This window comes from Triticum aestivum, chromosome 5B (genome assembly GCF_018294505.1).
Source record: "Triticum aestivum cultivar Chinese Spring chromosome 5B, IWGSC CS RefSeq v2.1, whole genome shotgun sequence".
Lineage (NCBI taxonomy): Eukaryota > Viridiplantae > Streptophyta > Magnoliopsida > Poales > Poaceae > Triticum > Triticum aestivum.
Window position 1 is genome coordinate 643,986,199 of NC_057807.1, and position 72,089 is coordinate 644,058,287.

A 72,089-nucleotide genomic window follows, 5' to 3' on the forward strand; every position below is an offset into this window, starting at 1 on the left:
CGTGTAAGTGCTATTATTCATGGTTATTATTTTCCTGTTTTCTGCTGATCGAACACATCAATGATTTACATTACATTGTTGTAATTAGGTGATGGTCAATCTGGATAGTCATGATGAGCAAAGCTTGCTTGTGCTTTTCAAGGAAGCATTGCAGCAGTATCGGTGTTACCTGAGGAAATCACACTTTGATGGCAAGTCTATAAATGAATTTCCGGTGAAGTCTCCTGTGCTAAATTTAGAAGACATTGAATGGAAAAACCTTGTTATGCACTGGTCTCATTCCCAGGATGAGGTACTGTCTATGAAATCACATGACAATTTGAACTTCTACTTTTCCGCATGTGCCTTACGGATCTTTTTTTGCAGGAAATCAGCTCGAAGAAGAATTCCGGTTTGAAAAGAATGACAGGATATCACAAATATGCTGCCCGCTGCTTTGCTCTTGTTAGTACCTGTTGTCCTGTATCACTGTACTTGCATACATACCTGGTTCATTATGTGACAGCAGTATGCATGATAGCTTGCTTATCAATTGTTCGCTCCAAATTATCCGATCTATATGAATGGTTACATTAGTGTAGAATATATCCAATGCCAATGAATTTTTTTAGCTCTGCATTGTTCTTGTAAGTACATGTTGCCCTTTATCAGTGTACTTATATTGATAGATAGTTGTTCATGTACCATCACTCTGCAGCTTATTTTCCTTTGCCCTCCATTTTCTACACATCAGATCTATATTTACTCTTACCATAAGGTTGGTACTGAAGAAGTTTAGCCGTGCATTGCTCTTGGCTGTGCCTTTTGCCTGTATCGCTGCACATACATTTATAGATACTTGGTTATGTAGCATCACTCTTCATCTTATCTTAAATATTCTCCATTTTTTCGTATATTATCACATCTATATTTACTCTTAACAAAATTTAGAATAAAGGCAATGCTTATGAAGAAGATTCTATGCTAAACTTCTTGAATTGCCCCCCATCAGCATGGACAAGGGCTTTATAGAGCTTGTCTTCACCAGTAATGTAAGTTTGTCCTTCTCAAGCCTTCAAACTTTGTTGTGTATATTTGGTTAGGCATGACTGCAACAGCTGTTTATTTTTGGTGTTTGCATCAAATTGCATGTTAAAGTTTATTATGTAGTTCATAAACAAAAGTTTGTCCTTCTCAATTTAAGTTTTCAGTTGTACAACCAAGTTCCTTCTTCATACCATGTAAATTAAACTATTCAGAGCAAGTGATCTTCTTTTGCACTACATGTATGCTTCTGTTCTTTATCCGTAATCCAGTGGGGTGGTGAACCTACCCACTACAGCACAATGTTATATTCTGCAATGTCTTAACTATGAACAATGTCATATCATTCTACTATTATTTAAACCGTCTCTTTATTTGCCAATCTGAAATGGGATAAAAATTGACAGCACACTAACCATTGATACTTATGAGTTCTTGATCTGTAATCCAGTGGTGTCGTGAAGCTGCCAACTCCTTCACAATGTCATTTCCTGCCATGTCTTGACCTGAACAATACCATATTGTGTTAATGCAATTTTAAACTGTGTCACTTTATTCGCCAGTAAGAAATGTGATGAATTGTCAGCATTGATACTTTTATGTGCGAAACCTGTCATCTGTCTGCTTGTTTATCTTTCAGAGTGAGGAAGATATAAGTGTTGAACAAGCGCAGTCTCATCATCTTGCTCAGCTGCTTGCGCTGCAGCTCCCCAGCAGGGCTAACCTTTCTTGAACTCTATTGAAGTGTTGTCGATTTTGTATATTATTTTGTCGGCGTGTTTATTTGCACTGGTGGCGATCTTTGATGCCTAGTGTATGTAATCTGCTGTCTGCTTGTGCTTTATTATCATAGTGGCGAACTTTGATGCCCAGTGGATGTAATATGCCATAATTTCTTTATTGTATAGTCTAGGTTTTTTCTTATTCACGATGCTGCAGTTATTTTACTGTATATATATGTCCTGTCTTCGCAGTAAAGCGGCCAAACCGTAAAATTACGGTACATAATCGGCCCGTCATGCAAGCATGATGTATGATCCGCATCATGGGCCCCGTCAAACTGGCCCACTAGTAGATTCGGGCCTTTAATAGGCCGAGTAACCCCTGGCCCTCTTTTCGCAAGAAAACTCAATGGGCTTTTAGGAGGCTGAGAAGTGGCTGGGCCTGAAATGTGCCAAATAGCTCACGGGCCGGCGGCAGCCCGAAATGGACCCCGCCCATGATTGTGCGAATCAATTCACGGGCTTTTAACAGGCCAAAGTTGTCTCGGTCCTTGTTTGGCCCAATTAGATATCGGTTGCGAGCAGGCCGGATGAAAATCAGGCCGTAGTTAGGCCCAACTATATGACGGGCTTCTAACAGGCCGAAATTAATGTAGGGCCGAAATGTTAAATGGGTCGTTAACAGGCCAAAACTAATATCAGCCCGAGTTACTAAATGGGCCTTTAGCAAGTGGGCCCAAAAGCATAGCGTCCAATCAACGGGCCGAATCTGATATGGGCCATAATTGAGCCCAAAGCCTCTTAAAGGGTCGTACCTGATCTGGGCCATGATTTGGCCCAGAAAGTGGGAGGCCTTTAATGGGCCGGATCTTATATGGGCCATTATTAGGCCTGGAACGTGGCAGGCCATTAATGGACCGGATCAATTATGGGTCGGCATTTGGCCCAAAACATGGCAGCCAGTTAATGGGCCGGCCTACTAGGGTCCTCAAAATCTTGTGGGCCTACAGCTGGGCTGACCCATTAATGTCGGCGGAATCTCGTGGGCCTTTAGCTGGGCCGGCCCATTATGATCCGCAAGAATCTTGTGGGCCTTTACCTCGGCCGGCCCATTATGTCACACAAAAATCTTGTGGGCCTTTACCTGGGCCGGCCTATTATGGCCCGTGAAATCTTGTGGGCCTTTAGCTGGGCCAGCCCATTATAGTCCGCAAAATCTCGTGGGCCTTTAACTAGGCCGGCCCATTAAGGTCCACAAAATCTTGTGGGCCTTTAGTTGGGCCGACCCATTTAAACTTGATTGGCCGTGCCACGTGTCGACGTATCATAGGCACCTTCTGTCCAATGAGTGGATGACATCTGTTCCAACGATGAGCCGACACGTGTTTCCTCTAGCCAATGATGATTTTACACGTGGAAAATCCCCATTGGTCGGGGCTGTTAACAGGTTATCGGATCTAAAACCCGACCCGATAGCTTAACGGCGTTCCGTTATGGTGGATGCCACGTGTTGGTCACCCTTGACGAAAGCACTTCTGTGACGCATGATTTATCGTCATGGAAGTGGACACTTCCGTGATGATAATTTTGGTAATGTCATGGAACACTTCTACGATAACACAGGTATGACTATCTTGATTCTGTCATAATTTGGTCATGGATGTACATGCATGACAAAAAACATGACCTACTGTGACAGACACGTATCATCACGGAAGTGTATTTTTTTGTAGTGACACCCTCAACTTGCCAGATCCTTTCTTCTCCACTGGGACAATGTAGTGACACCCTCAACATACCTGGAAGGTCGAATGAAATTAGCCTCAAACAAACGACCGATCTCTTCCTTAATCTGGTCATATGTTTTTGGATTAAATTTTCTGGCCGATTGTTTATAAGGTCTAAAACCGGCCTTTATAGGTAACCAATGCTCTACTAGATCTCGGCTTAAACCTGGCATCTCATGATATTCCCATGCAAAGCAACAAACATATTCTTTTAATAGCTCGATTAACTTAGCTCTACAATCGGCTTTCAAATTTTTGTTTACAAATGTCGGTCGACTGACTAAACCATCTCCGATATCTACCTCTTCTAACGGATCGGTCGATGTAAGACCTTTTCCAAGTTTATCCATGTCATCCAACTCCTCAATAGACTCATACATATCGTTCTCACTAGACCGATATTTTACAATACGTTTTTCTAACCACTCGGAACTAGAATCCATTTAAACATATCATACCTTGGATCCGACTGCATTCAGTCGGCTTTAAAGAGACGGGCATGAAACCATTCTTGGTCGCGCTGAGAAAATCAAACTCTAACAAGTCACGTCCCGTCAAGCAAGTAGCATTGGGACGCTGCCAATCCACTGACGCATCGGCCAAAGCAACACATGCCGAGTTATCCGCATGAATGACTTCCACTTCGTCATCAACCCACTAGTTCAAAAACTAGTGCATAGTGGATGGCACTCACTGGTTTGCATGAACCCAATCACGACCTAGTATGACATCGTAGTTACCTTGCACCTCAGCGACAAAGAACGCAATAGCCAAAGTTTTGCTTCCGACTGTAAGCTCCACATACATCACACCTTTGGCTTCAATTTTCTCTTTGCCTTCAAATCCATTAAGCACCATATTCGTCTTTATCAACTCTTCATGAGGCAAACCCAATTTCTTGAAGACCAAATAGTGCATAAGATTTACCACAGCACCTCCATCAACAAGCATCCGAGTGAGCGGCAATCCATTGATATGACCTCTGAGATATAATGGTTTCAGATGCGTTACTGATTCTTTTGGCTTCTCGAATATTGCGTTTTTAGGGCCAAAATCCAGCTAAGCCACTTCCCCTTCCTCATCTACAGCACGAAACTCAACAGGTAAGTAATATACCATATTGATATCCATACCTTCATGAACCGGCGTCAACTCATAATCCAACATATCAGACTCTTCTTCGAGTGCATCCACCGATTCTGAAATTTGTCCGAGTGAGGAGAAAGTACTAGGTGATGTGGACGATGTAATAATTGCATCGTCCTCTTTAGGTAGCACAGGTGCTGTTGTGATAGATGTAGAAGCTGATGTATCTTGTATTTGTTTAGGCCTCCACACTTGTTTTGCTAGAACCATGGGGCGAGTGTCATTGAACAACTTATCCCTTTGCTTCTCGGCCACCTGTCCTGCCATCTCTTGACTCCTTAACCTCTGTACTTTCCTATTCTGTGTCTTTGTTAGCCCTGGAGGACACCACTTTTGCTGAGTGTATTTAGGATCTCTCGTCTTTATTTGGCTGGTGCTTGCTTCATGGTCATTAGCCGAGTGCTTTGGCGCGATAGTAAGTATCGGCTCAGTCGAGTGGTTATGCACAGTCGGCTGCTGTATGGGGAATGTTTTGGCGCCCAAGATAAGTGAGTCGACATCCATTTTCTCCTTGCCTTTTCCCGACTCAACTGCTGCAACACTTGGTGACTTAACACACCATTCTTTTCGACTTTCCAGATGCATGAAATTTCCACTCGGGCGCACATTTTTACTCAGATGGAATCCACTCGGACGGATTTCATTCGGATGGAATCTACCTGGCCACATTTTTTCACTCGGATAGCTTCCACCTGGGTGCATTCTTACACTCGAATAGTTTCCACCCGGTCGCATATTTTGACCAGCAGACTGATAGTTACCAATGTTCAGTCGGCCATTATATGAGTATTCAAGTTGGTCCCAAACAGTTTGCCTCTGCTCTTTTGGAAACAACGCCTTTGGTCCACTCAGTTTCATATAGCGACTGAACATATCATCTGATGGTCACCTTGGTCGCTTCAAGTGTGATGGCTGGTTAGAGGAACCAGTCGACTGATTGGCATACTTGGACAACAACAAATCAAAAGTTGGCTTGATCCGCTTGCGCTGCACTTTAGCTTCATTCCTCTTCCACTTGCCAACTTCTGGACTCTTGGGCTTGACAAATTTAACACGAGTATTTTCTTGCATTTGCGGTTGCCCCCCGAGTGTAGGATTCTTGATGGTGATTATGATCACTTCCTTGCCATCGGGTTGCTTATCAAGCACAAGCTGTCTCCCTAAGACCTTGTTGTCCTCCTTGTCTTTCCTGGACTCACCAACAATGGCATTAGCTTTATTAGCACATTCGGCTACCTCCGGCCGAATAAGTAGCTTCTCCCCCTCCAAATCCATGGTATTCATTGGAAAAGGTTATTTATTGACTTGCATCTTGCTACGTCTTGAGCTTTCGTTGGGTTTCCTTGAAGAGGAAAGGGTGATGCAGCAATAGTAGCATAAGTATTTCCCTTAGTTTTTGAGAACAAAGGTATCAATCCAGTAGGAGGCTCCTCAAAAGTCCCACACACCTACACAAACAAACAAGAACTCGCAACCAACGCAATAAAGGGGTTGTCAATCCCTTCACGACCACTTGCGAAAGTGAGATCTGATAGAGATAATATGATAAGATAAATATATTTTTGGTATTTTATAATATAGATAGGAAAAGTAAAGATGCAAATAAAAGTAGATTGAAAGCTTATATGATAAGAGAAAGACCTCGGGGGCATATGTTTCACTAGTGGCTTCTCTCAAGATAGCATAAGTATTACGGTGGGTGAACAAATTACTATCGAGCAATTGATAGAAAAGTGAATAATTATGAGATTATCTGGGCATGATCATGTATATAGGCATCACGTCCGTGACAAGTAGACCGACTCCTGCCTGCATCTACTACTATTACTCCACACATCAACCGCTATCCAGCATGCATCTAGAGTATTAAGTTCATAAAGAACAGAGTAACACATTAAGAAAGATGACATGATGTAGAGGGATAAACTCATGCAATATGATATAAACCCCATCTTTTTATCCTCGATGGCAACAATACAATACGTGCCTTGCTGCCCCTGCTGTCACTGGGAAAGGACACCGCAAGATTGAACCCAAAGCGAAGCACTTCTCCCATTGCAAGAAAGATCAATCTAGTAGGCCAAACCAAATTGATAATTCGAAGAGACTTGCAAAGATAACTTAATCACGCATAAAAGAATTCAAAGGAGATTCAAATATTTCTCATAGATAAACTTGATCATAAACCCACAATTCATCGGATCTCGACAAGCACACCGTAAAAGAGTTACATCGAATAGATCTCCAAGAAGATCGAAGAGAACATTGTATTGAGATTCAAAGAGAGAGAAGAAGCCATCTAGCTAATAACTATGGACCCGAAGGTCTGTGGTAAACTACTCACAACTCATCGGAGAGGCCTTGGAGATGATGTAGAGGCCCTCCATGATCGATTCCCCCTTCGGCGGAGCACCGACGAAGGCTCCAAGATGGGATCTCGTGGATACAGAAGGTTACGGCGGTGGAAATAGTTTTCCGTGGTCGCCCCTGATGTTTTCGGGGTACATGGGTATATATAGGAGGAAGAAGTAGGTTGGTGGACTCCCGAGGGGCCCACGAGACAGGGGGCGCGCCCATTAGGGGGGGCACCCTCCACCCTCGTGGACGCCTCGTTTATTTCTTGACTTCCACTCCAAGTCCTCTGGATCACGTTTGTTCCAAAAATCACGCTCCCGAAGGTTTCATTCCGTTTGGACTCCGTTTGATATTCCTTTTCTTCGAAACACTGAAATAGGCAAAAAAACAGCAATACAGGTTGGGCCTCCGGTTAGTAGGTTAGTCCCAAAAATGATATAAATGTGTAAATTAAAGCCCATAAACATCCAAAACGGGTAATATAATAGCATGGAACAATAAACAATTATAGATACGTTGGAGATACAATTGTTTGGAGGTACTAACGTATCTATAATTTTTGATTGTTCCATGCTATTATATTACCCCTTTTGGATGTTTATGGGCTTTATTTTACACATTTATATCATTTTTGGGACTAACCTACTAACCGGAGGCCCAACCCGTATTGCTGTTTTTTTGCCTATTTCAGTATTTCGAAGACAAGGAATATCAAACGGAGTCCAAACGGAATGAAACCTTCGGGAGCGTGATTTTTGGAACGAACATGATCCAGAGAACTTGGAGTGCAAGTCAAGAAGTAGCCGAGGCGGCTATGAGAGGGTAGGGCGCGCCCACCCCTACAGGGTGCGCCCCCCTGTCTCGTGGGCCCCTCGGGCGGCCACCGACGTACTTATTCCTCCTATATAAGCCTACGTACCCCGAAAACATCCAGGGAGCCACCAAAACACAATTTCCACCGCCGTAACCTTCTGTATCCGCGAGATCCCATCTTGGAGCCTTCGCTGGCACTCCGCCGGAGGGGGAATCGACCATGGAGGGCTTCTACATCAACACCATAGCCCGTCCGATGAGTTGTGAGTAGTTTACCACAGACCTTTGGGTCCATAGTTATTAGCTAAATGGCTTCTTCTCTCTTTTTGGATCTCAATACAATGCCCCCCTCTCTTTTGGAAATCTATTCGATGTAAACTCTTTTTGCGGTGTGTTTGTCGAGATCCAATGAATTGTGGGTTTATGATCAAGTTTATCTATGAGAAATATTTGAATCTCCTCTGAATTCTTTTATGTATGATTGAGTTATCTTTGCAAGTCTCTTCAAATTATCTGTTTGGTTTGGCCTACTAGATTGATCTTTCTTGCCATGGGAGAAGTGCTTAGGTTTGGGTTCAATCTTGCAGTGTCCTTACCCAATGACAGAAAGGGTTGCAAGGCACGTATTGTATTGTTGCCATCGAGGATAAAAACATGGGGTTTATATCATATTGCATGAGTTTATCCCTCTACATCATGTCATCTTGCTTAATGCGTTACTCTGTTTTTTGTGAACTTAATACTCTAGATGCAGGCAAGAGTCGGTCGATGTGTGGAGTAATAGTAGTAGATGCAGGCAGGAGTCGATCTACTTGTTGCGGACGTGGTGCCTATATACATGATCATGCCTAGATAATCTCATAAATATTCGCTTTTCTATCAATTGCTCGACAGTAATTTGTTCACCCACCGTAATACTTATGCTATCTTGAAATAAGCCTCTAGTGAAACCTATGGCCCCCGGGTCTATCTTTTATCATATTTGCTTTCAATCTACTTTTATTTGCACCTTTAATTTTTGCATCTATATTATAAAACACCAAAAATATATTTATCTTATCATACTATCTCTATCAGACCTCACTTTCGCAAGTGGCCGTGAAGGGATTGACAACCCCTTTATTGCGTTGGTTGCGAGTTCTTTGTTTGTTTGTGTAGGTGCGTGGGACTTTTGAGGAGCCTCTTACTGGATTGATACCTTGGTTCTCAAAAACTGAGGGAAATACTTATGCTACTATTGCTGCATCACCCTTTCCTCTTCAAGGAAAACCAACGCAAGCTCAAGACGTAGCACCAAGCGGGCAGGGCCGGGCACCCGGGGCCTCCTGGCCGGGCACCCGGGGTGGCCAGGGCCTTGGCCAGCCGGCGGCTGGTGGCCGGGCACCCGGGGGTGTTGGTGACTGGGCACCCGGGGTGGTCCGCGACCACTCTTGCTTCATGCCTCGTGCATCCTTCTTCCTTCTCATTCACCATAGGTGCATGTGTCTCCGTCCTCGACTCTTCACGGTTCTCTTCTTGGTACCGACAAGTGCATAGAATTTCCATTTGAGGTAGAATCCGACTCTCAAGTGAATCTGAATGAAACTCGAAGAGAAAAGAGTTAACCTCGGGTTTGACGGTGCATGCACGTGCTCTTGTCATTGGTCCATGAGGTGCTTGCGATGGTGGTGTGACGTCCATGGTGATGGTTGAGGGATGCTCCGCATCATCTCCCCCCCTTGGGAGAGATCCGTCCACGGATTGTGATCTTCATCACCATGGGTAAGAGAGGGCGTCGCCGTGTAGAAGTGGAGAACCACCAATGACTCATCATCTTCAAGCTCGAAATTGGCAATCTACAATGTCGCACCGTCTTGTAGTTCCTTCACAAGGAGAAAAGATAACAAGCACTTGGAAAAACAAATGTGGTTGGCATTAAAGCAAAACCAAGCATTCAAGAGGTGATTCACCCAACAAGTGTTGTCATCAAGCATAGCATATGGTTTGACAAATAAGTGTGGCATGGAATGTAAGCATCTAAATTGAGCACATGGAAAAGCATCATGGAAACAATCATGCAAAGGTGAGTAAAAGGTGCTAATAGGTTGGAGATGAGAATAAGCATCTACCTCAAACCCATAGCAAGCATGCATAAGACTCTCAGTGAATGGTCTATGGTAGGCATAAGAGTCGTCCACAACACCAAGAGAAATGAAATGTCTAAACACACGGGGCAAGTGCAAGACAATCCAAGCATAATGTGCATATGGTGTGGTGAAGAAAGTGAGGCACTCAACATGTGCGAGGCAATCATGTCAATAATGTGACAAGCAATGGGACATGGCATATGTGAAGTGATGACATTGTTGCAACCAAACATATGATAGGAGCAAGTAATCCAAGAATTGGATGCAACATGAGAAAGCATAGAAATCAAGTCGTGTAAACTAGTGGAGCGAAGATGCAACACACTAGAAGAAATCATGGAAATCATGTCATGTGAGCAAATAAGAGATATAGGCAATGCACATGACATATCGCGAGCACGAACACAAAGCAAGATCATAGTATCATTGTAGGCATGGGGCACATAGAAAACATGGCAATAACAAGCAATATCTCCACCAAGCTTGCAAATACACATACAAGTAGTAGAATCAATCATCATGTGTAATGCAAAGCATGGGTCACAAATGCATGGCAAAGGCATAGGAATGAGCATATCATGCAAAGTGAACATGGCAAGATGGGCATATAAGATGTAATGGACGATAACCCATAACCATGTGAGAGCCATGTAGAAGAAATGCGCGAAGTCTTTGCGCAAAGAGGGCGGTGGGAAAGGCAATCCATGTGATCCCAAGTCATCGTTGCTCTCTAGAGCTCATTTTGTCAACTCATGGGATTGTGAGGTTGAAAGTATTCATGGGTACCTACACAAAAGAAACACAAACCAAAGAAATTGTGCGTGTGGTAAATGTACACATCATCCATCATGATGTGTATGTGCACATGTGAGTTAGCACAAGATAAGCATCGCTCAAAGAAATTTGATGCATGGTATAAGAACATGTCATCCATCATGAAAGAATAATTATTGTGTATGACACGACGGGGATGCAAATTTAGCATAGAAGTATATGGCACATCAATAGCATATTTATTCACGGGAAGCATATTGTGCACACAAGTATTGGGATCATGCAATAGATAGGATGAATCAAAATCTCCTAAAATGTATGAGGAAACTATGGGGGTCTCCTCATGAGCAATATTGGAAACATCACATGGAGAATATTGACAACATCCAAAACAAAGCATATTTGGTTCTATGTGGTCACGGCATGGTATAGTAGATGAACGGCACAAATCATGTAAAGGAAGCATGGCAATATCATCGCATGAAAAACAAAAGCCAATGACCATGGGCTTGTCATCTATGCCGTATGTGCAAATTGGATTAATTTTAATGGCATATGCATAGTCACTATGATGAGATTGCAAATAAGACCTATGATTGATCTCATGCATAGCATATGACAAGTCAAGAGGATTATCAAACATGATGTGACCAAGAGAATTATCACAAGAAATCCTATGTAACATGGCATCACAACTACTAGACTCCGCATGGCAATCATCGAACTCATCATAAATGGGTAAATCATCGCATGGGGAAATCATACTAGCATGAAGCATGGTAATAGGTGTGTCAACATCATGCAAGCAATCAATGTCTAGAATGTCCACTAGTGGGACAAGAGCATCACCGTCACCTATGTTACCGATGTCATTCCACTCATGTGGTGTAGGTGAGGTGGCAAAGACCAAATGGTGGTCATCATATTCATCTTGATGGAACCATGTGGGGGGTGCATCATATTCCACCATGGCCATCGTCTTGTCCATAGGAAGGACGAAGTCGTCGCGGATCGGCGCATCATCATATATGGGACCTAGCACCAAACGAGAAGACACAATAGAGGTAGACGTCAAGTTGTTAGCAATGCAAATGGCCTCACGTGCCCTATCAACTTCCTCACTCTCTCTATATGGTGGTGGCTCACTCACTCCCTCAAGGTAGGTGCACGCAATGTCACATATGGTGGAGTCACTCATCTCACTCAAGTGGTGGTGGTTGTGGCTCTCCTCACATGGCAAATGTGGCAACTCATCATATATGGGGCTATTTGTGAAGTACTCTCACTCTCCATATGGTGGCAAAAGTCACTCAAGTCATCGTACGTCGTCGTGGTCGAAGGGAAAATCCCATGCTCAACCATCTCGTCGTCGTCACCGTGGATGAAGGTCGAAGATGGCACATCATCGCTCTCCTCCATGACCAAAGGGAAAATCCCATGCTCGATCTTCTCGTCACCGTCGCCGTGGAGGAAGGCCGAGGTAGGCGTACTTGTCAGAGGTAGGCGAAGATGCCATACGTCCAAAGGCGAAGATGCCTTGATGACACTTGGCGAAGATGCCAAAGTGGTCGTAGTAGTCGTAGCTCGTCTTAGTGGTGCTTGTCTCGTGGTCTTCTCTTGTGCTCATGATGTCTGGCCGTAGCTTGATGTAGAGCTTGTTGGGACTTGTAGGTGTACGCATCCCGAGCAGCTTCATCTTGATGGTGTTGTAGTGCTTGAGCTCAATGACGTTCCGAAGATTGGCCACTTGAGCGTCGCCGCCTTGAAGATGATGAAGGGGAAGAATACTTGTAGTTGGCCACCATGTCTCGTACTTGATCCCTTTGTTTATCCAATTTGGTGTCGAGGTAGTCCCTTATCCTTGCTTCATTTTGGCGAATGTCGATGGCGAGTCGCTCAATCTCCTTGCATTGCTCGTTGTAGTCCGAAGATGGACGTTTTGGTGATGTAGTTGTTCGCGTTGTCATTGTCATGGAAGACCGGAGATGGAATGCTTTGCCTATCCATCACAAGACTCGAGTAGAGGTGAGTAGGAAATGAGATAAACAATACCAAGTTACCTTTTCCCAAAGTTGAGGATGTATCCCGTTTCACTCAATGTGAGATGAAAGAATAGTGGAATTAGTGCCGAACTTGTTCACTCACACCTATCAAGTAAAGCTTATGGTGGATCTCGGTGAGGATAGTGGCACAAAAATTTGATGCAAAACGTTAGCAAGAGTCAACAATGTTGGAAAAGATTCACAAATTCGCAAGTTAAACAAGTAGAACAATAGCAAGATGTGGCACACGGAAACGCACACACGGATAGATAAATGGGGTCGTGCAACCAAGGAATGAGCACAAAATATGGAATCCACGGAAAACGCTCGTGTTGCACAATTCAAGAGAGATGCTAGCACGATTGCTCAATAGGCGGATACGACACTTGTGCACAACCTATAAGATGCAAAATGTATGAGCCTTCTATCCCAAGTATGATATATATGTATAATGTTTCGGATGTTCTTCTCAAGGTGATCCAAGATGATCGGTGAAGGAAATATGCCCTAGAGGCAATAATAAAGTTATTATTTATTTCCTTATTTCATGATAAATGTTTATTATTCATGCTAGAATTGTATTAACCGGAAACATGATACATGTGTGAATACATAGACAAACTGAGTGTCACGAGTATGCCTCTACTTGACTAGCTCATTAATCATAGATGGTTATGTTTCCTAGCCATGGACAAAGAGTTGTCATTTGATTAATGTGATCATATCATTAGGAGAATGATGTGATTGACTTGACCCATTCCGTTGGCTTAGCACTTGATCGTTTAGTATGTTGCTATTGCTTTCTTCATGACTTATACATGTTCCTATAACTATGAGATTATGCAACTCCCGTTTATCGGAGGAACACTTTGTGTGCTACCAAACGTCACAACGTAACTGGGTGATTATAAAGGTGCTCTACAGGTGTCTCCGAAGGTACATGTTGGGTTGGCGTATTTCGAGATTAGGATTTGTCACTCCGATTGTCGGATATGTATCTCTGGGCCCTCTCGGTAATGCACATCACTATAAGCTTTGCAAGCAATGTGACTAATGAGTTAGTTGCAGGATGATGCATAACATAACGAGTAAAGAGACTTGCCGGTAACGAGATTGAACTAGGTATTGGATACCGATGATCGAATCTCGGGCAAGTAACATATCGATGACAAAGGGAACAACATATGTTGTTATGCGGTTTGACCGATAAATATCTTCGTAGAATATGTAGGAGCCAATATGAGCATCCAGGTTCCGCTATTGGTTATTGACCGGAAACTGTTCCAGGTCATGTCTACATAGTTCTCGAACCCATAGGGTCCGCACGCTTAATGTTACGATGACAATTATATTACGAGTTTATAGTTTTTGATGTACCGAAGGTTGTTCGGAGTCCCGGATGTGATCACGGACATGACGAGGAGTCTCAAAATGGTCAAGACATAAAGATTGATATATTGGAAGCCTATATTTGGATATCGGAATCGTTCCGGGTGAAATCGGGATTTTACCAGAGTACCGGGGGGTTACTGGAACCCCCTCGGGGGTTAATGGGCCTACATGGGCCCTAAGGGAGAAGAGGAGGGCCGGCCAGGGCAGGCCGCACGCCCCCTCCCCCCCCCTAGTCCGAATAGGACAAGGAAGGGGGGCGGCGCCCCCCTTTCCTCTTTCCCCCTTCCCCCTTCCTTCTCCAACAAGAAAGAGGGGGGAGTCCTGCTCCCAATGGGAGTAGGACTCCTCCAGGCGCACCCCAAGGGGTCGGCCGCACCTCCCCCCTCCCTCCTTTATATACGGGGGAAGGGGGGCACCCCAAGAACACAAGTTGATCTTTGTTTCCTTAGCCGTGTGCGGTGCCCCCCTCCACCATATTCCACCTCGGTCATATTGAAGCGGTGCTTAGGCGAAGCCCTGCGTCGGTAGAACATGATCACCATCACCATGCCATCGTGCTGACGGAACTCTTCCCCGACACCCTGCTGGATCGGAGTCCGGGGATCGTCATCGAGATGATTGTGTGCTGAACTCGGAGGTGCCGTACGTTCGGTACTTGGATCGGTCGGATCGTGAAGACGTACGACTACATCAACCGCGTTGTTCTAACACTTCCGCTTTCGGTCTACGAGGGTACGTGGACAACACTCTCCCCTCTTGTTGCTATGCATCACCAACAGTGGCATCCGAGCCAGGTTTTATGCGTAGATGTTATATGCATGAGTAGAACACAAGTGAGTTGGGCGATACAAGTCATACTGCTTACCAGCATGTCATACTTTTGTTTGGCGGTATTCTTGGATGAAGCGGCCCGGACCGACATTACGCGTACACTTACACGAGACTGGTTCTACTGACGTGCTTTGCACACAGGTGGCTGGTGGGTGTCTGTTTCTCCAACTTTAGTTGAACCGAGTGTGGCTACGCCCAGTCCTTGTGAAGGTTAAAACATCACTAACTTGACAAACTATCGTTGTGGTTTTAATGCGTAGGTAAGAATGGTTCTTGCTCAGCCCGTAGCAGCCACGTAAAATTTGCAACAACAAAGTAGAGGACGTCTAACTTGTTTTGGCAAGGCATGTTGTGATGTGATATGGTCAAGACGTGATGCTATATTTTATTGTATGAGATGATCATGTTTTGTAACCGAAGTTATCGGCAACTGGCAGGAGCCATATGGTTGTCACTTTATTGTATGTAATGCAAACGCCCTGTAATTGCTTTACTTTATCACTAAGCGGTAGTGATAGTCGTAGAAGCAATAGATGGCGTAATGACAACGATGCTACGATGGAGATCAAGGTGTCGCGCTAGTGACGATTGTGATCACGACGGTGCCTCGGAGATGGAGATCCCAAGCACAAGATGATGATGGCCATATCATATCACTTATATTGATTGCATGTGATGTTTATCCTTTATGCATCTTATCTTGCTTTGATTGACGGTAGCATTTTAAGATGATCTCTCACTAAATTATCAAGAAGTGTTCTCCCTGAGTATGCACCGTTGCAAAAGTTCTTCGTGCTGAGACACCACGTGATGATCGGGTGTGATAGGCTCTACGTTCAAATACAACGGGTGCAAAACAGTTGCACACGCAGAATACTCAGGTTAAACTTGACGAGCCTAGCATATACAAATATGGCCTCGGAACACGGAGACCGAAAGGTCGACCGTGAATCATATAGTAGATATGATCAACATAGTGATGTTCACCATTGAAAACTACTCCATCTCACGTGATGATCGGACATGGTTTAGTTGATTTGGATCACGTGATCACTTAGATGACTAGAGAGATGTCTGTCTAAGTGGGAGTTCTTAAGTAATATGATTAATTGAACTTAAATTTATCATGAACTTAGTCCTGGTAGCATTTTGCAAATTATGTTGTAGATCAATAGCTTGCGTTGTTGCTTTCATATGTTTATTTTGATATGTTCCTAGAGAAAATTGTGTTGAAAGATGTTAGTAGCAATGATGCGGATTGGATCCGTGATCTGAGGTTTATCCTCATTGCTGCACAGAAGAATTATGTCCTTAATGCACCACTAGGTGACAGACCTATTGCAGGAGCAGATGCAGACGTTATGAACGTTTGGCTAGCTCAATATGATGACTACTTCATAGTTTAGTGCACCATGCTTAACGGCTTAGAATCGGGACTTCAAAGACATTCTGAACGTCATGGACCATATGAGATGTTCCAGGAGTTGAAGTTAATATTTGAAGCAAATACCTGAGTTGAGAGATATGAAGTCTCCAACAAGTTATATGGCTAAAAGATGGAGGAGAATTGCTCAACTAGTGAGCATGTGCTCAAATTGTCTGGGTACTACAATCGCTTGAATCAAGTGGGAGTTAATCTTCCAGATAAGATAGTGATTAACAGAATTCTCTAGTCACCATCACCAAGTTAGTAGAACTTTGTGATGAACTATAGTATGCAAGGGATGACGTAAACGATTCCCGAGCTCTTCGTGATGCTGAAATTGACGAAGGTAGAAATCAACAAAGAGCATCAAGTGTTGATGATTGACAAGACCACTAGTTTCAAGAAAAGGGCAAAGGGAAAGAAAGGGAACTTCAAGCAGAATGGCAAGCAAGTTGTCACTCCCACGAAGAAGCCCAAAGCTGAACCAAAGCCTGAAACTGAGTGCTTACACTGCAAAGGAAATGGTTACTGGAAACGGAAATACCCTGAATATTTGGTGGATAAGAAGGATGGCAGAGTGAACAAGGGTATATTTGATATACAGGTTATTGATGTGTACCTTACTAGTGTTTATAGTAGCCCCTGAGTATTTGATACTTGTTCGGTTTCTCAAAATTAGTGACTCAAAACAGGAGTTACAGAATAAACAGAGACTAGTTGAGGGTGAAGTGACGATGTGTATTGGAAGTGGTTCCAAGATTGATATGATCATCATCACACACTCCCTATACTTTCGGGATTAGTGTTAAACCTAAATAAATGTTATTTGGCGTTTGCGTTGAACATGAATATGATTTGATCATGTTTATTGCGATAGGGTTATTCATTTAAAGTCAAAGAATAATTGTTGTTCTGTTTACATGAATAAATCCTTCGATGGTCATACACCCAATGAATATAGTTTGTTGGATCTCGATCATAGTGATACACATATTCATAATATTGATGCCAAAAGATGCAAAGTTCATAATGATAGTGCAACTTATTTGTGGCACTGTCGTTTGGGTCATATCGGTGTAAAGCGCATGAAGAAACTCCATAAAGATGGATTTTTGGAATCACTTGGTTATGAATCATTTGATGCTTGCGAACCGTGCCTTTTGGGCAAGATGACTAAAACTCCGTTCTCCGGAACAATGGAACAAGCTACTGACTTATTGGAAATAACACATACCGATGTATGCGATCCAATGAGTGTTGATGCTCATGGCAAGTATCGTTATTTTCTGACCTTCACAGATGATTTGAGCAGATATGCGTATATCTACTTGATGAAACATAAGTCTAAAATAGTTGAAAAAGTTCAAAGAATTTCAGAGTGAAGTGGAAAATCATCGTAACAAGAAAAATAAAGTTTCTACGATCTGATCGTGGAGACGAATATTTGAGTTACGAGTTTGGTCTTCATTTGAAACAATGTGAAATAGTTTCATAACTCACGCCACCTGGAACACCACAATGTAATGGTGTGTCCGAATGTCGTAATCGTACTTTACTCGATATGGTGAGATCTATGATGTCTCTTATTGGTTTACCACTATCATTTTGGGGTTATGCATTAGAGACAGATGCATTCACATTTAATAGGGCACCATCTAAATCCGTTGAGACGACATCGTATGAACTATGATTTAGCAGTAAACCTAAGCTGTCGTTTCTTAAAAGTTTGGAGTTGCGATGCTTATATGAAAAAGGTTTTCAACCTGATAAGCTCGAACCCAAATCGGAGAAGTGCGTCTTCATAGAATACCCAAAGGAAACTGTTGGGTACACCTTCTATCACAGATCCGAAGGCAAAATTCGTTGCTAAGAATGGATCCTTTCTAGAGAAGGAGTTTCTCTTGAAAGAAGTGAGTGGGAGGAAAGTAGAGCTTGATAAGGTAATTGTACCTTCTCCTGAATTGGAAAGTAGTTTATCACAGAAATCAGTTCCAGTGATTACTACACCAATTAGTGAGGAAACTAATGATATTGATCATGAAACTTCAGATCAAGTTACTACCAAACCTCGTAGGTCAATCAGAGTAAGATCTGCACCAGAGTGGTACGGTAATCCTATTCTGGAAGTCATGTTACTAGACCATGATGAACCTACGAACTATGAGGAAGCGATGACGAGCCCAGATTCCGCAAAATGGCTTGAAGGCCATGAAATCTGAGATGGGATCCATATATGAGAACAAAGTGTGGACTTTGATTGACTTGCTCGATGATCGGTAAGCCATAGAAAATAAATGGATCTTCAAGAGGAAGACGGACATTGATAGTAGTGTTACTATCTACAAAGCTAGATTTGTCGAAAAAGGTTATTGACAAAGTTCAAAATGTTGACTACGATGAGTTTTTTCTCAGTCGTATCGATGCTTAAAGTCTGTCCGAATCATGTTAGCAATTGTCACATTTTATGAAATCTGGCAAAAGGATGTCAAAACTGCATTCTTTGATGGATTTATTAAAGAAGAGTTGTATATGATGCAACCAGAAGGTTTTATTAATCCTAATGGTGCTAAACAAATTGTGCAAGCTCCAGCAACCCATCTATAGACTGGTGCAAGCATCTCGGAGTTGGAATATGCGCTTTGATGAGTTGATCAAAGCATATAGTTTTATACAGACTTGCGGTGAAGCCTGTATTTACAATAAAGTGAGTGGGAGCACTACCGCTTTTCTAATAAATGTATGTGAGTAACATATTCTTGATCATAAATGATGTAGAATTTTTCTGGAAAGCATAAAGGAGTATTTGAAAGGAGTTCTTTAAAAGAAAGACCTCAGTAAAGCTACTTACATATTGAGCATCAAGATCTATTGAGATAGATCAAGACGCTTGATAAGTTTTTCAATAAGTACATACCTTGTCAAGATTTTGAAATAGTTCAAAATGAACAGTCAAAGAAAGAGTTCTTGCCTGTGTTGCAAAGGTGTGAAATTGAGTAAGACTCAAATCCCGACCACGGCAGAAAATAGAAAAGAAGAATGAAAGTCATTCCCTATGCCTCAGTCATAGGTTCTATAAAGTATGCTATGCTATGTACCAGACCTATTGTATACCTTGCTCTGAATTTGGCAAGGGAGTACAATAGTTATCTAGGAGTAGATCACTGGACATTGGTCAAAATTATCCTTAGTGGAATAAGGATATATTTCTCGATTATGGAGGTGACAAAAGGTTCATCGTAAAGGGTTACGTCGATGCAAGTTTTGGCACTGGTCCGGATGACTTTAAGACTTAATCTGGGTACATATTGAAAGTGGGAGCAATTAGCTAGAGTAGCTCCATGCAGAGCATTGTAGACATAGAATATTTGCAAAATACATACGGCTCTGAATGTGACAGACCCGTTGACTCAACTTCTCTCACAAGCAAAACATGATCATACCTTAGTACTCTTTGGGTGTTAATCACATAGTGATGTGAACTAGATTATTGACTCTAGTAAACCCTTTGGGTTTTGATCACATGACGATGTGAACTATGGGTATTAATCACATACAGATGTGAATATTGGTGTTAAATCACATGGCGATGTGAACTAGATTATTAACTCTAGTGCAAGTGGGAGACTGAAGGAAATATGCCCTAGAGGCAATAATAAAGTTATTTTTTATTTCCTTATTTCATGATAAATGTTTATTATTCATGCTAGAATTGTATTAACCGTAAACATGATACATGTGTGAATACATAGACAAACTGAGTGTCACTAGTATGCCTCTACTTGACTAGCTCATTAATCATAGATGGTTATGTTTCCTAGCCATGGACAAAGAGTTGTCATTTGATTAATGGGATCACATCATTAGGAGAATAATGTGATTGACTTGACCCATTCCGTTGGCTTAGCACTTGATCGTTTAGTATGTTGCTATTGCTTTCTTCATGACTTATACATGTTCCTATAACTATGAGATTATGCAACTCCCGTTTACCGGAGGAACACTTTGTGTGCTACCAAACATCACAACGTAACTGGGTGATTATAAAGGTGCTCTACAGGTGTCTCCGAAGGTGTTTGTTGGGTTGGTGTATTTCGAGATTAGGATTTGTCACTCCGATTGTCGGAGAGGTATCTCTGGGCCCTCTCGGTAATGCACATCACTATAAGCCTTGCAAGCAATGTGACTATTGAGTTAGTTGCGGGATGATGCATTACATAACGAGTAAAGAGACATGCCGGTAACGAGATTGAACTAGGTATTGGATACCAACGATCGAATCTCAGGCAAGTAACATACCGATGACAAAGGGAACAACATGTGTTGTTATACGGTTTGACCGATAAAGATCTTCATAGAATATGTAGGAGCCAATATGAGCATCCAGGTTCTCCTATTGGTTATTGACCGGAAACTGTTCTAGGTCATGTCTACATAGTTCTCGAACCCGTAGGGTCCGCACGCTTAACGTTACGATGACAGTTATATTATGAGCTTATAGTTTTTGATGTATCGAAGGTTGTTCGGAGTCCCGGATGTGATCACGGACATGACGAGGAGTCTCGAAATGGTCGAGACATAAAGATTAATATATTGGAAGCCTATATTTGGATATCGGAATCGCTTCGGGTGAAATCGGGATTTTACCGGAGTACCGGGGGGTTACCGGAACCCCCCGGGGGTTAGGGCCTACATGGGCCCTGAGGGAGAAGAGGAGGGTCGGCCAGGGCAGGCAGCACGCCCCCTCCACCCTAGTCCGAATAGGACAAGGAAGGGGGGGCGGCACCCCCCTTTCCTCTTTCCCCCTTCCCCTTCCTTCTCCAACAAGACAAGAGGGGGGAGTCCTGCTCCCGGTGGGAGCAGGACTCCTCCAGGCGCACCCCTAGGGGCCGGCCACACCTCCCCCTCCCTCCTTTATATATGGGAGCAGGGGGGCACCCCAAAACGCACAAGTTGATCTTCGTGATCGTTCCCTAGCCGTGTGCGGTGCCCCCTCCACCATATTCCACCTCGGTCATATCGTAGCGGTGCTTAGGCGAAGCCCTGCGTCGGTAGAACATCATCACCATCACCACGCCGTCGTGCTGACGGAACTCTTCCCCGACACCCTGCTGGATCGGAGTCAGGGGATCGTCATCGAGCTGAACGTGTGCTGAACTCGGAGGTGCCGTACGTTCGGTACTTGGATCGGTCGGATCGTGGAGACGTTTGACTACATCAACCGCGTTGTTCTAACGCTTCCGCTTTCGGTCTATGAGGGTACTGTTGGGGAACGTAGTAATTTCAAAAAAATTCCTACGCACACGCAAGATCATGGTTATGCATGTCAACGAGAGGGGAGAGTGTTGTCTATGTACCCTCGTAGACCGAAAGCGGAAGCGTTAGAACAACGCGGTTGATGTAGTCGTACGTCTTCACGGCCCGACCGATCAAGCACCAAAACTATGGCACCTCCGAGTTCTAGCACACGTTCAGCTCGATGACGATCCCCGGACTCCGATCCAGCAGAATGTCGGGGAAGAGTTCCGTCAGCATGACGGCATGGTGACGATCTTGATGTTCTACAGTCGCAGGGCTTCGCCTAAGCACCACTACAATATTATCGCGGACTATGGTGGAGGGGGGCACCGCACATGGCTCAGAGATCAAGAGATCAATTGTTGTGTCTAGAGGTACCCCCTGCCCCCGTATATAAAGGAGCAAGGGGGGACGCAGCCGGCCTAGGGAGGAGGCGCGCCAAGGGGGGAGTCCTACTCCCACCGGGAGTAGGACTCCTCCTTTCCTTGTTGGAGTAGGAGAGAAGGAAAGAGGAGGAGAGGGAGAAGGAAAAGGGGGCTGCTCCCCTTGTACAATTCGGACCAGAGGGGGGCGCAGGCCTCCTTCCTTTTGGCCTCTCTCCTCTATTCCCGTATGTCCCAATAAGGCCCATATACTCCCCGGCGAATTCCCGTAACTCCCCGGTACTCCAAAAAGTACCTGAATCACTCGGAACCTATCCGAAGTCCGAATATAGTCGTCCAATATATCAATCTTTACATCTCAACAATTTCGAGACTCCTCGTCATGTCCCCGATCTCATCCGGGACTCCGAACTCCTTCGGTACATCAAAACTCATAAACTCATAATATAACTGTCATCGAAACCTTAAGCGTGCGGACCCTACGAGTTCAGGAACTATGTAGACATGACCGGGACACGTCTCCGGTCAATAACCAATAGCGGAACCTGGATGCTCATATTGGCTCCCACATATTCTACGAAGATCTTTATCGGTCAAACCGCATAACAACATACGTTGTTCCTTTTGTCATCGGTATGTTACTTGCCCGAGATTTGATCGTCGGTATCTCAATACCTAGTTCAATCTCGTTACCGGCAAGTCTCTTTACTCGTTATGTAATGCATCATCCCGCAACTAACTCATTAGTCACATTGCTTGCAAGGCTTATAGTGATGTGCATTACCGAGAGGGCCCAGAGATACCTCTCCGACAATCGGAGTGACAAATCCTAATCTCGAAGTACGGCAACCCAACATGTACCTTCGGAGACACCTGTAGAGATCCTTTATAATCACCCGGTTACGTTGTGACGTTTGGTAGCACACAAAGTGTTCCTCTGGTAAACGGGAGTTGCATAATCTCATAGTTGTAGGAACATGTATAAGTCATGAAGAAAGCAATAGCAACATACTAAACGATCAAGTTCTAAGCTAACAGAATGGGTCAAGTCAATCACATCATTCTCCTAATGGTGTGATCCCATTAATCAGATGATAACTCATGTCTATGGTTAGGAAACTTAACCATCTTTGATTAACGAGCTAGTCAAGTAGAGGCATACTAGTGACACTATATTTGTCTATGTATTCACACATGTATTATGTTTCCGGTTAATACAATTCTAGCATGAATAACAAACATTTATCATGAAATAAGGAAATAAATAATAACTTTATTATTGCCTCTAGGGCATATTTCCTTCAGTCTCCCACTTGCACTAGAGTCAATAATCTAGTTCACATCGCCATGTGATTTAACACCAATATTCATATCTGTATGTGATTAATACCCATAGTTCACATTGTCATGTGATCAACACCCAAAGGATTTACTAGAGTCAATAATCTAGTTCACATCGTTATGTGAGTAACACCCAAAGAGTACTAAGGTATGATCATGTTTTGCTCGTGAGAGAAGCTTAGTCAACGGATCTGTCATCTTCAGAGCCGTATGTATTTTGCAAATATTCTATGTCTACAATACTCTGCACGGAGCTACTCTAGCTAGTTGCTCCTACTTTCAATATGTATCCAAATTGATACTTGGTCATCTGGATCGGTGTAAAAGTTTGCAACAACGAACATTTAATGACGAACACTTTATCACCCCCATCACCGAGAAACATTTCCTTAGTCCTCACTAAGGATATTCTTGACCGCTGTCCAGTGATCTACTCCTAGATCAAAATTGTACTCCCTTGCCAAATTCAGAGCAAGGTATACAATAGGTCTGGTATACAGTATAGCATACTTTATAGAACCTATGACTGAGGCATAGGGAATGACTTTTCATTCTATTTCTATTTTCTGCCATGGTTGGGTTTTGAGTCTTACTCAACTTCACACCTTGCAACACAGGCAAGAACTTCTTCTTTGACTATTCCATTTTGAACTACTTCAAAATCTTATCAAGGTATGCACTCGTTTGGAAAAAAATCTTATCAAGCGTCTTGATCTATCTCTATAGATCTTGATGCTCAATGTGTAAGTAGCTTCACCGAGGTCTTTCTTTGAAAAAACTCTTATTCAAGCACTCATTTATGCTTTCTAGAAAATTCTACATCATTTCCAATTAATAATATGTCATTCACATATACTTATCAGAAAGGCTGTAGTGCTCCCACTCACTTTCTTGTAAATACAGGCCTTTCCAAAAGTCTGTATAAAACCATATGCTTTGATCAACTCATCAAAGCGTATATTCCAACTCCGAGATGCTTGCACTAGTCCATAAATGGATCGCTGGAGCTTGCACATTATGTTAGCACCTTTAGGATTGACAAATCCTTCTGGTTGTATCATATACAATTCTTCTTTAATAAATCCATTAAGGAATGCAGTTTTGACATCCATTTGCCAGATTTCATAAAATGTGGCAATTGCTAACATGATTCGGACAGACTTAAGCATCGATACGAGTGAGAAAATCTCATCATATTCAACACCTTGAACTTGTCGAAAAACTTTTTGCGACAAGTCGAGCTTTGTAGATAGTAACACTACTATCAGCGTATGTCTTCCTCTTGAAGATCCATTTATTCTTAATGACTCACCGATCATCGGGCAAGTCAATCAAAGTCCATACTTTGTTCTCATACATGGATCCCACCTCAGATTTCATGGCCTCAAGCCATTTCGCGGAATATGGGCTCATCGTCGCTTCCTCATAGTTCGTAGGTTATCATGGTCTAGTAACATGACTTCCAGAATAGGATTACTGTACCACACTGGTGCGGACCGTACTCTGGAAGATCTACAAGGTTCTGTAGTAACTTGATTTGAAGTTTCATGATCATCATCATTAGCTTCCTCACTAATTGGTGTAGCAACCACTGGAACTGATTTCTGTGATGAACTACTTTCCAATTCGGGAGAAGGTACAATTACCTCATCAAGTTCTACTTTTCTCCCACTCACTTCTTTCAAGAGAAACTCCTTCTCTAGAAAGGATCCATTCTTAGCAACGAATGTTTTGCCTTCAGATCTGTGATAGAAGGTGTACCCAACAGTTTCCTTTGGGTATTCTATGAAGACACACTTCTCCGATTTGGGTTCGAGCTTATCATGTTGAAAACTTTTTTCATATAAGCATGGCAACTCCAAACTTTAAGAAATGACAGCTTAGGTTTACTGCTAAACCATAGTTCATACGATGTCGTCTCAACAGATTTAGATGGTGCCTTATTAAACGTGAATGCAGCTATCTCTAATGCATAACCCCAAAACAATAGTGGTAAATTGATAAGAGACATCATAGATTGCACCATATCTAGTAAAGTACGATTACGATGTTCGTACACACCATTACATTGTGGTGTTCCAGGTGGCGTGAGTTGCAAAACTATTTCACATTGTTTCAAATGAAGACCAAACTCGTAACTCAAATATTCGTCCCCACGATCAGATCGTAGAAACTTTATTTTTCTTATTACGATGATTTTCCACTTCACTCTGAAATTCTTTGAACTTCTCAAATGTTTCAGACTTATGTTTCATCAAGTAGATATACCCATATCTGCTCAAATCATCTGTGAAGGTCAGAAAATAACGATACACGCCGCGAGCCTTAACACTCATCGGATCGCATACATCGGTATGTATTATTTCCAATAAGTCAGTAGCTCGTTCCATTGTTCCGGGGAACGGAGTTTTAGTCATCTTGCCCAAAAGGCACGGTTCGCAAGCATCAAATGATTCATAACCAAGTGATTCCTGAAAATCCATCTTTATGGAGTTTCTTCATGCACTTTACACCGATATGACCCAAACGGCAGTGCTACAAATAAGTTGCACTATCATTATTAACTTTGCATCTTTTGGCATCAATATTATGAATATGTGTATCACTATGATCGAGATCCAACAAACTATTTTCATTGGGTGTATGACCATCTGAAGGTTTTATTCATGTAAATAGAACAACAATTATTCTCTAACTTTAAATTAATAACCGTATTGCAATAAACATGATCAAATCATATTCATGCTCAACGCAAATGCCAAATAACATTTATTTAGGTTTAACACTAATCCCGAAAGTATAGGGAGTGTGCGATGATGATCATATCAATCTTGGAACTACTTCCAACACTCATCGTCACTTCCCCTTCAACTAGTCTCTGTTTATTCTGTAACTCTTGTTTCGAGTTACTAATCTTAGCAACCGAACAAGTATCAAATACTCAGGGGCTACTATAAACACTAGTAAGGCACACATCAATAACCTGTATATCAAATATACCCTTGTTCACTTTGCCATCCGCCTTATCCACCAATATTCAGGGCATTTCCGCTTCCAGTGACCATTTCCTTTGCAGTGTAAGCACTCAGTTTCAGGCTTTGGTCCAGCTTTGGTCTTCTTCACAAGTGACAACTTGTTTGCCATTCTACTTGAAGTTTCCCTTTCTTTCCCTTTGCCCTTTTCTTGAAACTAGTGGTCTTGTCAATCATCAACACTTGATGCTCTTTCTTGATTTATACCTTCGTCGATTTCAACATCACGAAGAGCTCGGGAATCGTTTTCGTCATCCCTTGCATACTATAGTTCATCACGAAGTTCTAGTAACTTAGTGATGGTGACTAGAGAATTCTGTCAATCACTATCTTATCTGGAAGATTAACTCCCACTTGATTCAAGCGACTGAAGTACCCAGACAATCTGAGCACATGCTCACTAGTGGACGATTCTCCTCCATCTTTGAGCTATAGAACTTGTTGGAGACTTCATATCTCTCAACTCGGGTATTTGCTGGAAATATTATCTTCAACTCCTGGAACATCTCATATGGTCCATGACGTTCAAAACGTCTTTGAAGTCCCGATTCTAAGCCGTTTAAGCATGGTGCACTAAACTATCAAGTAGTCATCATTTTGAGCTAGCCAAACGTTCATAACGTCTGCATCTGCTCCTGCAATAGGTTTGTCACCTAGCGGTGCATCAAGGACATAATTCTTCTGTGCGGCAATGAGGATAAACCTCAGATCACGGATCCAATCTGCATCATTGCTACTAACATCTTTCAACACAGTTTTCACTAGGAACATATCAAAATAAACATATGAAAGCAACAACGCGAGCTATTGATCTACAACATAATTTGCAAAATACTACCAGGACTAAGTTCATGATAAATTTAAGTTCAATTAATCATATTACTTAAGAACTCTCACTTAGACACACATCTCTCTAGTCATCTAAGTGATCACGTGATCCAAATCAACTAAACCATGTCCGATCATCACGTGAGATGGAGTAGTTTTCAATGGTGAACATCACTATGTTGATCATATCTACTATATGATTCACGTTCGATCTTTCGGCCTCCGTGTTCCGAGGCCATATCTGTATATGCTAGGCTCGTCAAGTTTAACCTGAGTATTCCGCGTGTGCAACTATTTTGCACCCGTTGTATTTGAACGTAGAGCCTATCACACCCGATCATCACGCGATGTCTCAGCACGAAGAACTTTCGCAATGGTGCATACTCAGGGAGAACACTTCTTGATAATAAGTGAGAGATCATCTTAAAATGCTACCGTCAATCAAAGCAAGATAAGATGCATAAAGGATAAACATCACATGCAATCAATATAAGTGATATGATATGGCCATCATCATCTTGTGCTTGTGATCTTCATCTCCGAAGCACCATCGTGATCACCATCGTCACCGGCGCGACACCTTGATCTCCATCATAGCATCGTTGTCGTTACGCCATCTATTGCTTCTACGACTATCGCTACCGCTTAGTGATAAAGTAAAGCAATTACAGGGTGTTTGCATTTCATACAATAAAGCGATAACCATATGGCTCCTGCTAGTTGCCGATAACTTCGGTTACAAAACATGATCATCTCATACAATAAAATATAGCATCACGTCTTGACCATATCACATCACAACATGCCCTGCAAAAACAAGTTAGACGTCCTCTACTTTGTTGTTGCAAATTTTACGTGGCTGCTACGGGCAGAGCAAGAACCGTTCTTACATACGCATCAAAACCACAACAATAGTTTGTCAAGTTAATGTTGTTTTAACCTTCGCAAGGACCGGGCGTAGCCACACTCGGTTCAACTAAAGTTGGAGAAACAGACACCCGCCAGCCACCTGTGTGCAAAGCACGTCGGTAGAACCAGTCTCGCATAAGCGTACGTGTAATGTCGGTCCGGGCCGCTTCATCTAACAATACCGTCGAACCAAAGTATGACATGCTGGTAAGCAGTATGACTTGTATCGCCCACAACTCACTTGTGTTTTACTCGTGCATATAACATCTACGCACAAAAACTGGCTCTGATACCACTATTGGGGAACGTAGTAATTTCAAAAAAATTCCTACGCACACGCAAGATCATGGCGATGCATAGCAATGAGAAGGGAGTGTGTAGTCCACGTACCCTCGTAGACCGAAAGCGGAAGCGTTAGAACAACACGGTTGATGTAGTCGTACGTCTTCACGGCCCGACTGATCAAGCACCGAAACTACGGCACCTTCGAGTTCTAGCACACGTTCAGCTCGATGACGATCCCCGGACTCCGATCCAGCAGAATGTCGGGGAAGAGTTCCGTCAGCATGACGGAGTGGTGACGATCTTGATGTTCTACCGTCGCAGGGCTTCGCCTAAGCATCGCTACAGTATTATCGAGGACTATGGTGGAGGGGGCACCGCACACGGCTAAGATATCAAGAGATCAATTGTTGTGTCTAGAGGTGCCCCCCCGCCCCCGTATATAAAGGAGCAAGGGGGGAGGCGGCCGGCCTAGGGAGGAGGCGCGCCAAGGGGGGAGTCCTACTCCCACCGGGAGTAGGACTCCTCCTTTCCTTGTTGGAGTAGGAGAGAAGGAAAGAGGAGGAGAGGGAGAAGGAAAAGGGGGCTGCTCCCCTTGTCCAATTCGGACCAGAGGGAGGCGCAGGCCTCCTTCCTTTTGTCCTCTCTCCTCTATTCCCGTATGTCCCAATAAGGCCCATATACTCCCCGGCGAATTCCGGTAACTCCCCGGTACTCCGAAAAATACCTGAATCAAACAGAACCTTTCCGAAGTCTGAATCTAGTCGTCCAATATATCGATCTTTACGTCTCGACCATTTCGAGACTCCTCGTCATGTCCCTGATGTCATTCGGGACTCCGAAATCCTTCGGTACATCAAAACTCATAAACTCATAATATAACTGTCATCGAAACCTTAAGCGTGCCGACCCTACGGGTTCGAGAACTATGTAGACATGACCGGGACACGTCTCCGGTCAATAACCAATAGCAGAACCTGGATGCTGATATTGGCTCCCACATATTCTACGAAGATCTTTATCGGTCAAACCACATAACAACATACGTTGTTCCTTTTGTCATCGGTATGTTACTTGCCCGAGATTCGATCGTCGGTATCTCAATACCTAGTTCAATCTCGTTACCGGCAAGTCTCTTTACTCGTTACGTAATGCATCATCCCGCAACTAACTCATTAATCACATTGCTTGCAAGGCTTATAGTGATGTGCATTACCGAGAGGGCCCAGAGATACCTCTCCGACAATCGGAGTGACAAATCCTAATCTCGAAATACGCCAACCCAACATGTACCTTCGGAGACACCTGTAGAGCTCCTTTATAATCACCCAGTTACTTGTGACGTTTGGTAGCACACAAAGTGTTCCTCTGGTAAACGGGAGTTGCATAATCTCATAGTTGTAGGAACATGTATAAGTCACGAAGAAAGCAATAGCAACATACTAAACGATCAAGTGCTAAGCTAGCAGAATGGGTCAAGTCAATCACATCATTCTCCTAATGGTATGATCTCGTTAATCAAATGATAACTCATGTCTATGGTTAGGAAACTTAACCATCTTTGATTAACGAGCTAGTCAAGTAGAGGCCTAGTGACACTATGTTTGTCTATGTATTCACACATGTATTATGTTTCCGGTTAATACAATTCTAGCATGGATAACAAACATTTATCATGAAATAAGGAAATAAATAATAACTTTATTATTGCCTCTAGGGCATATTTCCTTCAGGTACATGGACAACACTCTCCCCTCTCGTTGCTATGCATCACCATGATCTTGTGTGTGCGTAGGAATTTTTTTGAAATTACTACGTTCCCCAACAATCGGATATGGAAATCTTATGTGCAATGTGGTATGATGCTATGGCTCTTGCTCACAAGCTCTTTGCTTTCTTTTTGCTTACAAGTTTTTTTTCATATGGCCACTTATGCCAAATGCACAATCCAAAATAGCAATTGTGTATATGCGGGAACAATCTTGTGACACAAGGGATAATATGATGATACCAAGATGACACCAATATGATATGGTATGTATGTAATGGAAGGTACGGATCACTAATGTGCACAAGTAACATTGCCGGCAATAGTCAATGGCTAGTCTCGATAGGCAAGTGACGCAAAATGGGCTAAAGGGTTAACAATGTAATTGCAAGAATGTACAATGAAGGGATACCATGATACCAAGGTGATACGGAGGTTGCCGTTCTTGCTTACGGTTAGGTTGTCAAAATGGTGAAGTGGTCGATGTCGATGACGACCTTGTGGCGATGATGAGTGGCGGTGTTCTTGATGTAGATACCAAGATGGTGTATACCCGTCCCTATGTAGCCGAAACTGAACGGTAAAAACCGCGAACTCAAAAATCTCAAGGAAAATGTCAAATGATGGTAGCGGAATGCGTTGGTGGTTCCAGAGTTAGCAATGCGGAAGTGGTGGTGGTGGTGGTGGTTGATGACGAAGCAACCATCCCTAAGTAGTCTAAACACCTTAGGAGACTCAAGTCACCACTCAAGCAACCACAAATGCTATATGGATCGAAAATGGGTTAGGTTGCGGAAAGCTATGGTGGTTTTGCGGATGATATGGTGGATGGCCTAGGCAAAGATGCCAAAAAGCCAAAAAAATTTATGGAGTCAAATGGTGTTTAAACCTATCTATATGGATGGGGGATGTCAATAGCTACTCAACGAGCTAAAGAACGTCAAAAACGGACTCCGGGAGCAAAAGTTATGACCGAAGCCGTTTTTGTTGGTGGGCTATTTCTGGGAGGTGCGGGTGCCCGGGGTTTGGGGGTGCGGGCACCCGGGGTGGTCAGCAAGGTTGGGCTGAAGAAGAGGCCCGGGGGTCCGGGTGCCCGGGGGCAAGAGGTGCGGGCACCCGGGGTGGTTCGGGGCAAACAGCCCGGGGGCCGGGGTGCGGGCACCCGGGGTGGTCAACGGAGATGCGCGGGGGGTCCGGGTGCCCGGGGTTTGAGGTCCGGGTGCCCGGGGGTGACGGATTTGGGCGAAAATTCGTGGATAAATGGAAGAAATTGGCGGACTTCATGGAGGGAAAGGTGGAGATGGAATGGGGGATTGCTAGATCCACTTAAAACCAAGCAAATCCATGGATCAAATCCAACAAAACCTTATCAAACTAACAAATCACAAAAAAAAATTGGGGCTATTTTTGGTGGGGAATTTTCAAAATTGGGGAAGAACACACAAAATTAGGCTAGAAAACAAAGAGGGGATGCTCCAATTTCGTGATAAACGTGGCTCATGATACCAAGATGTTGTAGGGTGGAACCCTAAGTGAAGATCTTTCACAAATTGGAGGGGGAATCCCCAAGAACAAGATGAACACAAGAGAGAAAACAAGAGGAACACTCAAGAACAAGTCCAATCACACATCCACTGGACCAACAAACACACAAGATCCACAAGGTACATGAACAATCAAAGGGAAACAAGATACATGGTAGAGTTCATTCCAAATCCTATGAAGGAGATGAGGGCTTGATGATCTAGGTAGATCCTTCCCTCGAGGGGGGCTTGAATCCCTAGGGATCTTCTCCAATGGAGGTCTTGCATTCCAATGGAGTCTTCTCTCTCAAGAGGAATCCCACAAGGGGAGGTACATGAGCTAAGCTCTATGATTTGTGTCTATTCTTAGCTATCCTACAAATGAGCTAGGGGAGGTGCTTATATAGTCTAGGACGAAATGAGAGGAAGAGGGGGATACAAGGGACCAAATCCCAAAAGTGCACGCAGGCACGCGGGGGGTCTGGGAACCCGGGGTAAAGGGGCCCGGGCACCCGGAGGTGGTGCAGTGGTAGGTGGCCGGGCACCCGGGCCGGTCAGGGAGCCTTGGTCGGGGCGCTGTAGAGGGTCGGGAACACGGGGGTTGAGAGCCTGGGCACTCGGTGGGGGGGCTAGGCTGCGCCCAAGAGGAGGCCGGCCACCCAGGGGTGATGGCCCGGGCACCCGGAATGGGGCTGGCAGGGGCCGGGCACCCGGGGGTGGCGACCCGGGCACCAGGGGTGGGCAGCTCCAACGCCGAGGCGGGCAGGGCCGGGCACCCGGGGTGGCCAGGGCCTTGGCCAGCCGACGGCTGGTGGCCGGGCACCCGGGGGTGTTGGTGACCGGGCACCCCGGGTGGTCCGCAACCACTCTTGCTTCACGCCGCGCGCGTCCTTCTTCCTTCTCATTCACCATAGGTGCATGTGTCTCCGTCCTCGCCTCTTCATGGTTCTTTTCTTGGTACCTACAAGTGCATAGAGTTTCCATTTGAGGTAGAATCCGACTCTCGAGTGAATCCGAATGAAACTCGAAGAGGAAAGAGTTAACCTCGGGTTCGACGGTGCATGCACGTGCTCTTGTCATTGGTCCACGAGGTGCTTGCGGTGGTGGTGTGACGTCCATGGTGATGGTCGAGGGATGCTCCGCATCACATCTCCTCTCTAAGATTGGCTAGACCATCATCCATAGTGGACGATGAAACTTGTGGCAGTGGCATAGGAGGAGTAGGACTACTAGTTGTAGGTAGGAACTGTGGCATGTACGTCGACCCATAATTTGCTGGTGGTCGAGTGGTTATAGCTGTAGGTAGGGTTTGGTTCGGCGTTGCCACCAAACCTGGCATGCTCATAATAGGATTAATGGGTGTAGCCACCATCTGATTTGTTTGTGTAGGATAATAAGTCATCGGCATGGGAGGCGCCGATGAAATAGGTAAAGTCAGATTAGGGCTTTGCACACTAGCAGCTATACTGCCATTACCACTAGATGATTGAGATATATTCTTCTGAGCATTAGTATTTTCTATGAAATTTTGATAGACTAGATTGTTACCATCAGCAATACGACTCTCAGTCTCAGCCCACTGCTCAGGAGAAAAGGCAGTGCTTACAGAGGGTTTAACCTGCTCGGCTTGAAGAGGAGGGAATTTGATTTCTTCAATCGGAGCGATGTTGCCTTGGCGATCCTTCTTGAACTTTGCAAGGAACTCCTGCAGATCCTTCTCGTCACGCGCCTTCTTGTACTCCTCATAGACCTGGCGATGATCGGCCGATATCTCATCAAGACTGGGCTTAATGATGTTATCGGCGTCTACCTCAGATGGCCTGGGAAGATCGGACTTGGTGGATGATGATGATTGATCTTCGTTCCCCAGCGGAGTCGCCAAAAAGTGTGTTGACACACGAACACGTCACATGTACCCTCGACGTCAGGGGTGATGCACCGCAGCTTACGTCGAAGGAGACCCGACCGACAGCTTGATACGCAGGACAGTCGGCGGGCGCTTTTGCAGACCCGAAACTCCGCGCACCCGGGAGGGACCCCGTCAGGGATTGTGGCGGCTATGGGCTGCCCTAGGTCTATTTGCTCGCCCCTAGAGCCTCGAGATTCGCAGCTCTCAAACACGAAGAACAACGAAGAACGAGAGAGAAAAACGATGGAGAGATAAAACGTAGACTTGAAAAAGTAGTATATTGATTTGTTCGATTGTGTGTTGTCTAATCGGCCATCACCCCCAACATATATAAGAGGCGGCTGGACTTCCCGTACAAGTAAATGATTCATCTAGACTTTCCTTACAAAAAATTACATGAATTCACGTCCTAGAGTCCTAGTTCTATTCCACCTCGGATTCAGTCTGAATCTGGCCCAACTTCTGTCTTCCTCCTTGCATGGGCCGTCGAGCTTGCATATGATCTCCTATCAAGACGGCCCAAATATCAAATTTGTGCGCCCCAACGAGACGAACAACTCTTATATTGATCACTTTTTCAAATAAGGCCATCTTGAATACTTTTCGAGGTCATCTTTACCTTCCAGTCGGACTCGGTCTTGCAGCAGACTGGATTGTCTGAGTCTCGTAGCGAATTTGCAGGCCATATACTATCTCTGATGATGATGACTCCAAAACCAAAGTTTACCGTTTTGACGATACACACAACTTCTGTATTGAACACTTCTCCATCTGAGGTCATATTGATAAACCTTCGGGCACATGTTCAGTTTCACTCGGATTCGAGCTCATCCACTCGGATATTTAGAGTCTTTCACTCGGATCCTCCGACTGGACTTTTCACTCGGATGTTAGAATCTTTCACTCGGATGGCAAGATTTTCACTTGGAAGACGATCTTTCACTTGGATGATTATATTTTCACTCGGAAGGCAATATCTTACTCGATCGGCAAGTTTTCATTCCGACGGTAATCTTTTCACTCGGAATATTTTCACCTGGAGGAAAATTTCACTCAAAAGACTATATTTTCACTCGGATGGCAAAATTTTCACTCGGACGGCAAACTTTCACTCGATCGGTAAGTTTTCACTCGGATGGTAAGCTTTTCACTCGGACTTCCCGACTGAAAACATAGCCTGATCTTGATTTGCCTCTCCGGGTCTGATACGACCTCGGATTGAGACGAGTTATATATGAAAATCGATCGGCTCGACGAGGCAAAACTTTCTCATGTTGAAGGTTTTTCGATTCAAGGCCTTCTTGAGGGCCTAATTGCTCGCGCGACCCATCAGACAGGGTGTCTGGTACCTCGTGTGATATTCCTGTTTAGGTTTGGTCTGCAATGTATTGCCTCTAACTTTGGCATACGAACACGGATTGAGATGATTTATATATGAAAATTGATTGCCTCGACGAGACGAAGACAATTCCTTTAGAGTGATTCTTCATCCGAGGTAGTATTGAAGGCGTGATCGGCCGAAAACCACTCGGAACATTGAATTCTGCCACTCGGAGTACAATTTTGATCCCTAAGATGGGTTCGGATGATGATAACCTAAACATCAAAGTTGTTCCACTCGGCGATGTGAAACTTTCCATGCTGAAAACCCTTTCACTCGAAGCCATCTCATTTTCTTTTATGCCGTGCCAAAATCTGATGTCAACAACCGGCCACTATTATCGAGCTCAAGGAAGCCTCTTTTTTTTCTAGAATACGCACAAACATGCATATTATATATTGATAAGAAGAGGCAAAGAAGCCGGATACAAGTCATTACAACACCAATCACAAGGATAGTAGCCACATCCACGAAGCACCCCCACCATGAGAACTACGATACATGCTCGACCTAGACCAACCTCATGCCAATGGCAATGGGGCAAACCATAGAGCAACCAAGCCGCATCATAACCAACACCGAAGACCTGTACAGCAAAATCAAGACCCGAGGACAACACAGACCAACGTACCCCACCCATTGCGCCAAGAGGAAGCTCTCTTTAACAACACATAAAGTTATAATTTTTTTCCTAACATGGTAGGCTAAAAGTTGTAGGTAGCCAAACACAGATCCATATGCATGCTATATTTCTACCGTGGCAACAACAAAACCTCGGCAGCTAAGTTATGCGTATGTAAGAAGGTTGCACTCAATAAAGACACACTCCTTCCGAATGGGTTTATAAGTCCGGCACGGGTTATTAGGTCTTCATTTTGACAAGGAAAACATTTGTCATATATTGTCCAATGTAGTTTCTGACCACATAGTTTTTATCGGTCAAACCGATGACCTGAAAACCTATGCCCGACTTATAAACCCATCTGGACCGAGTATTAGTTGTTGGACAACGGCAATGAGGATGACGGATTGCTAGGCGCCAGAGTTTCTAAAGCCGCATTGGATAGACTGTTGTAGAAGCGTTGGGGAGGGACCACCATTTGTTGTGCATGTTTTAAGGACTTCATAATCAGTTCACACTAATTAATGAATACATATAAAAGTCAATATTGGCGAGACATCTTACTATATATCTTGGCGGTATAGCCATATGCTTGTGCCATTGGTGTAGGAATCAATCTTGGTGAGATGACAAATAAAGTTGGATTGTTGTGTGGCATCACAAACACACGGGGTGTTTATTTTGGGGTCATGACACCTAGTAAAGGCCGTTTAGTTCCTAACCTTCGTCAATAAGCTCTACTAACTGTTTTATGGAATTTAATGTTGTCAGGATGTCCCATGGAGAAAAAAAAAGGGATGTCCCACCGAGAAAAGAGTGGTATACTGGTTAGCTCAAGTATCTTTTTTTGTATCTCGTTATATTTTGATCGATTGATGTACAGCATTTAGGTATGACCTTTCCAGAATATAATTGTCATCTGGCCACTGCTCTCATTTTGGAAAACAGGAAAAAGAAACAGGATAGTTGCGGTATCATGAATAAAACACTCTGAACCAGTCATGCCCAGCCATGTCTAGGAAGGGGTTTTCTTCACTAAATCAGTATATACTGTGAACTCAGAACTAACGTGGACTCTTCCATCTTTTGTTTTGCAAGTCTGTCTTATATGTAGCCTACTTAGGTAAGCACAGAGTTAGTTTACTGCATTGGAGAGTATTTCGTGCAAAACTGCAAACAATGCTACTTGGTTGCCTGTCTCTTAAATGCCAAGTCGGCTAAGTAAAATGCTTGGTCATGATTCTTTTGCAAAAGAATGCAATGATCTGACACCAATGGACATGTTCATCTGGATCATGATTCACCAGGACGCATAATGTAGCGCAGATAGTTCATCTTGGACATGTTGCAGTCTTGCTGTACCACACTTGTATCAGATCCCTCCTGTGTTGCGTACCTTCAGTTCCATGTATGGCCCCTTCTTTTGTCATTAAAAGAACACACTGGCTGAACATGAGATGAGAGGCTGGAGCCAGCTTGGAGTTCAGCATGCATGAAAATGTTATTTATTTTAAGTTTGTTCTCTGCCAGCTTGTTCTGGAAAATCGCTCCTCCCGCAGAGAACGGAACAGAACAGAACAGTGGCTCTGTTGCAGGATTTGTCTACTGTCGTTACATGTTCACGGTGGTAGGAGCTCTGAAACTTTTGCAAGTGGTTCCATCCTTGAGTGTTTAGAGCTTAGTGAGAGGCAGTTTTCCTTTAGCAGTTATGTACGGTGTTGAACTACTTACCGAATCTTCTTTTTTTGCTGGAACTGACAAGTTTTAGGTGTAGCTTTGCCTGAAGAGGCATGGCGGGGCCCTTATGGGTTTATCAATGTGTGAGGAAGGGATTCCTCTGCAGGCGCATGGTTTGGTTTTTTACGTTGCATGTAATGGAAAAACACACCTGGTTTGGTTTGGTGTATGGTTGCTGGCCCTGAACATCAAGAAGACATACATGTATTGCACTCAACCTTATGCTTGTGTTGATTAGCATGTGCGTACCTGCTCTTGAGTCGATGAATGCTTGCTATGAGCTTTGCGGGGTGTTGTTTGTTCATTTAGCACAGAGAATTGCTAGGTTGGTAGCGCATCTGACTGTAAAGTTGTTGACGTTCCATTTAGATTCAGGCTAAAGGGATTAAGCTAGAGCTAGGTTTCCTGTCAAGAACTTCTCGCGTTGAAATGCTATGCTTAGAAGTTCAGTTCTAGGCAGATTTTACTTGCAACAAGGTAGAGAGCACCAGAATGTACAACCTGGCAGGCACCAGACGCATATGTCTGGATCAGAACCCTCCAGCAATTACTGAATTTTGTTCTCTGTTCAGAGTACAACACACTGCCCGAAGAAACTGCATCTGTCGACTAGGAGGACTGCATTGTAGTAGCAGACTTCAGAAACAGGCCAGGCCAAGGAGCAAAATTTAATTTCAAAGAATTGGCGGGGGCCGCGCGAACGCGTACCCCCTCTACCATAAATTATGACGTTCACTCTCCCACTTAGGGGAGATGATGGGCCGACGCACCCACCAAGTGCAATGTGTGCCATCGACCCAGGCCACGGGCCTTGTTGATCGCCCGTCGACCCCGTCCAGGTAAGTAAGGAGAACGTAGCACCTCGCCCTCCTCTTATAGCCAGCTCTTCCTCTCGATGCTCCTCGGCTGGGCGAGGTGGGACAAAAATTCGAAGCGCACCAGCAGCCGGGGGTGAAGGGAGGCACGCGTTCTGGGAGGTTCGCTTCAGCGGGCCTGAAGGAAGGACGAGAGATATGGGCCGTAGCTGCTTTGTGCCATTCCTCAAAAGAAAAAGAAAAAAGAACAGTGGCCAATTTTTTCTTCAGAAAAGAAACGGGATCCGCATCCACGCCGGGACCAAGCTGCGGATCCTCATCGCCGATGAAGATTTCCACACCGCGGCGCAGGACAGGGAGTACTGCGTGTGAGAGAAAGGCAGCCTCCATGTCCCAGCGGGGTGGTCGACTGTAGCCTGTGCCGAGAGAGACGACTCCTCGTCAGATATTCAAAAAAGTTTCAGTTTTGTAGCCCGATCCATTACAGTTTCAGCATGTAATTAAAGCGCAACTAGCTTCCCTCTAGTACATCCTGATACTGAACACGGTATCACTGCCATACCAGGAGCTCTTCTGATGTTACTTCTTCTCGTACATCAAAATATAACTCACGATTGATGAAGAGATGAAGAGATGTACTACATCATAACTCACGATTTATATTAGTCACCAACCATTCATGGGTTGCCGGTAAGTTAGGTACGACCTTACACAGGTCCATCTTGTTAATGGTTGTGGATGACTGCACATGTATCATGTATTTCGTATGTCCCGCTGGCACACGATTTCGATTACTTTTGACTTTGAAATTGTAAGTAGCATGTGAAATACTAATTGATGCAAAGTGAATGTCGGAACAAACTCTTGTGAAATACTAATTGATGCAAACTGATGAAAAGTTTGTTGCAATCATAAACTGTAGGTGTGGAGCAACAGAGGCATCATAGGCAATTTTTGTCCACTTTGCATATCTTGTTCACATAAAAAGGTAAATCATTAACTTGCTTTCACTAGTAGAAAACAGGGCTAATGTTCGGGCCTGGCCAGCCCATTAGTCCCGGTTCTTCAAGAACCGAGACCCATGGGGGTTATTAGACCCGGTTCGTGAGCCCGGGGGGCGGCCGGGGCCTCGTGGGCATTGGTCCCGGTTCGTGTGGAACCATTTGTTCCGGTTCAAACCACGAACCGGGACCATTGGTCCTCGCTCCTGGCCCACAACCATTGGTCCCGGTTTGTGGCTTGAACCAGGACAGAAGGGGGTGCTTTAGTCCCGGTTCATGCCACGAACCGGGACAAATAACTTGCCTATATATACCCACCGCCGCGGCAGAGCACTCCACAGTGCTCTGTTTTTTCAATCCGGCGAGGAGAGGGCATTTGGGTGCTCTAGTTCACCTCCTAAGCACATGAGGTGTTCGATGAAATGCCCGAGCCACACTAGTTAAGCTTTCTCCTCTCAAAGCTCGACCTCGGAGCTCCATTTTTTTCGAGATTTGTCTAGATTTAGCGCTCCGTCACGCCCCGTCCCCGTTTTCATCGCCGTTGATCGCCCGCGCCGATCTCGTCGCCGGCACCACCGTGGTGAGCCTCTTGTTCTTATCTTCTTTCTGATACTTGTCTGATTTTCTTACTTTAGATAGATATTTGTCTGATTTTCTTACTTTTGACACACATAATTATATATAATGCACGCAGATGAACCGGCAATGGATGTATGGTGACAGACACACCTCCGAGTACATTAGGGGCGTGCATAATTTTCTCGAAGTGGCTGAGGCAAACAAGCAGAATGGTTTATGTGTTGTCCATGCACTAAATGTGGGAATACGAAGTCTTACTCTGACCGGAAAATCCTTCACACCCACCTGCTTTACAAGGGTTTCATGCCACACTATAATGTTTGGACGAGGCACGGAGAAATAGGGGTTATGATGGAAGACGGCGAAGAAGAAGAGGACGATGACAACTATGTGCCCCCTGAATACGGTGATGCTGCAATGGGGGGAGCTGCTGAAGATCAAGAGAAACCAGACGATGTGCCCGATGATGCTGCAATGGGGGAAGTTGCTGAAGATCAAGAGGAACCAGACGATGTGCCCGATGATGATCTCCGCCGGGTCATTGTAGATGCAAGGACGCAATGTGAAAGTCAAAAGGAGAAGCTGAAGTTCGATCGCATGTTAGAGGATCACAAAAAAGGGTTGTACCCCAATTGCGAAGATGGCAACACAAAGCTGGGTACCGTACTGGAATTGCTGCAGTGGAAGGCAGAGAATGCTGTGCCCGACAAAGGATTTGAGAAGCTACTGAAAATATTGAAGAAGAAGCTTCCAAAGGATAATGAATTGCCCGACATTGCGTACGCAACAAAGAAGGTCGTATGCCCTCTAGGATTGGAGAAGATACATGCATGCCCTAATGACTGCATCCTCTACCGCGGTGCGTATGAGGATTTGAACGCATGCCCGGTATGCGGTGCATTGCGGTATAAGATCAGACGAGATGACCCTGGTGATGTTGACGGCGAGCCTCGCAGGAAGAGAGTTACTGCGAAGGTGATGTGGTATGCTCCTATAATACCACGGTTGAAACGACTGTTCAGAAACAAAGAGCATGCCAAGTTGATGCGATGGCACAGTGAGGACCGTAAGAAAGACGGGAAGTTGAGAGCACCCACTGACGGGTCACAGTGGAGAAAAATCGAGAGAGAGTACTGGGCTGAGTTTGCACATGACCCAAGGAACGTATGGTTTGGTTTAAGCGCGGATGGCATTAATCCTTTCGGGGAGCAGAGCAGCTATCACAGCACCTGGCCCGTGACTCTATGTATGTATAACCTTCCTCCTTGGATGTGCATGAAGTGGAAGTTCATTATGATGCCAGTTCTCATCCAAGGCCCTAAGCAACCCGGCAACGACATTGATGTGTACCTAAGGCCATTAGTTGAAGAACTTTTACAGTTGCGGAATGGAAACAGTGTACGTGTGTGGGATGAGCATAGACAGGAGGAATTTAACCTGCACGCATTGCTGTTTTTAACCATCAACGATTGGCCCGCTCTCAGTAACCTTTCAGGACAGACAAACAAGGGATACCACGCATGCACGCACTGTTTAGCTGACACCGAAAGTATATACCTGGGAAGGTGCGGGAAGAATGTGTACCTGGGCCATCGTCGATTTCTTCCGACCAACCATCAATGTTGAAAGAAAGGCAAGCATTTCAAAGGCGAGGCAGATCACCGGAAGAAGCCCGCCATGCGTACCGGTGATCACGTACTTGCTATGGTCAATGATTTACACGTAATCTTTGGAAAGGGTCCCCACGGACTAGCTGTTCCGAGTGACGCTGAGGGACACGCACCCATGTGGAAGAAGAAATCTATATTCTGGGACCTACCCTACTGGAAAGACCTAGAGGCCCGCTCTTTGATCGACGTGATGCACGTGACAAAGAACCTTTGCGTGAACCTGCTAGGCTTCTTGGGCGTGTATGGGAAGACAAAAGATACAACTGAGGCATGGGAGGACCTGCAATGTTTGCACGAAAAAGACGGCATGCCTCCAAAGCAGTATGAAGGTCCTGCCAACTACGCTCTTACCAAAGAAGAGAAGGAAATCTTCTTTGAATGCCTGCTTAGTATGAAGGTCCCGACTGGCTTCTCGTCGAATATAAAGGGAATAATAAATATGGCAGAGAAAAAGTTTCAGAACCTAAAGTCTCATGACTGCCATGTGATTATGACGCAACTGCTTCCGGTTGCATTGAGGGGGCTTCTATCGAAAAACGTCCGATTAGCCATTGTGAAGCTATGTGCGTTCCTCAATGCAATCTCTCAAAAGGTGATCGATCCAGAAATCATACCAAGGCTAAGGAGTGATGTGGTGCAATGTCTAGTCAGTTTCGAGCTGGTGTTCCCAGCATCCTTCTTCAATATCATGACGCACGTCCTAGTTCATCTAGTTGACGAGATTGTCCTTCTGGGCCCCGTATTTCTACACAATATGTACCCCTTTGAGAGGTTCATGGGAGTCCTAAATAAATATGTCCGTAACCGTGTTAGGCCATAAGGAAGCATCTCCATGGGCCATCAAATAGAGGATGTCATTGGGTTTTGTGTTGACTTCATTCCTGGCCTTAAGAAGATAGGTCTCCCTAAATCGCGGTATGAGGGGAGACTGACTGGAAAAGGCACGCTTGGAGGGGAGACAATAATATGCAGGGATGGATATTCTTGGTCTCAAGCACACTACACAGTTCTACAGAACTCTACCTTGGTGACCCATTATGTCAATGAACACAAGAACAGTCTGCGCTCCAAACACCCGGAGCAGTGCGGCGACTGGATTACATGTGAACACATCGGGACTTTCAGTAGTTGGTTGGAAACACGTCTCAGAGGTGAAAACACTGTTTGTGAGGAGTTGTATTCGTTGTCCAGGGGACCATCTTCGACTGTAATGATTTGGAAAGGATACGAGATAAATGGAAATACATTTTACACGATCGCCCAAGATCAAAAGAGCACCAACCAAAACAGCGGTGTCCGCTTTGATGCATCCACCGAGAGGGGAAAGGACACATATTATGGTTACATAGTGGACATATGGGAACTTGACTACGGAGTAGATTTTAAGGTCCCTTTGTTTAAATGCAACTGGGTCAATCTGTCAGGAGGCGGGGTACAGGTAGACCCACAGTACGGAATGACAACAGTGGATCTGAACAATCTTGGTTACACTGACGAACCGTTCGTCCTAGCCAATGATGTGGCACAGGTTATCTATGTGAAGGACATGTCTATCAGACCGAGAAAAAGAAAAAATAAGGAAGCGAATACATCATACAATGAGCCAAAGCGCCACATAGTTCTTTCAGGAAAAAGGGACATCATGGGAGTGGAGGGCAAGATAGACATGTCCGAAGATTATGAAAAGTTTCATGAAATTCCTCCTTTCAAAGTCAAGGCTGACCCAAGCATCCTGATAAATGATGAAGATTATCCATGGTTACGGCGCAATAAGGCAAGGACACAAGTGAAGAAAAAGTGAAGACTTTGTCCACAACTATTATGATGATACCATGCTAACTTTGAACCTTTTCGTAGTTCATTTGAAATGCCTATTGTAACAGACAAGTTTCCATATGAAATCCTGATACTTCGAAAGAGATTGTCCGTTTTGTACATGAAGTGCATCCAGTTTTTGCCGTAACCCACTCAACTTTCTTGCACATGCTATGTGGATGAAATGATGATACCATGCCAACTTCCAACCTTTTCAGAGTACATTTGAAATGCTTTTCAATTTCAGGGTCTTATAGCTCAAAATAATCAGTAAATGCATGAAAAATAACAAATGAAGTCAGAAAGGGTTGAAAATTGATGATGTGGCTTTGAATGGTGCATTTTGAACACGCACAAAGTCAGGAGTTCAAATAAGTTTTAAAAAATGAAATCCTTGTGTAATAGATGAGTTTCCGTATGAAACCCTGATACTTCGAAAGAGATTGTCCATTTTGTACACGAAGTGTATCCAGTTTTTTCCATAACCCTCTCAACTTTTTAGCACATGCTATGTAGGTGAAATGATGATACCATGCCAACTTTCAACCTTTTCAGAGTTCATTTGAAATGCTTTTCAATTCAAGGTCTTATAGCTCAAAAAAAACAGTAAATGCTTTTATAAAACTCTAATAGCAAAAGGAATCAACTAAAAAGCTTTTATAAACCTCTAGTATTTTTTAAACTAAAATTATATAAAATTTATGCAACTAAAATTATCAAAGTATTTTTGGTTCAAAACATGAAAAGCAGAAATAATTATCATAAAGAATTTTTTGTTAGAAACTTTAGTAGCAAAAAGAATTGTCATAAAGATTTTTTTGATAGAAATTAAAATAACAAAATATGTTTTTAAATATAATGATAAAACACAGTAATATTAAATAACAGGAAAAAGAATTAAAATTTACACAAACTAGTGATTCACACAAAATTCAAAGAATTAAAATTTAAACTATTCAAATTTGGAAACTAATGGAGTAACAGAAAGGTTATAATTTTTCTAAGCTAAAAGCAAAAGGAATAAAAAATAAAGCAAAAATCAAAAGAAAATAAATAATTCAAAAAACAAAAAATACTGAAAAAATAAAAAATGCCTCCTAATGGGCCACACGGCCTGCATACGACTAGAAACCCATCTGTACATGGGCCAGGATGCAGGCCCAATAGGCCCAACACGGCAGTGACAAGGGTAGGCAACTAATGCCTGCATATTAGAGAGGAGCTCAACACCTGAGCTGCACCGCAGCTTATAAACAGGTGTTGAGCTCTCTCAGCTAGCGAGGTGGGACTAAACTTCCCACCGCACCGCGCCAGCACAAGGCCTTTGGTCCCGGTTGGTACCACCAACCGGGACTAAAGGGGTGCATTGGTCCCGGTTGGTGGCACCAACCGGTACCAATTCCCCCCCTTTAGTCCTGGTTGGTGGCAGCAACCAGGACCAAAGGCCTCTGCTTCCCGCCCTTTGGGCTGCTGAAAAGAGGTGGCACCTGGCCCTCGTCTTATAGCCAGCTCTTCCTCTCGATGCTCCTCGGCTGGGTGAGGTGGTACTAAAAACCGAAGCACACCAGCAGCGGGGGCGAAGGGAGGCACACGTTCTGGGAGGTTAGCTTCAGCAGGCTGTAGCTGCTTTGTGCCAGTGTTGATCTTCTTCCCCTCTAAAAGAAGAGAACCATGGCCTGTTCTTTCCTTCAGAAAAGAAACGGGATCTGCATCCACGCCAGGAGCAAGCTGCGGATCCACGTCGCCAACGCTGAGCTGTGTGTAACCGTCCTCGACAAGGGGGTGCTTGGGCGATGAGGTGGGCGACGTGGTGTCATCGGATTCCCACATCGCGCGGCGCACAACAGGGACTACTGTGTGCGAGAGAAAGGCAGCCAACCTCCGTGTCCCAGCGGGGCGATCACTTGTAGCCCGTGCCGAGAGAGACAACCCCTTGCCAGATATCCAAATAAGTTTCAGCTTTGTAGTCCAATCCAATCCATTACAGTTTCAGCATGTAAAGCACAACAAGCTTCCCTTTAGTATATCTTGATACTGAACACGATATCACTCTCATACCAAGAGCTCTTTTGATGTAACAACAAATACTCAAACGGGCGATTTGATTATTTGCCACCATTTACTTTGGTCTTTGATAATTTGCCACGGATTACATTGAAATTGATCAGGTGCCCCCCCTTAGTTTGCACTTTGTTCTTTCGCCACTTGTGTTAACAAAAATAATCTTTGCAAAGGAGAAACAACTCTAGTGCATAAAACAGAGGACACTTTTGCCCTTTTACCTGTTTGACTAAAACACATGGGCTAAACTCTAGCTTTTGCTCACTCCTGACACACAAACGCCACCACTGTCGTCGCCCTGTTGTTCCCTGGAGTCCCCTGCTGCCCCACCACCACCTCTTCCTCTTGCTCCCCTTGCATCTCGTCGCCTCTCCCTGCTGCTCACGGCGAGCTGCTCTTGGCAGCCGCCGTTGCTCCCATTCTGAACGTGCTGCTGCTGCTGCTCGAGGGACTAGTACGTGCTGCACCTCTTCATTGTCCCTTATGCAAACTAGCTGATCTAAAACTTGAAATACATGGAACATTGAACCTTTGATCCAAATAAGTTGAAAATTCCCAAAATAGTTAGATTTTATTGTTGAATTTCTGTTTTTTTTCAAAAAAACCAAGAACTTTCAAAATTTTGTCAAAATTTACAACTGAAAAAATGAATTTAAATTTCCTCCAAAATGGCTCATCCAAATGAGCTCAAATTATAGCAGAATAGTCACACGTATATGGTTGTTTTTTTGAAATTATTTCAATTTTTTTTGGGTTGTTCAAAAAAAAGGGCAGAATTTGGGTATCATTTTGGCCTAATTTGGACAACATTTTGGTTGTTTTTCAAACTTCTCACAAAATTTATGCACATATGATTCAAAATATAACATATATTTTCAGATGAACATATTCATGTACCATCACACAATTTGAACACAATATAGCATAAAACATATATTTCACATGTCCATACATCATCCATTTTCATACATCATCTAACATAAGGATGTGATGTTGCACAAATTAGTAGGGGCTGCCAAGTCTGGCATATTACAACCAAAAACATAAGGCAATAATTGGTGCCATGTTGAACACAAAGTAATGGGTGCCAAGTTTGACATATTACAACCAAAAGCATAGAGAAAATAGAAGATGATGCACCACACTAGATCTTCCTTCTCTTCGGGGTCAACTTCCTAGCTTTCGAGGTTGAGGCCATGTCATATGCCATCGTGGTGTCCTTCATAATTGGGGTAGGTTGCTGCGATGCCTCATCGGCCAATGCCATAGCCAACATCCCGCATGTGTTGAGAAATATAAGATTTGGAAGGAAAAATTAACATTACAAAGAACAGTTGATGTGTTTACCTTCTAGTCACAGGATTGGGACTGCCTTGAAGATTCGGTGGCATGGTGATCATGTGCCTATTGGGAGTCACAACAACTTCAAGTTGTGGTGCTGCATGTGTTGCCTCATCAGCCAACGCCGTAGCCAACATCCTGCTTGTGTTGAGAAATGTAAGAATTGCAAGGAAAATTAAACATTACTATAGAATGTGGGTATGTTACCTTCTTGTCACTGGATTGGGACTGCCTTGAAGACTAAGTGGCATAGTGATCATGTGCCTATTGGGAGTCACAACAACTTCAAGTTGTGGGGCTGCCACTTCAGGTTCCGGTGCCGAGGCATCATCATCAGCTGGATACCTTGTTGCTCTCTTCTTTCTTTTCCTGCACGTAAACAAGTTAGTACATTAATCATTACAAGTGATGAAATAAACATCGATCATTTACAAGTACCTTGTCTTTGGTCCATTCAATGGACACGTGGACTGCCTGTGGCCTAAACTGTGGGATCTTTTGCATCTATTCTTGTCGCCTAGATGTTGTACCTTCTCCACCTTCTCCACCTTTGAGGAAGCTCTTGTACATGTTCTTTCTTCTTTTTAGGACCACCATCTCCACCTTCGAGGAAGCTCTTGTACCTGTTCTTTCTAGGCCTTCCAACACCTCTTTTATTGTCTAATGGAGCCTCCATGTCAAATGGAAATTGTACATGTGGCCATTGAGACCTATTTGTCAATGGCTCAATCTCTCCAGCATATGCTACCCGAAACTTCTCTAGAGAGAAATAGTCATGCACATAATACTCCCATCTAGGATTCCTTCTATCTAGCAAGAAAGCAAGTGCATGCTCACAAGGCTTCCCTGTGTGCTGCCACTCCAAGCATGTGCACTCGCTTTGTTCAGTTTTCACAACATGTCGCAAGTTGTATTTACTTGTGTCCCTCACCTCACAACTTGCAACTCCAGATTTCCCAACTTTCAAATGTTTAAGTCCCCTTGTCCTATTATGAATCTGTTGGATGATGGCTGGAATAATTTTTCCTTTCAATTTCATTCCAATCTTTCTCCTTTTCTCATGAAGTTTCATGACTAGCTCTCTAAGAGTGTCAGCTAGCTCATCAGGTGGCAAATCTTTGTAATCTTTAATCCAACCATTAAAAGACTCAGCAAGGTTATTGTTGATGTAATCACATTTAATGGAGGGGTCAAACATGCATCTCAAAATACTTTATGGAGGATCTATCTCAATCAAGCTCCAATCTATGAGTGGTTCTTCCTGATTAACCACGGAGGACTCACATCTCTCAGTACTATCAACCACATCAAAAACAGTTAGAGATTGCATTGTGGCCGGGTGGTCAACATCATCTGGTGAAAACTCCACATCATCAGGAAAAACTCTATATTGACTACCCATTGTCTGTGCCATCTCGAAAGCTGACAAGTTTGAATTGTCAACAACCACAGAGGAGCTAACACTGCATTCTACAGATTTGTTAGTTGTCTTTTTTGGAGCAGCCGGCTGTTTGGGAGCAGCTAGCTTTTTGGAGCAGCTTGCTTTTTCGGAGTAGCTGGCTATTTGGGAGTAGCTGGCTTTTTGGGAGCGCGCGGATGTTTGGGAGCACGCGGCTGTTTGGGAGCAGCTGGCTGTTTTGGAGGCCTCTTTCCTACTTTCTTTGCATTGGGTGCCTCCAACGTAACAACCTCAGCTAACAGAAATGATTTCTTGGCCTCAAAGTCCCAATGATTGCCAATAAAATGCGAATTTAGTTGCTGACCATTAAGTACAAGATCAACTGTGCTCTCGACAGTGTCTAATGCAAACAACCGCACCTCCTGGCCTATCCCCATTTTGATATGTTCTACCACAGCTTCATTGAAGCTAAGCCATGACATACCAGAATGTTGAAATCAAACACAACATCATGTTTGTTAACAACTTGCTCGCTTCCATCATCAAGCTTGTAGACATAACGAGCTACTCTAATAGTTAATGTGAAAACCAACGGCGGCGGAGGCGGCCTACTCGACAATGACCAATAACGAACAATATATGATGGAGTTAGCGTCTATTCACTAACGTGCATTCAGATGAGCACCAAAAAGAAGCTACTTTGCTTTCCCACCTCAGCTCCGGAACAAACAAAAGAGGAAAGTCGAAGCCATCTGCAACAACGTGCTCACCCGTCTTCGGTTCAGCCATCTCCAACACCTAGCTCATCTGAATGATGTGGTCTGCAACAACAAGCAAGCAAACAATCTGAATGATGTGGTCTGCAACAACAAACAAGTAAGCAAATAATTTTTGAGACAAATCTACATATATGATTTTGAGACAAATCCAGCAACTGACCCCGCACGGCCAAGTGCAGCAGCAGTGGCGGCGCGCACGGGCACACGGGCGATGGGGACGCACGGGCAAGTGATGGCTGGAGTGGCGGCGCACAGGCAGGTGGTTGCTGGCGGTGGACCAAACCGCAAAGGGCGGCGGAGCAAAACTTGAGGGTCGGCGGCGGCGACTAGTCACCCTAACCCTATGTGCCCGAGGAGAGGAGCAGGAGAGAGGGAGGGAGTGGGAGAGAGACTCACCTCCTGGCCGGGAGTCCAGTTGCCGCCGCCGCCGATTCTAGTAGCCGCCGATGTCGAGTCCAGTAGCCGCTGCCGCCGTGCAGGGAGCGGGAGAGAAAGACTCGCCTCCTGTGCGAGGGAAGGGGATGAGAACGATGAGCGATTGGATCGATTCTGGTCAATCGATTGGCAAGGGTATTTTGGTCTTTGTTTGCAGGACCCACTTGCCAGAGGACAAATTAGTAAAGTGCCAGGTAAAGGGTGTCATGGGATCAATTACAAAGTAACGGAGGGCAAATCATCAAACTACAAAAAAAGTGGTGGCAAATAATCAAATTGCCCTACTCAAACCAGGTATGCGGCTGGAGCTTCAAATGTGGGCGCAAAACTATCCGGCAATGGCGGGCATAGATAATATAAATAACCCCGCTAGTCTCCCCCACCTTTTACATCTTGGTTTGCACTCCAACACCTCGATGTCACTATCAACCATTTTTATGAAGCTTTGCCGCCTCCACCATGATGCGACTTGGACGCTTCAATCTGGATGCTCAACAGCTCAACGTAGTGACAATGCTAGGATGTTGAGGTTCCTAGGAAAGGAAACCCTTGCTCGAGATGACAGAGTTTAGCAACCATTGAGTCCCTTGTGGCTCACTGTCGTGCAAACATTTAAGGTGCAACAAGCGTTTTAGTTAGATTGCTATCGAGTCTTAATGTTACCAACCTAGCTAGTACTACTCAATCAGACAAACGGAATTGCTAATCTCTCAATTGATTCACCGAGTATCCAAGTCTGATTATGTTAGGTACCAGCTCGATCTATTCACTAGGCTTCAGATACAAGTCTCAAATTCGAATTACAACCAGCCTCTCGTTGTTCTTGTGGAAGAAGAAGAAGGAAGGTAGGTGGGGAAAGGGAATAGGAGAGAGCCGCCGTTCGTTCTGATACTTCTGAATTCCGTCTCCCTCGTCGCTCGAGAGAATAAGTACGGTCAGAGGCAACGTGGGCTCAGCGGGCCCACTCCGGCCCGACGAATCTCGTGTTGGACTGTACGATCCTCTTGGGCTTGTTGTCGATCTGCCTTGCCACCAGGTCATCGTTGCTAGTGTGACACGCTGCTGCGGCAGCCCTCTTGGCCGTGGCTGTCAAGGCAGGTCATGTGCTGACATCCCCTCCTCCTTGAGAGCCGGCTTGTCCCCAAGCCAGGAGAGTAGGGTAGCAGTCTTGCATCGTCTTGGCGTCTTCCCAGGTGGCGTCGAGGACGGAGGGATCAGACCAGCGCACGAGCACATGTTGACGCCGTCCTTGCGAGGTGTGGCGCCATCTTGTATTAATGATCTCGACCGGCGTCAGAGGTTCATCCGATGGGGTTGGCAGCATCGTCTCAACCGGTGTAGCAATAGATAAGGCTTGGCTTAGCTGCGACACGTGGAAGACGGGGTGCACCTTGGCACTGGCGGGCAGCTCGAGCCGTAAGCAACGGGGTTGACGACGCGGATGATCTTGTAGGGCCTGAAGTAGCGGAAGGATAGCTTGTGGTTGGAACGACGAGCCACCGTTGTCTGCACATATGGCTGCAGCTTGACGAAGACGGAGTCCCCGGCGATGAAGGAGCGATCAGAGCATTTCTTGTCAGCTTGACTCTTCATAATGTTGCGTGCTCGATGTAGGTGCTCCGAAAGAACTTGCTGCATGTGCTTGCACTCTTCGAGCCAGTCTTTGAGCTGTGGCAACTTGCATGTGGAAGTGGCTTCGATTCTGGCTCATGGCCATAGAGAGCTGCAAAAGGGGAGGTATTGAGAGCAGAGTGAAAGCTGGAGTTATACCAAAATTCTGCCAGAGCCAAGTATTGGTGCCACTTGTTTGGGTTGGCGTGGGTGAAGCATCTAAGGTAAATCTCCAGGCACTGATTGACACGCTCCATTTGCCCGTATGTTTGCGGGTGATATGGCGTGCTCATATTGAGCTCGGTACCGGTAGTCTTGAAGAGCTCGCGCCAAAAAATGCTGGTGAACGTGGGGTCTCTATCAGAGACTATTGCTTCAGGGAGGCCGTGTAGTTTGTAGATGTTCTCCAGGTAAGAATGAGCCACTTTGGCCGCCGTGAATGGGTGGCTAAGAGTGAGGAAGTGGGCGTAGCGGGTAAACTTGTCGACCACAACAAGAATGCAATTGAACTTGCCAGAATAAGGAAGGCCATCAATGAAGTCCATGGTGACTACCTTCCACGCACCATCTGGAACTGGGAGAGGTTCGAGCAGGCCGGGGTAGCAAACGCGCTCTGGCTTGGCTTGCTGGCATACGGAGCACGACTGCACATATTTCTTGATGGCGGAGGAGCATGTAGGTCACTCACACTTCGGAATGGCCGCCCATTGAGCTGTCATGGAAGGCGCAGAGCATGCGTTGTTGTAGAGAAGGAGAGCCTTCGAGCCAGATTGTGTCTCTGAAGTATAACAAGCCATCATGCATCTGGAAACGCTTCCTAGGATCCGGTCGTCTGTCAAGGTCACGGATAATATGATGCACTTGTGTGTTGGTCCCGTAGCTAGCCACAATATCGTCCAGCCAGGCAGGTTCGCAAATTGAAATAGCTGTGATGGAGGCATCCGGGGTACGGCAGGACAGAGCATCAGCGGTTGAATCGGTTGGTCCCAGTCGGTAGCAGAATTTGTATATGAGCCTGAGCAATTTGGTGAAGGCCTTTTGTTGTTGGAGAACGTAGTAATTTCAAAAAAAATCCTACGCACACGCAAGATCATGGTGATGCATAGCAACGAGAGGGAAGAGTGTCGTCCACGTACCCTCGTAGACCGTAAGCGGAAGCCTTATGACAACGCGGTTGATGTAGTCGTACGTCTTCACGATCGACCGATCCAAGTACCGAAGGTACGGCACCTCCGCAATCTGCACACGTTCATCTCGGTGACGTCCCACGAACTCACGATCCAGTAGATCTTTGAGGGAGAGTTCCTCAGCACGACGGCGTGATGACGGTGTTGATGAAGCTACCGACGCAGGGCTTCTCCTAAACACCGCTACGATATGACCGAGGTGGATTATGGTGGAGGGGGGCACCGCACACACCTAAAGATCAATGATCAACTTGTGTGTCCATGGGGTGCCCCCCTCCCCCGTATATAAAGGAGTGGAGGAGGGGGAGGGCCGACCCTCAACTATGGCGTGCCCTGGGGAGTCCTACTCCCACCGGGAGTAGGATTGCCCCCTTCCATGTAGTAGGAGTAGGAGAGAAGGAAAGGGAAAAGAGAAGAGAAGGAAGGAGGGGGCACAACCCCTCCCTCTAGTCCAATTCGGACTAGGCCTTGGGGGGGGCGCGTAGCCTCCCCTCTCTCTTTCCCCTAAAGCCCAATAAGGCCCATATACTCCCCGGCGAATTCTCGTAACTCTCCGGTACTCCGATAAATACCCGAATCACTCGGAACCTTTCCGATGTCACAATATAGTCGTCCAATATATCGATATTTACATCTCGACCATTTGGAGACTTCTCGTCATGTCCCCGATCTCATCCAGGACTCCGAACAAACTTCGGTCATCAAATCACATAACTCATAATACAAATCGTCACAAAACGTTAAGCGTGCAGACCCTATGGGTTCGAGAACTATGTAGACATGACGGAGACTAATTTCCAGTCAATAACCAATAGCGGAACCTAGATGCTCATAGTGGCTCCTACATATTCTACGAAGATCTTTATCGGTCAAACCGCATAACAACATACTTTGTTCCCTTTGTCATCGGTATGTTACTTGCCTGAGATTCGATCGTCGGTATCTAAATATCTAGTTAAATCTCATCACCGGCAAGTCTCATTACTCGTTCCGTAATGCATCATCCCGCAACTAACTCATTAGTCACAATGCTTGCAAGGCTTATAGTGATGTGCATTACCGAGAGGGCCCAGTGATACCTCTCCGACAATCGGAGTGACAAATCCTAATCTCGATCTATGCCAACTCAACAAGTACCATCGAAGACACCTGTAGAGCACCTTTATAATCACCCAGTTACGTTGTGATGTTTGGTAGCACACAAAGTGTTCCTCCGGTATTCGGGAGTTGCATAATCTCATAGTAATCGGAAACATGTATAAGTCATGAAGAAAGCAATAGCAATATACTAAACGATCAAGTGCTAAGTTAATGGAATGGGTCAAGTCAATCACATCATTCTCCAATGATGTGACCCCGTTAATCAGATGACAACTCATGTCTATGGCTAGGAAACATAACCATCTTTGATTCAACGAGCTAGTCAAGTAGAAGCATACTAGTGACACTTTATTTGTCTATGTATTCACACATGCACTAAGTTTCCGGTTAATACAGATCTAGCATGAATAATAAACATTCATCATGAATTAAGGAAATAAATAATAACTTTACTATTGCCTCTAGGGTATATTTCCTTCAGTCTCCCACTTGCACTACAGTCAATAATCTAGTTCACATCACCATGTGATTTAACACAAATATTCACATATGTATGTGATTAACACCCATAGCTCACATCGTCATGTGACCAACTCCCAAAGGATTTACTAGAGTCAATAATCTAGTTCACATCGCTATGTGATTAACACCCAAAGAGTACTAAGGTGTGATCATGTTTTGCTTGTGAGAGAAGTTTAGTCAACGAGTCTAGCACATACAGAGCCGTATGTATTTTGCAAATATTCTATGTCTACAATGCTCTGCACGGAGCTACTTTAGCTAATTGCTCCCACTTTCAATATGTATCTAGATCGAGACTCAGAATCATCTAGATCGGTGTCAAAGCTTGCATCAATGTAACTCTTTACAATGAACTCTTTGTCACCTCCATAACCGAGAAATATTTCCTTATTCTACTAAGGATAATTTTGACCGCTGTCCAGTGATCTACTCCTAGATCACTATTGTACTCCCTTGCCAAACTCCAGGCAGGGTATACAATAGTCTGGTACTTAGCATGGCATACTTCATAGAACCTATGGCTGAGGCATAGGGAATGACTTTTCATTCTCTTTCTATTTTCTGCCGTGGTCGGGTTTTGAGTCTTACTCAACTTCACACCTAGAAACACAGGTAAGAACTCCTTCTTTGACTATTCCATTTTGAACTACTTCAAAATCTTGTCAAGGTATGTACTCATTGAAAAAACTTATCAAGTGTCTTGATCTATCTCTATAGATCTTGATGCTCAATATGTAAGCAGCTTCACCGAGGTCTTTCTTTGAAAAACTTCTTTCAAATATCCCTTTATGCTATCCAGAAATTCTATATCATTTCCAATCAACAATATGTCATCCACATATAATATTAGAAATGCTACAGAGCTCCCACTCACTTTCTTGTAAATACAGGCTTCTCCAAAATTCTGTATAAAACCATATGCTTTGATCACACTATCAAAACGTTTATTCCAACTCCGAGAGGCTTGCACCAGTCCATAAATGGATCGCTGGAGCTTGCACACTTTGTTAGCACCTTTCGGATCGACAAAACTTTCTGGTTGCATCATATACAACTCTTCTTCTAGAAATCCATTCAGGAATGCAGTTTTGACATCCATTTGTCGAATTTTATAAAATATGGCAACTACTAACATGATTCGGACGGATTTAAGCATCGCTACAGTTGAGAAAATCTCATTGTAGTCAACACCTTGAACTTGTCAAAAACCTTTTTGCGACAAGTCGAGATTTGTAGATAGTAACACTACTATCAGTGTCCGTCTTCCTCTGAAGATCCATTTATTTAATATGGCTTGCCGATCGTCGGGCAAGTCCACCAAAGTCCACACTTTGTTCTCATACATGGATCCCATCTCAGATTTCGTGGCCCCAAGCCATTTCTTGGAATCTGGGCTCATCATCGCTTCCTCATAGTTTGTAGGTTCATCATGGTCTAGTAAAATAACTTCCAGAATAGGATTACCATACCACTCTGGTGCGGACCGTACTCTGGAAGACCTACGGGTTCTGCAGTAACTTGATCTAAAGTTTCATGATCATCATCATTATCTTCCTCACTCATTGGTGTAGGAATCACTGGAACTGATTTGATTTCTATGATGAACTACTTTCCAATTCGGGAGAAGGTACAATTATCTCATCAAGTTCTACTTTCCTCCCACTCACTTCTTTCGAGAGAAACTCCTTCTCTAGAAAGGATCCAAATTTAGCAACAAATGTCTTGCCTTCGGATCTGTGATAGAAGGTGTACCCAACAGTCTCTTTTGGGTATCCTATGAAGACACATTTCTCCGATTTGGGTTCGAGCTTATTAGATTGAAGCTTTTTCACATAAGCATCGCAGCCACAAACTATAAGAAACAACAACTTTGGTTTCTTACCAAACCATAGTTCATAAGGCGTCGTCTCAATGGATTTTTGATGGTGCCCTATTTAAAGTGAATGCAACTGTCTCTAATGCATAACCCCAAAACGATAGTGGTAAACCGATAAGAGACATCATAGATCGCACCATATCCAATTACGTGCAGTTACGACGTTCGGACACACCATAACGTTGTGGTGTTCCAGGTGGCTTGAGCTGTGAAACTATTCCACATTGTTTTTTATGAACGCCAAACTCGTAACTCAAATATTCTCCTCCACGATCATATCGTAGAAACTTTATTTTCTTGTTACGATGATTCTCTACTTCACTCTGGAATTCTTTTTTACTTTTCAAATGTTTTAGACTTGTGTTTCATTAAGTAGATATACCCATATCTGCTCAAATCATCTGCGAAGGTTAGAAAATAACAATAATCGCCACGAGCATCAACACTCATTGGATCGCATACATCGGTATGTATTATTTCTAATAAGTTAGTAGCTCGTTCCATTGTTCCGGAGAACGGAGTTTTAGTCATCTTGCGCATAAGGCACGGTTTGCAAGCATCAAATGATTCATAATCAAGTGATTCCAAAACTCCATCTTTATGGAGTTTCTTCATGCGCTTTACACCGGTATGACCCAAACGGCAGTGCCACAAATATGTTGCACTATCATTATCAACTTTGCATCTTTTGGCATCAATATTATGAATATGTGTATTACTATGATCAAGATTCAATAAACCATGAACATTGGGTGTATGACCATAGAAGGTTTTATTCATGTAAATAGAATAACAATTTATTCTCTATCTTAGATGAATAATCGTATCGCAACAAACATGATCTAATCATATTTATGCTCAACGCAAACACCAAATAACATTTATTTAGGTTCAACACTAATCTCGAAAATATAGGGAGTGTGCGATGATGATCATATCAATCTTGGAACAACTTCCAACACACATCATCACTTCACCCTCAACTATTCTTTGTTTATTCTGTAACTCCTGTTTCGAGTTACTAATCTTAGCAACTGAACAAGTATCAAATACCCTGGGGTTACTATAAACACTAGTAAGGTACACATCAATAACCTGTATATCAAATATACCCTTGTTCACTTTTCCATCCTTCTTATCTACCAAATATTCAGGGTATTTCCGCTTCTAGTGACCATTTCCTTTGCAGTAGAAGCACTCAATTTCAGGATTTGGTCCAGCTTTGGGCTCCTTCACGGGAGTGACAACTTGCTTGCCATTCTGCTTGAAGTTCCCTTTCTTTCCCTTTGCCCTTTTCTTGAAACTAGTGGTCTTGTCAATCATCAACACTTGATGCTCTTTCTTGATTTCTACCTTCGTCGATTTCAGCATCACCAAAAGCTCAGGAATTGTTTTCGTCATCCCTTGCATACTATAGTACATCACGAAGTTCCTGTAACTTGGTGATGGTGACTAGAGAACTCTGTCAATCACTATCTTATCTGGAAGATTAACTCCCACTTGATTCAAGCGATTGTAGTACCCAGACAATCTAAGCACATGCTCACTGCTTGAGCTATTCTCCTCCATCTTTTAGCTATAGAACTTGTTGGAGACTTCATATCTCTCAACTCGGGTATTTGCTTGAAATATTAACTTCAACTCTTGGAACATCTCATATGGTCCATGACGTTCAAAATGTCTTTGAAGTCCCAATTCTAAGCCGTAAAGCATGGTGCACTAAACTACTCCCTCCATTCCTTTATCTAAGGTGTATTATTTTTGGTACGGTGACCAAGACACATAATTATGGACGTGTTAGGACGAAATTACCCTTGGCAAATTTATTGGTTAGTGGCAAGTACATCAGTTAGTATAGGATAGTAAGGTATAAATGCAATCGACATGGAGATAGTTTCCTTCTTTTGCTACAAGGAGAGATACAGACAATCAAAAGAGAGATACTTTCCTTTTTCTGGAAGGCTAACAAGGGAATTATGAGGAATTACAAGAAATGCACCTTACATTATGGAATTTTATCAAAAAACAAATACACCTTTTATAAAGGAATGGAGGGCGTATCAAGTAGTCATCATATTAAGCTAGCCAAACGTTCATAACGTCTGCATCTGCTCCTGCAATAGTTTTGTCACCTAGTGGTGCATCAAGAACATAATTCTTCTGTGCACCAATGAGGATAAACCTCAGATCACGGACCGAGTCCTCATCATTGGTACTAAAATCTTTCAACTTAGTTTTCTCTAGGAACACATATAAAAACATAGGGAAGCAACAACACGAGCTATTGATTTACAACATTATTTGCAAAATACTATCAGGACTAAGTTCATGATAAATTAAAGTTCAATTAATCATATTACTTAAGAACTCCCACTTAGATAGACATCCCTCTAATCATCTAAGTGATCACGTGATCCAAATCAACTAAACCATGTCCGATCATCACGTCAGATGGGGTAGTTTTCAATGGTGAACATCACTATGTTGATCATATATACTATATGATTCATGCTCGACCTTTCGGTCTTCAGTGTTCTGAGGCCATATCTGCATATGCTAGGCTCGTCAAGTTTAACCTGAGTATTCTGCGTGTGTAAAACTGTCTTACACCCGTTGTATTTGAACATAGAGCTTATCACACCCGATCATCACGTGGTGTCTCGGCACGAAGAACTTTCACAACGGTGCATACTCAGGGAGAACACTTATACCTTGAAATTTAGTGAGAGATCATCTTATAATGCTACCGTTAATCAAAGTAGAATAAGATGCATAAAAGATAAACATCACATGCAATCAATATAAGTGATATGATATGGCCATCATCAACGTGTGCCTTTGATCTCCATCTCCAAAGCATTGTCATGATCTCCATCGTCACCAGCATAACATCATGATCTCCATTATCTTGATCTATACCAATGTGTTGTCACATGGTCGTCTCGCCAACTATTGCTCTTGCAACTATTGCTATCACATAGAGATAAAGTAAAGTAATTATTTGGCGCTTGCATCTTATGCAATAAAGAGACAACCATAAGGCTTCTGCCAGTTGCCGATAATTTCAACAAGACATGATCATCTCATACAACAACTTATATATCATCACTTCTTGACCATATCACATCACAACATGCCCTGCAAAAACAAGTTAGATGTCCTCTACTTTGTTGTTGCAAGTTTTACGTGGCTGCTATGGGCTGAGCAAGAACCGTTCTTACCTACGCATCAAAACGACAACGATATTTCATCAAGTTAGTATTGTTTTAACCTTCAACAAGGACCGAGCGTAGCCACACTTGGTTGAACTAAAGTTGGAGAAACTGACACCCGCCAGCCACCTATGTGCAAAGCACGTCGGCAGAACAAGTCTCATGTAAGTGTACGCGTAATGTCGGTCCGGACCGCTTCATCCAACAATACCGCCTAACCAAAGTATGACATGTTGGTAAGCAGTATGACTTGTATCGCCCACAACTCACTTGTGTTCTACTCGTGCATATAACATCTACGCATAAACCTGGCTCTGATACCACTGTTGGAGAACATAGTAATTTCAGAAAAATTCCTACGCACACGCAAGATCATGGTGATGCATAGAAACGAGAGGAAAGAGTTTCGTCCACGTACCCTCGTAGACCGTAAGCGGAAGCGTTATAACAACGCGGTTGATGTAGTCGTACGTCTTCACGATCGACCGATCCAAGTAACGAACGTACGACACCTCCGTGATCTGCACACGTTCAGCTCGGTGACGTCCCACGAACTCACGATCCAGTAGAGTTTCAAGGGAGATTTCCGTCAGCACAACGGTGTGATGACGGTGTTGATGAAGCTACTCACGCAGGGCTTTGCCTAAGCACCGCTACGATATGACCGAGGTGGATTATGGTGGAGGGGGACATCGCACACGGCTAAAGATCAATGATCAACTTGTGTGTCCATGGGGTGCCCCCCTCCCCCGTATATAATGGAGTGGAGGAGGGGGAGGGCCGACCCTCAACTATGGCGCGCCCTGGGGAGTCCTACTCCCACCGGGAGTAGGATTCCCCCCTTCCATGTAGTAGGAGTAGGAGAGAAGGAAAGGGAAAAGAGAAGAGAAGGAAGGAGGGGTGCAGCCCCTCCCCCCTAGTCCAATATGGACTAGGCCTTGGGGGGGCGCAGCCTCCCCTCTCTCTTTCCCCTAAAGCCCAATAAGGCCCATATACTCCCCGACGAATTCCCGTAACTCTCGTGTACTTCGATAAATACCCGAATCACTCGGAACCTTTCTGATGTCCGAATATAGTCACCCAATATATCGATCTTTACGTCTCGACCATTTCAAGACTCCTCGTCATGTCCCTGATCTCATCCGGGACTCCAACAAACTTCGGTCGTCAAATCACATAACTCATAATACAAATCGTCACAAAACGTTAAGCGTGCAGACCCTATGGGTTCGAGAATTATGTAGACATGACCGAGACTCATTTCCAGTCAATAACCAATAGCGGAACCTGGATGCTCATATTGGCTCCTACATATTCTACGAAGATCTTTATCGGTCAAACCGCATAACAACATACTTTGTTCCCTTTGTCATCGGTATGCTACTTGCCCGAGATTCGATCGTTGGTATCTCAATACCTAGTTAAATCTCGTGACCGGCAAGTCTCTTTACTTGTTCCGTAATGCATCATCCCGCAACTAACTCATTAGTCACAATGTTTGCAAGGCTTATAGTGATGTGCATTACCGAGAGGGCCCAGAGATACCTCTCCGACAATCGGAGTGAAAAATCCTAATCTTGATCTATGCCAACTCAACAAGTACCATCGGAGACACCTGTAGAGCACCTTTATAATCACCCGGTTACGTTGTGACGTTTGGTAGCACACAAAGTGTTCCTCCGGTATTCGGGAGTTGCATAATCTCATAGTCACAGGAGCATGTATAAGTCATGAAGAAAAGTAATAGCAATACACTAAACGATCAACTGCTAAGCTAACAGAATGGGTCAAGTCAATCACATCATTCACCAATGATGTGATCCCTTTAATCAAATGACAACTCATGTTTATGGCTAGGAAACATAACCATATTTGATTCAACGAGCTAGTCAAGTAGAGGCATACTAGTGACACTTTGTTTGTCTATGTATTCACACATGCACTAAGTTTCCGGTTAATACAATTCTAGCATGAATAATAAACATTCATCATGAATTAAGGAAATAAATAATAACTTTATTATTGCCTCTAGGGCATATTTCCTTCATTTGTTGCCATGGGGTGGACAAGTGTTGATCATCCAGGTGCACTAGGCTGTGTTGATCCGTGCGGATAATAAACTCTTCATTCTGCAGCTAAGGGCGCCACTGTTCAATTGCCATCAGAATTTCCATGCATTCTCTCGTATGTGGATAGGCCTCTATTCTTGGGACCCAAGGGCTTGCTCATGTAAGCAATGGGGTGCCCATCTTGTCAGAGTACTGCTCCTACTCCATAGGCGCACGCGTCCATGGCAATGATGAAATTCTTGGTGAAATCAGGCAATTGTAAGACTGGTGATGTGACTAGTTTCAGTTTTAGAGTATCAAAGGCTTGTTGTGTGTCACTTTGATGTCTACTACGCAACATTCTTCTTGTAGACGTTGCTGGGCCTTCAAGTGCAGAGGTTTGTAGGACAGTAGCAAATTTCCCTCAAGTGGATTACCTAAGGTTTATCAATCCGTGGGAGGCGTAGGATGAAGGTGGTTCTCTCAAACAACCCTGCAACCAAATAACAAAGAGTCTCTTGTGTCCCCAACACAACCAATACAATGGTAAATTGTATAGGTGCACTAGTTCGGCGAAGAGATGGTGATACAAGTGCAATATGGATGGTAGATCTAGGTTTTTGTAATCTGAAAATATAAAAACAGCAAGGTAGCAAGTAACAAAAGTGAGCGAAAACGGTATTGCAATGCTTCGGAACAATTCCTAGGGTTCATACTTTCACTAGTCCAAGTTCTCTCAACAATGATAACATAATTGGATCATATAACAATCCCTCAAAGTGCAACCAAGAGTCACTCCAAAGTCACTAATAGTGGAGAACAAACGAAGATATTATTGTAGGGTACAAAACCAACTCAAAGTTATTCTTTCCGATCCATCCATTGGGCTATTCCTATAAGTGTCACAAATAGCCGTAGAGTTCGTAGTAAAATAACACCTTAAGACACACATCAACCAAAACCCTAGTGTCACCTAGATACTCCAATGTCACCTCAAGTATCCGCGGGTTTGATTATACGATATGCATCACACATCTCAGATTCATCTATTCAAACCAACACAAAGAACTTCAAAGAGTGCCCTAAAGTTTCTACCGGAGAGTCAAGACGAAAAAATGTGCCAACCCCTATGCATAAGTTCACAAGGTCACAAAACCCGCAAGTTGACCACTAAAACATACATCAAGTAGATCACGTGAATATCCCATTGTCACCACAGATAAGCACATGCAAGACATACATCAAGTGTTCTCAAATCCTTAAAACTCAATCCGATAAGATAATTTCAAAGGGAAAACTCAATCCATTACAAGAAGGTAGAGGGGGAGAAACATCATCTGAACCAACTATAATAGCGAAGCTCGCGGTACACCAAGATCGTGCCAAATCAAGAACACGAGAGAGAGAGAGAGAGAGAGAGATCAAACACATAGCTACTGGTACATACCCTCAGCCCTGAGGTGAACTACTCCTCCTCGTCATGGAGAGAGCCGGGATGATGAAGATGGCCACCGGTGATGGATTCCCCCCTCCGGCAGGGTGCCGGAATAGGGTCCCGATTGGTTTCTGGTGGCTACAGAGGCTTGCAGTGGCGGAACTCCCGATCTTGGTTCTGATCTGGAAGTTTCGGTATATATAAGAGGTGTTGGCGTCGGTAACAAGTCAGGGGGGGTCCACGAAGCAGTCACGAGGTAGGGGCGCGCCCTCCACCCTTGTGGTGGCCTCGGGACTCTTCTGGTCCATCTCCGATGCTCCGTGGGCTTCTTCTAGTCCAAAATTAAGCTTCATAAATTTTTAGGTCAATTGGACTCCGTTTGATATTCCTTTTCTGCGATACTCAAAAACAAGGAAAAAACAGAAACTGGCAATGGGCTCTAGGTTAATAGGTTAGTCGCAAAAATCATATAAAATAGCATATAAATGCATATAGAACATCCAAGATGGATAATATAATAGCATGGAACAATTAAAGATTATAGATACATTGGAGACGTATCAAGCATCCCCAAGCTTAATTCCCGCTAGTCCTCGAGTAGGTAAATGATAAAAGCAATAATACTTCAAGCATACTAACAATGGCAATTATGTCTTCTCAAATAACATGGCCAAAGAAATCTTATCCCTACAAAATCCATATAGTCTGGCTATGCTCCATCTTCATCACACAAATATTCAAATCATGCACAACCCCGATTTCATCCAAGCAATTGTTTCATACTTTAGTATTCTCAAACTTTTTCAACTTTCACGCAATACATGAGCGTGAGCCATGGACATAGCACTATGGTGGAAGAGAATATGGTGGTTGTGGAGAAGACAAATAGAGGGAGATAGTCTCACATCAACTAGGTGTATCAACGGGCTATGGACATGACCATCAATAGATATCAATGTATGTGAGTAGGGAGTGCCATGCAACAGATGCACTAGAGCTATGAGTATATGAAGGCTCAAAAAGAAACTAAGTGGGTGTGCATCCAACTTGCTCGCTCATGAAGACCTAGGGCATTTGAGGAAGCCCATAATTGGAATATACACGCCAAGTTCTATCATGAAAAATTCCCACTAGTATATGAAAGTGACAAAATAAGAGACTCTCTATCATGAAGATCATGGTGCTACTTTGAAGCACAAGTGTGGTAAAAGGATAGTAGCATTGCCCCTTCTCTCTTTTTCTCTCTTTTTTTTCTTCTTTTTTTCTCTTTTTTTTTATTTTTTCTTGGCTTCTTTGGCCTCTATTTTCTATATTTTTTCTCCCAATGGACAATGCTCTAATAATGATGATCATCACACTTCTATTTACTTACAACTCGAAAAAATTACAACTCGATGCTTAGAACAAAAATATGACTCTATGTGAATGCCTCCGACGGTGTACCAGGATGTGCAATTAATCAATAGTGACATGTATGAAAGAATTATGAAAGGTGGCTTTGCCACAAATACGATGTCAACTACATGATCATGCAAAGCAATATGACAATGACGAAACGTATCATAATAAACGGAACGGTGGAAAGTTGCATGGCAATATATCTCAGAATGGCTATGGAAATGCCATAATAGGTAGGTATGGTGGCTGTTTTTAGGAAGGTGTATGGTGGGTGTACGGTACCGGCAAAAGTTGCGCGGTACAAGAGAGGCTAGCAATGGTGGAAGGTGAGAGTGTGTATAATCCATGGACTCAACATTAGTCATAAAGAACTCACATACTTATTGCAAAAATCTATTAGTCATCGAAACCAAGCACTACGCGCATGCTCCTAGGGGAAGGGTTGGTAGGAGTTAACCATCGCGCGATCCCAACCTCCACACAAAGGATGGCAATCAATAAATACCTCATGCTCCAACTACGTTACATAACGGTTCACCATAGGTGCATGCTACGGGAATCACAAACGTCAACACAAGTATTTCTCAAATTCACAATTACTGCACTAGCATGACTCTAGTATCACCATCTTCATATCTCAAAACAATCATAAGGAATCAAACTTCTCATAGTATTCAATGCACTTTATATGAAAGTTTTTATTATATCCCTCTTGGATGCCTATCATATTAGGACTAAATTCATAACCTAAGCAAATTACCATGATGTTTAAGACTCTCAAAATAATATAAGTGAAGCATGAGAGTTCATCAATTTCTTCAAAATAAAACCACCGACGTGCTCTAAAAATATATAAGTGAAGCACTAGAGCAAACGACAAACTACTCCAAAAGATATAAGTGAAGATCAATGAGTAGTCGAATAATTGTGCAACTATGTGAAGACTCTCTCTCATAAAGAAAATTTAGATATTAAGTACTTTATTCAAACAGCAAGCAAAACAAAATAAAATGGCATTGCAAGGATATCACATATCATGTGAAGAAGCAAAAACTTAGGCTCAACCAAAACTGACCGATAGTTGTTGAAGAAGAAAGGTGGGATGCCAACCGGGGAATCCCCAAGCTTAGATGCTTGAGACTTCTTGAAATATTAATTAGGGATGCCAACCGGGGCATCCCCAAGCTTAGATGCTTGAGACTTCTTGAAATATTAATTGGGGATGCCTTGGGCATCCCCAAGCTTGAGCTTTTGTGTCTCCTTAATTCCTTTTATATCATGGTTTTCCTAAATCTTAAAAACTTCATACACACAAAACTCAACAAGAACTCGTGAGATAAGTTAGTATAAATCAACGCAATAACCTTATCATTCTCTACTGTAGCAAATCACTAAAATTATTATTTCACATTTCCTACTAAATGCCTCTGCATATTTAACACTCCTATCCTCAAATAGAATCATTAAACAAGCAAACATATGCAAACAATGCAAACATAACAGCAATCTGTCTAAACAGGACAGTCTGTAAAGAATGCAAGAGGAATCATACTTCCCTAACTCCAAAAATTCTGAAAAATTACCACATTGTAGAAACTTTGTTGTTACTCATCGTGTCAAAATTTCAAGATTTTATCATGTTCTGACTATTCACCAATATTCAAAACATAACAACAAACTTTCTGATTTCAAAATAGCGACATATAGACTTGTAAAATAAGCATGGTAAAGGCTATACTTGACCTTTTTATTGAACTAAAAGATATAAAACACGTCTCTGAGTAACAGAAAGCAAATGTAAATAAAAGAAAATTACGCTCCAAGCAAAACTCATATCATGTGGTGAATAAAAATATAGCTCCAAGTAAAGTTACCGATGAACGAAGACGAAAGAGGGGATGCCATCCAGGGCATCCCCAAGCTTAGGCTCTTGGTTGTCCTTGAATATTACCTTGGGGTGCCTTGGGCATCCCCAAGCTTAGGCTCTTTCCACTCCTTATTCCATAATCCATCGAATCTTTACCCAAAACTTGAAAACTTCACAACACAAAACTCAATAGAAAACTCGTAAGCTCCGTTAGTATAAGAAAATAAAATCACCACTTAGGTACTGTTGTGAACTCATTCTAAATTCATATTGGTGTTATAAATACTGTATTCCAACTTCTCCATGGTCCATACCCTCCGATACTACTCATAGATTCATCAAAATAAGCAAACAACACATACAAAACAGAATCTGTCAAAAACAGAACAGTCTATAGTAATCTGGAAACTTTCCATACTTCTGTAACTCCAAAAATTCTGGAAACTTAGGACAGTCTATAAAAATTGTATATCAATCTTGTATAATAAATTCAGATCAAAAGCATGTTCCAGTGAATTTTCAAAATTCCTGGACTGAGCTCAAAAGTTTCTGTTTTTGCACAGAATCAAGTCAACTATCATCCACACTATCCCAAAGGCTTTACTTGGCACTTTATTAAAAACAAAAGCTATAAAACATGATTACTACAGTAGCTTAATCATGTGAACATACAAAAACAGTAAGGGTAAATATTGGGTTGTCTACCAACAAGCGCTTTTCTTTAATGCCTTTTAGCTAGGCATGATGATTTCAATGATGCTCACATAAAAGATAAGAATTGAGACACAAAGAGAGCATCATGAAGAATATAACTAGCACATTTAAGTCTAACCCACTTCCTATGCGTAGGTATTTCTGAACAAACAACTTATGGGAACAAGAATCTACTAGCATAGGACGGCAAAACAAGCATAACTTCAAGATTTTCAACACATACAGAGGAAAATTGATATTATTGCAATTCCTACAAGCATATATTCCTCCCTCATAATAATTTTCAGTAGCATCATGAATGAATTCAACAATATAACCATCACATAAAGCATTATTTTCATGATACCCAAATATAGAAAATTTACTACTCTCCACATAAGCAAAATTCTTCTCATTCGGAATAGTGGGAATAAGCTCAACAAAATAACTATCATGTGAGGCATAATCCAATTGAAAATTAAAATCAAGATGACAAGTTTCATGGTTATCATTATTCTTTATAGCATACATGTCATCACAATAATCATCATAGATAGCAACTTTGTTCTCATAATCAATTGGAACCTCTTCCAAAATAGTGGATTCATCACTAAATAAAGTCATGACCTCTCCAATCCACTTTCATAATTATCACAATAAGATTCAACACCCTCCAAATAGTGGGATCATTACTTCCTAAAGTTGACACTCTTCCAAACTCACTTTACTCAATATAATCATCATGAATAGGAGGCATGCTATCATCATAATAAATTTGCTCATCAAAACTTGGGGGACTAAAAATATCATATTCATCAAACATAGCATCCCCAAACTTGTAGCTTTGCATATCATTAGCATCATGGATATTCAAGGAATTCATACTAACAACATTGCAATCATGCTCATCATACAAAGATTTTATGCCAAACATTTTATTGCATTCTTCCTCTAGCAATTGAGCACAATTATTGGAATACTTATTTTCATGAAAGATATTAAAAAGATGAAGCATATGAGGCAACCTCAATTCCATTTTTGTAGTTTTCTTTTATATACTAAACTAGTGATAAAACAAGAAACTAAAAGAATCAATTGCAAGATCTAAAGATATACCTTCAAGCACTAACCAAGGTAGAAAAGAGCTTGATGTCTACTATGCAATCTTCTTCTTGTAGACGTTGTTGGGCCTCCAAGTGCAGAGGTTTGTAGGACGGTAGCAAATTTCCCTCAAGTGGATGACCTAAAGTTTATCAATCTATGGGAGGTGTAGGATGAAGATGGTCTCTCTCAAACAACCCTGCAACCAAATAACAAAGAGTCTTTTGTGTCCCCAACACACCCAATACAATGGTAAATTGTATAGGTGCACTAGTTTAGCGAAGAGATGGTGATACAAGTGCAATATGGATGGTAGATTTAGGTTTTTGTAATCTGAAAATATAAAAATAGCAAGGCAGCAAGTAACAAAAATGAGCGAAAACGGTATTGCAATGCTTCGAAACAAGGCCTAGGGTTCATACTTTCACTAGTGCAAGTTCTCTCAACAATGATAACATAATTGGATCATATAACAATCCCTCAATGTGCAATAAAGAGTCACTCCAAAGTCACTAATAGTGGAGAACAAACAAGAAATTATTGTAGGGTACGAAACCACCTCAAAGTTATTCTTTCCGATCAATCCATTGGGCTATTCCTATAAGTGTCACAAACAGCCCTAGAGTTCATAGTAAAATAACACCTTAAGACACACATCAACCAAAACCCTAATGTCACCTAGATACTCCAATGTCACCTCAAGTATCCGCAGGTTTGATTATACGATATGCATCACACATCTCAGATTCATCTATTCAAACCAACACAAAGAACTTCAAAGAGTGCCCCAAACTTTCTACCAGAGAGTCAAGACAAAAAAGTGTGCCAACCCCTATGCATAAGTTCACAAGGTCACAGAACCCGCAAGTTGATCACTAAAACATACATCAAGTAGATCACGTGAATATCTCATTGTCACCACAGATAAGCACATGCAAGACATACATCAAGTGTTCTCAAATCCTTAAAGACTCAATCCGATAAGATAACTTCAAAAGGAAAACTCAATCCATTACAAGAAGGTAGAGGGGGAGAAACATCATATGATCCAAATATAATAGCAAAGTTCGCGGTACATCAAGATCGTGCCAAATCAAGAACACGAGAGAGAGAGAGAGAGAGAGAGAGAGAGAGATCAAACACATAGCTACTGGTACATACCCTCAGCCGTGAGGTGAACTACTCCCTCCTCATCATGGAGAGCGCCAGGATGATGAAGATGGCCACCTGTGATGGATCCCCTCTCCGGCAGGGTGCCGGAATAGGGTCCCGATTGGTTTTTGGTGGCTACAGAGGCTTGCGGTGGTGGAACTCCCGATCTTGGTTCTATTCTAGAAGTTTGAGGATATATAAGAGGTGTTGACGTTGGGAACAAGTCAGGAGGGTCCACAAGGCATCCCCGAGGTAGGGGGCGCCCAGGGGGTAGGACGCGCCCTCCACCCTTTTGGTGGCCTCAGGACTCTTCTGGTCCATCTCCGATGCTCCGTGGGCTTCTTTTGGTCCAAAAATAAGCTCTGTAAATTTTTAGGTCAATTGGACTCCGTTTGATATTCCTTTTTTGCGATACTCAAAAACAAGGAAAAACGGAAACTGGCACTGGGCTCTAGGTTAATAGGTTAGTCCCAAAAATCATATAAAATAGCATATAAATGCATATAAAATATCCAAGATAGATAATATAATATCATGGAACAATCAAAAATTATAGATACATTGGAGACGTATCACACTTGTCCATACAAACTGCTGGTGTTTCTTGAGGAGGTTGAAGAGTGGTCGGGCAATAATCCCAAAATTTTGGACGAACTTGCGATAATAGCCAGCGAGGACGAGGAATCCGCGCACCTCTTTAATGCAAGTGGGGGTTGGCCACTTCTGAACTGTCAGCACTTTGTTGGGATCAGTAGAAACTCTGTGCTCGTTGATGACATGGCCGAGGTAGGCGATCTGTTTCTAGGCAAATGAACACTTGGACTGCTTATCTTGCCAGTGATCTTCTTGAAGCAGTTGCAGAACTTGTTTGAGGTGTTGTATGTGATCAATCAGAGTCTTACTGAATCAGAGGATATCGTCAAAGAATGAGAAGGTTCATGTTGGGGAACGTAGCATGCAATTTAAAAAAAATCCTACGATCGCGCAAGATCTATCTAGGAGATGCATAGCAACGAGAGTGGAAGAGTGTGTCCACGTACCCTCGCAGACCAAAAGCGGAAGCGTTATGTTAACGCGGTTGATGTAGTTGAACGTCTTCACGATCCAACCGATCTAGCACCAAACGTACGGCACCTCCGAGTTCAGCACACGTTCAGCTCGATGACGTCCCTCGAACTCTTGATCCAACAGAGGGTCGAGGGAGAGTTTCGTCAGCATGACGGCATATGATGACGGTGTTGATGATGTGATCCGCGTAGGGCTTCGCCTAAGCACTACGATGATACTATCGGAGGAGTAAACGGTGGAGGGGGCACCGCACACGGCTAAGACAATGTTGTGCCTTTGGGGTGCCCCCAGCCCCCGTATATAAAGGAGGGAGGAGGAGGCCGGCCACCAGGGGCGCGCCAAGGGAGGGGGAGTCCTACTAGGACTCCACTCCTGGTAGGATTCGCCCCCCCCCCTCTTTTTTTCCTTTTACCGGAGAAGGAAAGGGGAAAGGAGAGGGAGAAGGAGAAGGAAAGGGGGGCGCCACCCCCTTCCCTACTCCAATTCGGCCTCCTACCTTGTGGGGGGCGCACCAGCCCCTTGTGGGCTGGTTAGCCTCCCTCCCATGGCCCATATGGCCCATATCTTCCACCGGGGGGTTTCGGTAACCCTTCTGGTACTCCGGCTTGTACCCGATACACTCCGGAACCCTTCCGGTGTCCGAATACCACCTTCCAATATATCAATCTTTACCTCTCGACCATTTTGATACTCCTCGTCATGTCCGTGATCTCATCCGGGACTCCGAACAAACTTTGTTCATCAAAAACACATAACTCATAATACAAATCGTCATCGAACGTTAAGTGTGCGGACCCTACGGGTTCGAGAACTATGTAGACATGACTGAGACACATCTTCGATCAATAACCAATCGCGGAACCTGGATGTTCATATTGGCTCCTACATATTCTATGAAGATCTTTATCGGTCAAACCGCACAACAACATACGTTGTTCCCTTTGTCATCGGTATGTTACTTGCCCGAGATTCGATCGTCGGTATCATCATACCTAGTTCAATCTCGTTACCGGCAAGTCTCTTTACTCGTTCCGTAATGCTTCATCCTGCAACTAACTCATTGGTCACATTGCTTGCAAGGCTTATAGTGATGAGCATTACCGAGAGGGCCCAGAGATACCTCTCCGATACACGGAGTGACAAATCCTATTCTTGATCTATGTCAACCCAACAAACACCTTCGGAAACACCTGTAGAGCATCTTTATAATCACCGAGTTACGTTGTGACGTTTGATACTAATTAATGATTACATATAAAAGTCAATATTGGCGAGACATCTTATTATATATCTGGGCGGTATAGGGAAGGCGCCATATGCTTGTGCCATTGGTGTAGGAATCAATCTTGGTGACATGACAAATGAAGTTGCATTGTTGTGTGGCATCACAAGCACACGGGGTGTTTATTTTGGGTCATGACACCTAGTAAAGGCCGTTTAGTTCCTAACCTTGGTCAATAAGCTCTACTGACTATTTTATGGAATTTAATGTTGTCAGGATGTCCCACCGAGAAAGGACTGGTATTCTGGTTAGCTCAAGTATCTATATTTTGTGTCTCGTTATATTTTGATCGATTGTTGTACATCATTTAGGTATGACCTTTCCAGAATATAATTGTCATCTGGCCACTGCTCTCATTTTGGAAAACAGGAAAAAGAAACAGGATAGTTGCGGTATCATGAATAAAACACTCTGAACCAGTCATGCCCAGCCATGTCTAGGAAGGAGTTTTCTTCACTAAATCTGTATACTGTGAACTCGGAACTAATGTGGACTCTTCCATCTTTTGTTTTGCATGTCTGTCTTATATCTAGCCTACTTAGGTAAGCACAGAGTTAGTTTACTGCATTGGAGAGTATTTCGTGCAAACAATGCTACTTGGTTGCCTGTCCCACAAATGCCAAGTCGGCTAAGTAAAATGCTCGGTCATGATTCTTTTGCAAAAGAATGCAATGATCTGGCACCAATGGACATGTTCATCTGGATCATGATTCACATGGATGCATAATGTAGCGCAGATAGTTCATCTTGGACATGTTGCAGTCTTGCTGTACCACACTTGTATCAGATCCCTCCTGTGTTGCGTACCTTCAGTTCCATGTATGGCCCCTTCTTTTGTCATTAAAAGAACACACTGGCTGAAGATGAGATGAGAGGCTGGAGCCAGCTTGGAGTTCAGCATGCATGAAAATGTTATTTATTTTAAGTTTGTTCTCTGCCAGCTTGTTCTGGAAAATCGCTCCTCCCGCAGAGAACGGAACAGAACAGAACAGTGGCTCTGTTGCAGGATTTGTCTACTGTCGTTACATGTTCACGGTGGTAGGAGCTCTGAAACTTTTGCAAGTGGTTCCATCCTTGAGTGTTTAGAGCTTAGTGAGAGGCAGTTTTCCTTTAGCAGTTATGTACGGTGTTGAACTACTTACCGAATCTTCTTTTTTTGCTGGAACTGACAAGTTTTAGGTGTAGCTTTGCCTG

The 72,089-nt window shown here is 43.5% G+C and overlaps 1 non-coding gene across 1 annotated transcript; it reads right to left on the reverse strand.

The window, feature by feature from the left end:
• Window positions 1-38,132: 38,132 nt before the first annotated feature.
• On the reverse strand, window positions 38,133-38,294 carry LOC123117944 (U1 spliceosomal RNA). Its single transcript, XR_006457574.1, has one exon. It is a non-coding gene; the product is annotated as a U1 spliceosomal RNA (small nuclear RNA).
• Window positions 38,295-72,089: the final 33,795 nt, after the last annotated feature.